Below are 72,089 nucleotides of genomic sequence, written 5' to 3'. Positions count from 1 at the left end.
AGCGTATTCTTAGCAGTAAGAACCCACTTCTCTATGTCGGATCTATAAGTGTCTGTTCAAAGTAATTTTTTAATCAAATCTCTAATTTGGGAAAAAAAAACAGAAGGCGTCTGTACTAGGTAGCCCATACTTACGAATTATTTGAGCAAATGATACAATTGTTTCTCCCTCAAGTAACACGTGGTGGCTCAGTGGTTTGCACTGCTGACTGACAACATCAGGGTCAGGGGTTTGGTTCCAGCCTTGGGTGACTGGCTGTGCGGAGTGAGTATATTCTCAACTATGTATGCGTAGGTTTCCTCCCACAGTCACGCAGATGTGCAAGTTAGATGAATTGGTCATTGCTAAATCGCTCAGTGTGTTCCAGGATCTGTAAGTTGGGGCATTAACCAGGGTAAATATAGGATGGTAGGGGAATGGGTCTGAGTGTGTCACTCTTCAGAGGGTCGAAGTGGACTTGCTGGGCCCAAGGACCTGATTCCACTCTGCAGGGCTTCTACTAATTCTAAATCACCCAAGCAAGGTATCCCCCTTGCTGCCCACAGTTTATACCTGGAATCCATTATCCCTGATTGACAACCTGGTATACCAATTATAGGGGTTAAGAAATATGGTTTTGGCTGTATTGCCTCAATCTGACGGATTGTCCTTCATGCTTTAACAGTATTGATCATCATTAGTTTCTGACAATACTCCATAAACGTTGTCAATTTATCTAAGAACGACAGACTAAAAGGGTTCACTTTGTCTGAGAGGGCTCAGTGTCTAGCCATATTGACGCCAAGACCACAGCGGCCCAGGCACTCAAATACGTTGAAGAAAAACTTAATTGATTGCTATTAATTGGGGTGATCAACTCCCCACAATCTTTGGGGCAGTTGCAATTTTGTTAGCTTGATAAACAATCGCTTATGGTGCCAAATAAAAGAGCTAAACCAGCCATGTTTTTCAAAAAAAACTTTGATTAGATTACTTACAGTGTGGAAACAGGCCCTTCTGCCCAACAAGTCCACACCGACCCGCCGAAGCACAACCCACCCACACCCATTCCCCTACATTTACCCCTTCACCTAACACTACGGGCAATTCAGCGTGGCCAATTCACCTAACCTGCACATTTTTCTACTGTGGGAGGAAACCGGAGCACCCAGAGAAAACCCACACAGACACAGGGAGAATGTGCAAACTCCACGCAGCCAGTCGCCTGAGGTGGGAAGTGAACCGGGTCACTGGCAGTATGAGGCAGCAGTGCTAACCACTGTGCCACAGTGCAGCCCACATGCCTCATCTGTCTGGGAAACATAAAAAAAACATTCACACGGGGTGTAGGAAATGAGGAAGGACATTCATTTTAATTACAGCTATCCGACCTAGCCAGGACTTTGGAAATGCCTCCCATCTTTGAAGGTCTTGTTTAATTTTGTCCAACAAATGGACATAGTTCACGTTACATAAATGATCAAAGACAGATGTAATGAATATACTGCAATAGGGAAACCACCCCCGTGACCATTTAAAAGGAAACCAGGATTTAGCCTCAGTATCAGGTATTTCCCTAAGACCTCCCATAGGCATGGCCTCCTACTTTGTAAAATTAATCTTATCGCCCAGAAAGGCAACAAGCGAATGAATGCATTGCATCACATGACCTACCGAAATTGCAGGATTTGATAAAAAAAACATAACACCCTCATCTGCATACAATGTAATCTTTCGTGACTTATATCCCACCTTTGGGGTAGATATGTTGACATCCCTACAGATGGCCTCCGCCAGTGGCTCAATCCCCAACGTAAACAACAATGGTGAAAGGTGTCAACCTTGTCGGCTGCCTGGTGAAATATTACTATTACTGGTTGGCACACCATTAGTGAGAACTGCAGCCAGAGGATCACGGTAAATGACCCTCACCCACTTGATAAAATCTTTGCGTAGACCAAACCATTCTAATGTACAGAAGAGATCTGGGCACTGAACCCAATCAAATGCCTTCTCTCATCTAAAGAGATCAATAATCCCTGGGCAGATTGTTGTTGACACTCTTGGATCATATTGAGTAAATTCTTAACATTGTCGGAAGATCTGCCGCCCTTTATAAAGCCTGTTTAGTCCTCTTTGGTAATGGAAGGCAGCAAAGTTTCCAGCCTTAATTCATGGGTTTCAGACGGGATTTTGAGACCAAAATTTAAAAGTGAGATTGGCGTGTAAGAAGCACAATCCTCCGGGGTCTTCATTTCTTCAGCATCAGAGAGATATGAGCCTCTCTAAAGAATGGAGGGAGGGATTTGTGACTGTATGAGTGACGGAACACGTTAAACATCAGCCCTGACAATAGGTGTATAAATTAATTATAAAACTCACTAGGAAATCTGTCAGGAACGCGCACCTTTACATGCTGAAGCTGCTTCACACCCTGCTGTGCTGACAATGGTGCATTAAGGCACAACACTTATTCAGGGGTTACTCTTGGAAGACCCAGGTTCTTGAAAAGTGCTTCCATCTTAATCCATCTATCTTCAAAATGTTCAGGCTGAAATAATTCGGTGAAAATCTCGGACAGGAGGCATTAATCTATTTGGAATTGAAGGTAAGGATCCCAGTACCCTCCCTAATTGAGGTAATGGCTTAAGAGGGGCGTTCGTTTTCCTGGCAAGATAGAATAAATACCTGCCTGGCTTATCACCATGTTCAAACAGCCTTTGTTTTGCAAAAGTAAGTACCTTCCTGGCTGTCTGTGTGAGCGTGGAATTCACTGTAGACCGAAGCATTGTGATCCTCTGCAGCTTAGTCATTGAGGGTCGATCATAGTATGCACTCTCGGCTGGCCTCAGCTCTGCCTCAAACCAGCGTTCGTGCTCCCCTTTCTGCTGCATTCTAAGGATTAATTAATCCCTCGGCGGAAGCCTTAGCAATTTCTCATCGAATGGATGGTTTACTGGTTAGATCTGAATTAATGGCTAAGAAAGATCTGAATTCATTGCAGTGGGTGGCACGGTGGCACAGTGGTTAGCACTGCTGCCTCACAGCACCAGAGACCCCAGTTCAATTCCTGCCTTAGGTGACAGTTTGTGTGGAGTTTACACATTACCCCTGTGTCTGCGTGGGCTTTCTCCGGGTGCTCCGGTTTCCTCCCACAGTCCAAACATGTGCAGGTCAGGTGAATTGGCCATGCTTAATTGCCTGTAGTGTTAGGTGAAGGGGTAAATGTCAGCGAATGGGTCTGTGTGGTCGGTATGGACTTGTTGGGCCGAAGGGCCTGTTTCTACACTGTAAGTAATCTAATCTAAATACTCAATTAACCAACTAGTCTTAATACTAAAGAGATTGATTCGCTAGTGTCTCGAAGCTGTTATATTGCCCTTAATCTTAATCAATAAGTAAACTGCTTCATGGTCAGAAATGGTAATATTCCCAATTGTGCAGGATGCCACCGAATCTAAGATTGTTGGAGGAATGGGGAAGATATCAACCCTCATGTCGCATTTATGCCGGTTAAAGAAGAAAATAAAATCCTTACTTGTGATGTGGATCTGCCTCCAGACATCCACCAGCTCTCCTTCTGCACAAATCCACTAATTGCTTACATTATAACGAGGGTATTGGGGCACCTTAAGACATTCTGTTCACCGTGGGGTCCATAAGACAGTTGAAATCTTCTACAATAATGTGCCACGATGCAAGATAACTGAATTTGGAAAATGCATCTAACAGGATTTTAAGAGGGTGCGCCGGGGGTGGGTGGGAAGGGGGTGCAATAAACATTCAAAATACTGTATTATTTACCATAGTTCAAGGCTTTGGGGATTATGAGCCTCCCGTGAGAATCAAATACAATCTAGAAGGTTAAATGGAAGATTCTTTTTAATCCATTATGGCTTCTCCCCAACTCGTAATATTAAAAGAGGAGAAATAAACCCGATCAAACCCGACCTGCTGGAAAGTCAAATGTTCTTTGTCATCAAGGTGCATCTCCTGCAACAGGACAACATCCATCCTCTCTTTTTAAGACTAGAAAGTAAATTTTTCCTCTTTTCTGGCTAATGGCTCCCCTAAATGCTCCAGGTGCACCATTTAAGCACATCATTACCCAGAACACACTGTAGCAACATTTGAACTCGAGAGACGAAGAACTCGAATTACTGATAATTGATAAACAAAGTCTCATGGAGCTTAAAAACTACACAAACTAAAACTACTACAACTGCCAAATCTCAAATCTTTCCAAAACTAAGCATTTTAAGTAAATGGCTTGGATGGAGTGGGTGAGGGAACCACTTTGCCCGTGCTGTGATGCAGAGCCCAACAAAGCAGACCTTCCAGATCGCTACCATCTTGAACTTCCACTTATCATTTTATCGATATTATCATTTCATTTTGCATTTTATTCCTGGATGTGCTGGAGCAGTGTGATTTTTTTTACCACTGTCAGCATTTCCCCAACACTGCACATTCCTGCCATTCCCCGATAATCCTAGACTCCGTTTTTATTGATGAACCTTCTGTCTGTGCCTCAAACATATTCAATATCTCTGCCTCCAAAGCTCTGCAGGGAAGAGATTTCCAAATACTCTCACCACTGAGAAAACAAAAAATAACTTCATCTGTGTCTGAGATTATTTTTGTCTCCTTACCTGAGAAAGGATATAATCAAATTGGAAGCAGTTCATAGATATTTCACTTCATGTATTCCAGGGATGAGGGTCTTATATTATGAAGGCTTTCACAGGTTACTCTTGGAATGAGAGGTGATCTTATTGAAACATATAAAACCTAGAGGAGAGCGATCAGATAGATACCCACTGGATGTTTGTATAGTAAAACTTCTTGTTGTTTTTATAGAATCTCGACATTGTGGAAGCAGGGCATTCCATCCATCAAGTCCACATTGACCCTCGTAACAGTATTACCCCCCCCCCCCGACCTGCCCCCCACTCTATCCATGTAACCCTGCATTTCCCATGACTAACCTATCTAACCAACACATCGCTGGGCGCGATAGGCAATTTAGCATAGCCAATCCGCTCTAAGCTGGATACCTTTGAACAGTGGGAGGAAACCCACACAGACATGGGGAGAATGTTCAAAATCCACATCGAGGGTTGCCCGAGGTTGGAATTGAACGCAGCTACTTGGTGATGGGAGGTGGCACTGCTAACCACAGATCCACCATGCACATCCGTTAGTTATATTAGTTCCTTGTGGCTGACTAAAGAAATCTTCCTGACTTGTTCCTGTCACTGAAACCGACTCAGTCTGAGAACTTTATCATCGGCCATATCACCAACCTGGTTACATTTCAAATTATGTGTCAGCAGTGAAGGAATGGGACGAGAAAAGGAAACAGTGACACCTTCCAACCTTCGTCAGAGCAGGAATTAGGTGAAATACACAAAGTAGGATTTCAGTCAAGTGGGAATTCTCTTACCCAGAAGTTTGGGATGGCTGGATCTTTAAGTTACATCTAAGCTGGCTTTGTCTGATTTTCCATAGACCGGTGAATCAGGGATAATGGTGCATGGAAAGAAACGTGCAGCTGGGATCACAATGAGATGAGCCATGACCTTATTTATTAGTGGAGTAGTGTCAAAGGGCGGAATGGCCCACTTGTGTCCCTCAGCCCTATGTTCTGATGTTCCATTCAGCCCTCAGACATGCTAAACAGCGGCCTATCGAGGCCACTCCGATGGTTAGGTGGAGTTTTGGAAATGTACTTGGAAAATCCAGACTGGATTAGGAAGTGACCACCACCCCCACCCCCAATCCCTGTTTCCAGGCTTCCCCACTTTGTAACTTCTGCTCCAGATGTTGGACATGTTACAGACCCAGATACGCTGGGAATACAGCTACATATCCCACCTAGGGTTAAAACAACAAATCCTCTGTTCTCCCTGAATGCAATATTGTACAACACAATTTCCAGCAAAATAACCCGTTCCTTTCCAAAAGCATAACATGTGAAATTAATAAATAGGAACAGGAGTCGGTCAATCTGCCCCTCAAGCTAACCCTGTCATTGAATAAGAACATGGCTGATCTACTCCAGGGCTCAACTCCATTCTCCTGGCGACTCCTTGTATCCCTCCACACCTCTTTGGGTTAGGGAATTCCAGACAATCACTACCTTCGGAGAGAAGACATTACTCTTCATCTCAGATTGAAATCGATGTTCCTTATTCGTTATCTATATCCTCGAGTTCGACACTTTGCCCAACAATGGAAACAACATCTCAACAGTACCTTCTCCAACCCATTCTGTGTCTTGTATGTTTCAGCAGTATCACTCCTCATTCATTTCAACCCCAATGAATTATGGCCTCACCATTTTAGAGATTCTCAATAACACAACCCTTTCTTCCCAGGAAACCCCCTAATGTACCAACCGAGTTCCTTGCTGCATCATCGAGCTGACTTTATGTTTCATACACAGGAAGACTCAAATGCCTTTACTGTTCCTTTTCTGGAAGTCCTCTCCATTAAGTAACAGCCTGCCTTTTGATTCTCAGTGTCATCCTCAAACTCGGATGTATATTGTACTCAGCTCCCTCCTTCAGGCTGTCAGTATAGATTGTAAATAACTGATGCCATCAGACTGATATTTGTGGTACTCCAGCAGATAAACCTTGACCATAAAGATCCATTAATCCTGACTCTCCGATTTCTGTGTTAAACAATCATCATCCCACGTTAATACAGTATCCAACGTCCTAGAGCTTCTGTTTTGTGTAAGAAACTTTGTTTTGTAATACCTTGTGGAAAATCTCTGGAAGGCCTCGTGTCCACCAGATCTCCTTTATCAAGTCCACTTGTGACATTTACAGGCATCTCCAGAAATACTTTGCATGATTTTACAGGCAAAATATCATTTCCCTTTCACAAAACCACTCTGACTCTGTGTGAAGCTTTTCTAAATGTCCAAAATGGGCAGATCTTCCAAACTATACTAGTCCCATCTGCTTTCATTTGCTCCATATGCCTCTTAATGTTTCCCATTCATATGTTTGTCCAAATGCGTTTTAAATGTTGCAGCTGTCCTTGCATCTCCCACTCTTCCTCTGGAAGCGTATTCCATACCCACACCGCCCTGTGTAAAAACGCTGACCCTTCATCCCTTTTAAATCTACCCTCTTTCACCTTAAACCTATTCCCTCTATGTTTGGAATCCCCTACCCTTTGGAAAAGACCTTGGCTATTCACCCTATCCATACCTCTCATGGTTTTATATGTTTCTATAATGTCACCCCTCAACATCCTACACTCCATCTGATACTAACTTCAAGAACAAGTGTTTAAAGATAAGCACTGCAAAATTAAACAATATTAAAAATGACAGGTAACCAACACTCAGCCCAAACGTCATACTGTGATTTGTTTTTCTCCATGTTTCAATACTAAGGCAGCATGAAACGCTTGCTAGTGCCAATAAGAAGTCAAGCACCTGAATTCCTTTGTCTAAAGGGGGTAATGATCACGACAGTGAAAACGTATCTGTGGCCAGATCTATATATTACCACATGGACAACATTCTCCCTCCTGGCCTCTGTATGACTTTGTCTGGTTGTGTCTTCTTTATCTTGCATTCAATAAAGAGAACCTCTTTCCCCCAGTAACCCTTAATTCCGACCCGTTATACAGAATCTTCTCATTCCCCACTGCTAAAAGTCCATTTATCTTTTGCCACACCCTCTTTTTCCTGCCCCCCATGCTCCACTTCTGACAAGGGATTAAAAGACCATTTTGCAATTGTATTCAGTTTTGAAGAATTGTCACACTGGACTGGAAACGCTAACTCTGTTACTCTCTCTCTGCAGATGTTGACAGACCTGCTGAGTTTCTCCAGAAATGAATAGGCATAGAACAATTTTTCAATTAAACAAATGACTATGGATACTGGAAATAAAAATACAAAAAGCTTTATAGAAGGTTCACTGGAACTGGAAGTTTAGCTCTGCATTCACTCCTGAAAATTCTGCAACGTTTTTAGCCATTTCTTCAGCAATTTTTGTTTGTTGAACAATTTCCAACGACATATTGTCAAAGATGCCCAAACATCCTGTCCAACATGGAGTGCCGTACACTGGGAACTGAACACCAACACATGGTGACAAGTTCCTTGACTCTGAAACTGCATAAGTCTGGCATCACTGATACTGCAGAGCTCTGATTCATGGTCAAGGGAAAAAAAACAGAAGGAAACACATTCATTTTAAATACAGAAGATTGCATTCCTGAAAGGAAAAGATTCAGATTAGTACCTTAAATGGATATAGTTTATGTAATAAATTGGAGGCATCACACAAGGAAAAACTTCCAGCAGAATGAGAATATGAAAATGGAAGTATTTCCGCATCAGAAACCAGAGTAGGTCACTGAATACAGGGCTGATGGGTGAATGGGTCTCGGTGTGAACTGGGGCCAGTCAGTATTATTGAACTGTCGATATTGCAGCTAAAACTGGGTTATCATCTGATGCTGTAGATTTCAATGACAATCTGTAACTTTTTCCCCCGGATAGTCCATCCGTCTACCATTTCCATCAAGCCGATCCTTGGGTCAGTGACGAGTGCAGGTGAACATGGTCGGGTCGGAATCACGTGCACCTAAAGCTGATGACAATCCATTAAAGCTACCGCACTTGACTGGTTACACTACAAACAGCAGGACTAACATCTGATACAGACAGAGAGATGAGCTCAAGACTACCAAATCAGATTTAAGCTCTGTCGTCCTGTCAAATCCATGGATAAAAGTCGATGAACCATTAAACAACTTACTGGGGAGAGGACTCCACAAATATCCCCATCCCAAATAATGGAACAGCCCTGTGCATCCATGTAGACGATGCAGTATCTGCACCATCCTCAGCCAGAAGTGTTGAGTCGATTACCCACCTCACCCTCAATATGATACCCTCAGAATCACAGATGCCCGTCTTAATCAATTCAATTCACTGCACGTGACATGAAGCAACAGCTGGACACTGTAGATATGACAAAGGCATTTGGCCCTGACACCATTCCTGCAATAGGACTGAGGACTTTTGCTACACAACAAGCCGTGTCGCTGGGGAAGCTGTTTCATTCCAGCTCCAACTCTGACAACTCCATGGCAATGTGGGTAATTAGCAACTGCAGTCCTCACTTTCTCCTAATGTGGGTAATTAGTCAACTATGCCCCATCCCCTAAGAATGGAATAATTACAATCAGATCAATTACCACGCCCTCAGTCCCATCACGATAGTCAAATTGGTTGGGGTTATTTTTGAAAGAGCTGTCACACAGTCCAAAAAATAATCATAGAACATAGAACATAGAACAATACAGCACAGAACAGGCCCTTCGGCCCACGATGTTTTGCCGAACTTCTAACCTAGATTAAGCACCCATCCATGTACCTATCCAAATGCCGCTTAAAGGTCGCCAATGATTCTGACTCCACCACTCCCACGGGCAGCGCATTCCATGCCCCCACCACTCTCTGGGTAAAGAACCCACCCCAGACATCTCCCCTATACCTTCCACCCTTCACCTTAAATTTATGTCCCCTTGTAACACTCTGTTGTACCCGGGGAAAAAGTTTCTGACTGTCTACTCTATCTATTCCTCTGATCAACTTATAAACCTCTATCAAGTCACCCCTCATCCTTCGCCGTTCCAACGAGAAAAGGCCGAGAACTCTCAGTCTATCCTCGTACGACCTCCTCTCCATTCCAGGCAACATCCTGGTAAATCTTCTGTGCATCCTCTCCAAAGCTTCCACATCTTTCCTAAAGTGAGGCGACCAGAACTGCACACAGTACTCCAACTGTGGCCTAACCAAAGTCCTGTACAGCTGCAACATCACTTCATGACTCTTGAATTCAATCCCTCTGCTAATGAACGATAATACTCCATAGGCCTTCTTACAAACTCTATCCACCTGAGTGGCAACCTTCAAAGATCTATGTACATAGACCCCAAGATCCCTCTGTTCCTCCACCTGACTAAGAACCCTACCATTAACCCTGTATTCCGCATTCTTATTTGTTCTTCCAAAATGGACAACCTCACACTTGGCAGGGTTGAACTCCATCTGCCACTCCTCAGCCCAGCTCTGCATCATATCTAAGTCCCTCTGCAGCCGACAACAGTCCTCCTCACTGTCCACAACTCCACCTATCTTCGTATCATCTGCAAATTTACTGACCCACCCTTCGACTCCCTCATCTAAGTCATTAATAAAAATTACAAACAGCAGAGGACCCAGAACTGATCCCTGCGGAACTCCACTTGTAACTGGGCTCCAGGCTGAATATTTAACACCTACCACCACTCTCTGCCTTCGACCGTTTAGCTAGTTTTGTATCCAATTGGCCAAATTTCCCTCTATCCCATGCCTCCTGACTTTCCACATACGCCTACCATGGGGAACCTTATCAAATGCCTTACTAAAATGCATGTACACTACATCCACTGCTCTACCCTCATCCACATGCTTGGTCACCTCCTCGAAGAATTCAATAAGACTTGTAAGGCAAGACCTACCCTTCACAAATCCGTGCTGGCAGTCCCTAATCAAGCAGTGTCTTTCCAGATACTCGTAAATCCTATCCCTCAGTACCCTTTCCATTACCTTGCCTACCACAGAAATAAGACTAACTGGCCTGTAATTCCCGGGGTTATCCCTATTCCCTTTTTTGAACAGTTAATCAGTTCAGTGTGGTTTCCGCTAGGCCCCCATGTGGAGATGGTGCTGCTGTGGAATTGTCATTGGATTGCTAATCCAGACCAGGATAATTCTCTGACAACTGGTGCTAGTTAAAAACAATTAAGAAAATATCTGGATCTAATACCTGGTGTCAGTAATAGTGATCATTTGTTCAATGTCGATTATAGACAATGATCTCCTTCCCCAGTATACGTTCAGGAAGTGAATCTCCCGTGCTTTCCTGGTCTGGCCTAAAAGTGACTCCAGACACACAGACATGTTATAAACTCTTCAATGGTCTCTGAAACGGCCAAGCAAGGCACCCAATTGTATCAAACTGCTACGAGGTCTTAAAGGATAAACTCAGAGAGAACACCCGGCACCAGCCTCGTTATCAGAAAAGGGAACGGGAAACACAATCCTGTTGACCCTGCAGAGACCTCCTTCCTAACAGCTGAGAGCTTGTGACAATATTTACAGAGCTTTCCCACACACTGCACAGAAGCATCAGGAAAGGAATACGTCATACAACTCATTGAGCTTTCACTATTCTCGTTAATGGCCGAACATCTCCTCAATGCAGTTTTCCCCATACAATATACATATCCCTTAATATGTTTAAACGTTGTGAACCATAAAATGAGAACTGCTGTAGTCCATTCAGCCCACCAGTTTTGTGCCTCCATTCTATGTACAGGCAGTTCACTGATAACGCGTGTTGATTAAATACAATTTGGCTGCAATGCAATTAATGAACCTTTTTCTATAAAGTGAACTCGTGTTCACTGTGATGCGATTCCTTGCCAGACACCAGCTGAACAGCAAACCTTTCCTCAAGATCCCTCTGTCTACAAAAGGTACAATCAATGTGTTCAGCTAAAACAGGAATGCAATCCGCTCTACAGGCCTTGAAACTGAGCCTGAAACTGGGAATTGTAGTTTATATTTAGAAACAACTTTATTTCAAACTGTGGGGAGAATCTTGGGGAGAACTGGAATTCCCCATCGGCATCACATGGTCACTCAGCCTCCGCGCACTTTCTGGTGAAGATTGTGGTGAAAGGTACAGTGCTCTACTGAGTGACTGTCGTGTGAAAGCGTTACATTTACAGCACTGTTCCATTACAACATGAAATTTAATGATTTATTTAGACTGTCCGAATGTGTGTTAGACCAAATTTAATTTTTGGTTTTTACTGATTCGGCACTTATCCTCTTTTATCCAAAGACCCCATTATCAATATTGCACAATTTTCTACAACACAGTGTTGCAAAGAAACACATTTACTGCGTTATTAGAGAACAACTTGGAATGATAGCTGATTTTCTATCTTCACACCATACTCCTGCTCTCTCCCAATCCCTTTAGTTTCCAGAAATCCTTATTTATATTCAGCCCCTTGACTTCCACAGCCTGATCTGGGAGAGAGTACCCCTGGTTCGCCAGTCTCTGAGTGCAGGCATTTATTCTCATCTCAAGGCAAAGTGGTCTGTCTGTACCTAATATTGTGGCCCCTTGTTTTAGACGTCCCAGCCACGGGAATTACCATCCCTGCTTTTAATCCGTCTCGCCCTGTCAGAGTGTTATATATTTCACTGAGATTTCCACTCATTTTCCTAAACCCCATGGAATACAGGTCCAGTCGCTGCAAACTCTGCTCCCACAACAAGTCTGTCATCCCAGAGATCAGTCTGGTCATCCTTTGCTGCTCTCCCTCAATGTCAGGTTTGTCCTCTGTTAGGAAAACAGACCAACACTGCACACAATACTGCACAATGTTCGAGATGGGGTCTCACCAAGGCCCTGTGCAGCTGCATAAGATACACTTACTCCTGTACTCAAATCCCCCTGAAATGAAAGTGAATACAGCATTTATCTTCCTACCCGCTTTCTGCTCCTGCAATATTGCTTTCAGTGACTGGTCTACAGGGAGATCCAGATTCCTTTCAAAGTTACAGTTCCCCACTTGCTGGGCCGACATACAATGGTCAGCGTGCCAATGCCATTCCCAGTATTGACCTCTGGCTTCAGAACTCACTGCCCTACATGGACTCGGCAGGCTATACAGAAATGTACAAAAATGCAGCTTAAGTTCATTCATAGAGCAACATTTCTCAACCACTCCTTTTTCAAATGAGAGGCTGCCATTCTATTTTTCCCATCAAAGTACACAACATTTCATCTCCTTCATTACTCTCCATCTGCCACGTATTTGCCCAGTTATTCCACTTGTCTCAATCACCTTGGAACTTTTTTACATCCTCCTCATCCACTCAAAGGCTGACATCGTTTAGTGCTGTCAGCAGACTTGGGAATATTGCAGTTGCGCTCCACACCCAAGATATGATGCGTATTGGGAATAGCTGGAGCCCAAGCCATGATCCTTTCTATATCCTCCCAGCCTTCCATTAAAAAAAATATTGTTTAATTCCTACTCACTGTTTCCTGCCAGCTCTCCCATTCTAAATCTATGACCATATATTAGCCTGAGTTCCACAGGATTCGAATTTGCAGAATAGGCTTGGGCTTTATCAAAACTCTTTTTGAGATTCCATTCGTATGGCATTGATACCTTCTACATAATTCTACTAAAAGCCACTTTCTCAAATATGGTTTCCATTTCATAAATCTCTGTTGACTTTGTCTATGCCCATTAATTTCAGTCGAATACTTTCTCTAAACTGTTTAGCTGCTAATTTCATTCTATCCCTTTTTCTCACCAGAATAAAGTTTCCTCGTATTACTAGTAAGTTTTCTTTTTTGTTTTATTTTCTTCTGTGAAGGCATAACTGAAGTATTTGCTCCATCGTTCTGCTATTTCGCTGTCCTCAATTATCTGGTATCAGACGGTAAGAAATCTGCACCTTTTTGCTCTTAATTTTGCCCTTGACATATTTTCAGGAAATATTTCATGTTCTCTCTTATCAACTGTGTTAAGATATTCTTCAGAAACCCATTAATTCCTACCTTAAGCTACTCAATGATTGACCTTCCACAGCCATACAATCACAGAAGCAAAGTCTCTGTACTACCAGAAATACAGCACGGTCCACATTAGGCCCACTTTCCGACACATGACCATAGCCGTGAATCTTAAAGTATTTGAAGTGCACAGCCGTGTCGTTTCTAATGGGTAGAGGTTACCATGACAACTGTACTCTCAAGAAGTGCATTCCAGACCCCAACACCCTCTGGTTGAAAAACAATTCTCAAATCTTCACTGAACCGCAAACCCTTCACTTTAAAAGTGGGGCCCTAGACCAAAAGCTGCTGTCTATCCACACTGTCCATGGACCTCGTAATCCTATTCTTCTGAATCACAGACCTCTCAGCCTTCTCTCCTCCAAACTAAACAACCTGAGATTATCCAGCCTCTCTCCATAGCTGATATGCTCCATCCCAGGGAACATCCTGGTGAATATTCTCTGTACCCCCTCCAGTACAAGCACATACGTCCTGTAATGTTGTTCCCAGAACTACACACAGAATTCCATCTTGCCCTCATCAAAGTTCTGCATAGTTCTTATCATCTATGCCTAGATGAATAAAGGCTATGTTTATATTCCCCTATCCTTCCCCAAACTGTGTATTAACCTGTTCAATCACATTCAGCGATATGTGGAGAAGCACCTTCTGAGCTTCCTAGTGTACTGCCATACATTGAGTACTCCCCTGTCTGGTTCCTTCTCCCAAAGTGTATCATCTCATAGTTATCAGATTTGCATTCCATCTGCCATTGATCCACCCATCTGACCATTCCATCTGTATCACACTGTAACATAAGGCCATCCTCCTCACTGCTAATCACCCGGCCAATCTTTGTATCAAACACAAACTTATTTATTACATACCCCACCCCTCATCCATTTTCACAGCTACATCATTTTTGAATACCACAATTAATAAGGTTAAAGATCTCTCAACATCAGTTACATCACGTGGTTGTGCACATTGATGAAGAAGCAGTGTTTCGAAAGCTTGTGCTGCCGGATAGATCTGTTAGACTATAGTCTGGTGTTATGCTATTTTTACATTTGTCCACCCCAGCCCAACACTAACACCTCTGAATCACAAATAATATGGGACCCAGCACTGATGCCTGTGGTACACTGGCCCCCAGTCACACAAACAGCCTTCCACACTCCCCTCTTTCTCCTACTACTAAAGTTGATTTAGATGCAACTTGACAAGTCACTAATGAGGCCGACCTATTTACTGGTTATTCTGTTACACTTGACACACTTATAGATTGTCTGGGGATTCTCCGTAATCTTGCCCTGCCTTGCCCCTGTGTTAGTCAGTCCCGTCCACGTGTAGAATTTCCTCCTTATTTCAGTCTTCAATTTTCTGTCCTTATCCTGCCATTATTTGCCTTGAATGTGGATTAGACAGCCTGATAAACATCTGTTAATTTCCAACTTGTCGTATGTTTTGTGAGTTTTATAAAGTTGACAGTGACCCAACTCTCATTCTTTGAAACTCAAGAGAACATAGGCCGAGCTTCCTCATCACGCAATCTCCTATCTGAGGGATTTATCTGGATAATGTCCATTTCACTTCCTCTGTGCTCAGTATATTCTTTCTCAGATTTGGTCACCAAAACTGTTCTCAATATTCCAGGTACAGTCTCACCAAAACTCTGTGAAACTGCTTCAACATGTCTTTACATCTATATTCTGACTCCCTTTAAGGAAGGCAAACCAAACTTTAATTTTCCATTTACATATATTCCTCCAAATACCCTTCACATCAATGCATTTTCGAACTCACTGTGTGAGTTCTTATAGAAAGCCTTCTGATAATCTAAAATATGCCAATTCTACTGGATCCCCATTATCTATGCTGTAAGAATCAACTTCAAACAACTCCAAAGTTTGTCAAGGATAATGCCCCTTTCAGAAATGCATACTGAGTCTCTCCAATATTGCTGTTAATGTCTAAGTATCCAATATCACATCCTATATAATAGATTACAACAGTTTCCCGACAAATGTAAAATTAATTAGTCTGCAGTTCTCCACACTATCTCTTCTTCCCTTTGGAGATGCTTGGATCCCTACCATTCATCGATCGTGCTTGGATCATGTTTACTAATGTACATTTATCTACACCAGCTTCCAGACTCTGCAGAATGTACAGGAAAATAGAACGCAATCTTCGACAATGCAATCGATACTTCTATTTGTGATTTATTTCTGAAGATTTTGGTATGAAGTACATCTGGTTTGTCAAGCTGAGCAATGCTCAATCCAGCTGCATGTTTAATATTGCCTTGTTACTGATATGAATTGACTTTATGTCTTTACTTCCACAAGTCCGAGACGATCACTTCGTATTTCTGGGTGATTTTCTGGATCTTACTCCATTAAGACAGATATAAAGTAACTGGTCATTTGCTTTGCAATTTCCCTGTTATCAACCATAATCTCGTCTCTCCCGATTGAAATTTCCACATTTGACTATGTTTTTCATTCCTTTGAAATATAGATCGTAGATTTTTGCAGTCTTTGTGTTCCTGTTTGTTTGCATGCATGTTCGCTTTTTGATTTCCTGATCAGTTTCATGACCCTCCTTTTCTGGATTGCAATTTTCTGAGAATTCTCAGGATTCCACAAAGTCTGGAATTCTTCTGAAGTCACTTCCTGTGATTAATATATTCTTTAATTTGTTAATTTAATCATCATTAAGTCACTTTCTCATTCATTGGTGTTTTCACCTGAAATAAGTCAACATATCAGTATTTCTATAAACCTCCTGGTCCTGACCCGATATATTCAGGAACACTGCAGGAGGACAAAGAAGTAATAACGGGGGCCTTGGTTGGTACTTTTGCATCATCGGTAGCCAACGGGTGAGGTCCAGGATGACTGGAGTGTAGCGAATGTTGTGCCCTTATTCAAGAAGAGCTACAAAGAAAAACCTGGTACCTATAGACCAGTAAACCTGACATCTCTAGTAGGTATGTTTCTTGATTAGGTTCTGAGAGAGAAGATATACATGGATTTGGAAAGGCAGGGTGTGATTATGAGCAGTCAGCATGGCTTTGTGCATGGGGGATCATGTCTTAAAAATTTGATAGATTGCTTTGGTGAAATGACAAGTAACTTGGTGGTATACCTGGTGTATATGGATTTCAGTAAGGCCTTCTGTAAGGTTCCACATTGTACGCTGCTCTGGAAGTTTAGATCACATGGAATTGAGGGGGAGCTGGCAAATCAAATCCAAAATTTGCTTGATGGTAGGAAACATTGGGTAATAGTGGAAACATGTTTATCGGACTCGAGGCCTGTGATGAGTGGAATGCCTCAGGGGTCAATTCTGGGACTATTACTGTTTGTTTTATGCATGTTTATTGGATATATATTTACATATTACACACATCTATGATTTAGATGAGAATGTACAGGCATGAATATAAGTTTCAAGGTGACACTAAAATAGACGGTGTCGTGGACAGTGAGGAAGACTATCAGGAATTTCAGAAATTACAGCAGTGCCTTGATCAGGTGAGGAAGTGGGCCGAGAAATGTCAAATGGAGTTTAATACAGATAAGTGTAAGTTCATGCATTTTAGAAAGTCAAAGCAAGGTCGGAGTTTCATGGTGAATAGCAGGGTCTTTAGGATGTATTGAAACAAAGGGACCTTGGGATTCAGGTTCAAAGTCCTCTGAAAGTGGAGTCACAGGTAGATAGGGCAGTGAAAAAGGCATTTGGCAGACTGGCCTTCATCAGTCAGAGCAATGAGTATCGAAATTAGGGAGTTATGTTGCAGTTATAGAGGTTGCTGGTGATGCAATACTGGTAGTGTTATGTTCAGTGTTGTTCATGTTGTTATAGGAAGGATGTTATTAAACTGGAAATAGTGCAGAGGAAACTTACAAGGATGTTGCCTGGACTCAATGGTCTGAGTTATTGTGAGAGGTTGGGCAAGCTAGGAGTTTTTCCTTTAGAGTGTATGAGACTGAGGGGGATCTGATAGAAGTGTATAAGATCATGGGAAGCATGGATAGAGTGAATGCACTCTGTCTTTTTTCCCCAGGGTTGAGCAACCACGGACCAGAGGGCATTAATTTAAGATCCGAGGGGAAAGAGTAAAAGGGAACCTGAGCGGCAATTTCTTTTACAAACAGGGTGGTATGCACATGGAATGAGCTGTCAGCAGAAGTGGTTGAGGTGGGTACATTCACAAAATTTAAAATGCATTTGGACAAATACACGGATAGGAAAGAATAAGAAGGATACGGGGCAAGGGCAGGGAAATGGGGTTAACATTTCGTTCGGAATGGACCAGTTTGTTCTGAAGGGCCTGTCTCCGTGCTGTCGGACTGTATGACTCTCACAAACATTGCTTCTCCCATTGAATGTTATATTGTACTTCCCCAATTCACTGGAGTGTAATTAACCCTCTAGTCTGCAGGGCTTCCATGATGCGTGACCAGAACGCTCGAACATTCGATATTATATTCAGACGCCGTGTAAAAATGCAACATATTGATGTCACTATTCCTCCAAAGCTGCTTCAGAGAAAGGTTATTAATTAGTCCTCCTGACCACAAAACACCAAATCTGAAATAACCTGCTCTCTAGTTTGGTTAACAACATACTGTTCAACCGACCTGATACACACTTATGGAAGTTATTCTTCACAGTATTAGTAGTCACTTAGTTAATGCAGTTTCGGTGCAACTTGAGACAATCCAGTATTACTGCAGCACCCATGATTATTTGCTACTCATTCACAGGATGAGGGCGTCGCTGGATAACCAGCATTTATTGCCCATGGCAGAGGGCAGTTAAGAGTCAGCTGCGTTGTCTTGAGTCTGGAGTCACATGCAGGCCACACCAAGTAAGGACAGCAGTGTCCTTCCCTCAAGAACATCAGTGAACCAGATGAGATTTTCCAACAATCGACAATGGATTCCTGGTCATCATAAACCCTTGATTCCAGATACATATTGAAATCAAATTCCACCATCTGCCATGGCAGGATTTGAAATCATATCCCCAGAATATTACCTGGGTCTCTGGCTTAAGAGCCCAGCGATAATATCACTATGTCATTGCTTTCCCTTGCATATACTTACACACCTAATTTCCAGAACATATGATGTAAAGTATTTGCGTGATAGATTTGGGTTTGATATATCACGCACTAATGTTTGCTTCACCTTGCTATTTGTAGATCTACCCAAACTGATTCTTTTGGATGTGATGGAAAAGGTCTGTGGCGTTATTAGCGATAGACCTGGACAAGACGTTCAGGGAGATTCACCTCAACGCTGAGATGATCTGAAGAATTGGTCAGCAATACAGGACAAGCATCAATATTCTTTCCCCCAACTTTGCCAGGATAAGTGTCACCATATTCTTCTGCTCCCTTGCACTCACCGTATATCTGTTATAACACCTGCCCCCGAATAAGGCTCACACTCTATCTCCAAATAAGGCTCAAGCACGACCACACTCACTGTTGAATTCGCACCTTCCCTCCCCGACGTTTTCTCTCACTGACACAATAGCCGCGCACACGAATACCACTTCATGGATACAACACTGTGGTCAGACTCCCTCCAGACATCTCACCCTTCTCCCTTCCACTACACCAGCACTAATAGTAGGGGTACCCACTCCCACCCTCACTCCATCCCTCCTCTTCACCAATTCCAGGAGAAACATCCTGGAATAGGACATAAAGTGTGTTCGAATGACCGATATCTGTTCCCTCACGCACTATCTCGACATGTGGGGAGGATCCTGGAAAGAGCCACAGAGGACCAGGACACCTTGTGTGGAGATTGTGAAACATCGACATCCCACCAACCAAGTAAGCAGCAATATTCAGGAAAGAGCAATTCTCAATTAAAATACGCTGGCATTTCCAATCTCATCTCTCACACTTTTCAGGCTTAGTTAAAAACATTAATGAAAGACTATAATAAAAATAATGTTTATTCTCTTCAGTAAAAATGTTAAAAATAAAAAAAAGTGAACGGAATAAGTTCATTATGAAAAATCTAAAACATGACGTTCATTCAAAATTGTGGGCATTCCCTCATAAATACTCGACATCATTTCTCTCACCAAAACTTCTTACGAGTGTTTGTATTCTTGTGTCTGCTTCTTTAATTTCAACGGAATATCATGCCCTGCTACCAGATGCTCATCGTAAATGTCCCTTCCTCTCTGAACTTTTCGTAAACTGTCAATATATTTCCAAATAACTGGATGTTCCACATCATGTTCGCATTGTCATCTCCTGTGGGTAGCTTCTGCATTATTGTCTGTTTTTTCGTCATTGTTTAAAGTTATTTCATATAAATTCCACATTCCAACTGGAAAAAGCGGTGGACGCCGACCATTTCCACTGCGTAATCTTCTGCCTCCATAGTTATCCTCGAACCAGTCCAGCAGCGGTTGCAGTTCATCTGGAAGCGCACCAGACAAATGTTCAATAGCTTCATGAATGTTTTCAATCTGAATAAATGAAAGACTAATTATCATTTTACCTCTGAAATAAAACTCTGAGTCAGTGTTATACTTACTCAAGTGTCTTTTTAACATTTTTACTCAAGGGAATAAACATTATTTTTATTTAAATTTCTTTGATTAATGCTTTTATCGAAGCCTGAAAAGGAATAAATATGAGCTGCGCTGAAATAGTTCTGCGCCTAAATGGGTCTGCGGCAAAATGGGCTGCACCAAACAGACCGCACCAAACAGAATGAAGTATTCAGTAAATTACACAGCACAGGGGGACGCCCTATAACCATCCCAGGCTGTTATGCAGAAGCAGGGACACCCTGGGGAGCTGTCAGGAAATGCAGATTAGAGATCATTACTCATTTTGTGTTTGGAAAGCTGTAACGAGTGGAATTCTTCAGGGATCTGTATGAGGTCATCAACAAATTACAATCTATTCTAATGAACTGGATGAAGGAGATGGGGCTCAGTTTGCTCATGCACCAGGATAATCATTCAATAAGATGTCAAATGGAGACAGAGCGTCTGCAATGGGATACAGACAGGGGGAGGGTAGAACGTCTGGAATGGAATACAGACGGGGGGGAGGGCAGAGCATCAGAAATGGGATACAGACAGTGGAGGGAAGACTGACTGCAGTTGGACACAGACAGGGGAGGCAAAAACAATGACTGCGGATGCTGGAAACCAGATTCTGGATTAGTGGTGCTGGAAGAGCACAGCAGTTCAGGCAGCATCCAAGTAGCTTCGAAATCGACGTTTCGGGCAAAAGCCCTTCATCAGGCAGGGGAGAGCAGAGCGTCTGCAATGGTACAGATGGGGATGGCAGGGCGTCTGCAATGGGATACAGACAGAGGGAGGACATAGCGTCTGCAATGGGATAGGGACAGGAGGAGGGCAGAGCGTCTGCAATGGGATACAGACAAGGGGAGGGCAGAGCGTCTGCAATGGGATACAGACGGGGAGGGGAGAGCATCTACAATGTGATACAGACAGGGGGAGGTCAGAGCATCTGCAATGGGATACAGGCAGGGGGAGGGTAGAGCATCTGCAATGGAATACAGAAGGGGGAGGGCGGAGCATCTGCAATGGGATACAGACAGGGAGAAGACAGAGCGTCTGCAATGGGATACAGACAGGGAGAAGACAGAGCGTCTGCAATGTGATACAGACGGGGGGAGGGCAGAGCGTCTGCAATAGGAGACAGACAGAGGGCAGGCAGAAGGTCTGCAATGGGATGCAGACAGGGAGAGGACAGATCATCTGCAATGGGATACAGACGAAGGAGAGCAGGACGTCTGCAATGGGATATGCACGGGGGAGGGCAGAGCATCTGCAATGGGATACAGACAGGGGAAGGGCAGAGCCTCTGAAAGGGAGACAGACTGGGGAAGGGATGCACGCCTGCAATGGGATACAGGCAGGGCGATGGTAGAGCATCTGCAATGGAATTCAGAAGGGGGGGGCAGAGCATTTGCAGTGGGATACAGACAGTGGAGGGCAGAGCGAAGGCACTGCGTCTACACTGGGATACAGACAGGGGGAGAGCAGAGCGTCTGAAAGGGAGACAGACTGGGGAAGGGATGCATGCCTGCAATAGGATACAGGCAGGGGGAGGGAAGACTGTCTGCAATGGGATACTGATGGGTGAGGGCACAGCGTCTGCAGTGGGATACAGACAGGGGAGGGCAGAGCGTCTGCAGTGGGATACAGACAGGAGAGGGCAGAGCGTCTGCAGTGGGATACAGACAGGGGAGGGCAGAGCGTCTGTAATGGGATACAGACAGCGGAGGGCAGAGCGATGGCAGTGCATCTACAATGGGATACAGACAGGGGAAGGGCAGAGCCTCTGCAATGCGATAAAGACAGCTGAAGGCAGTGCGTCTGTAATGGGATGCAGACGGGGAAGGTCAGATCGTCTGCAATGGGATGCAAACAGGAGGAGGGCAGAGCGTTTGCAATGGGATACCGACTGGGGGAGGGCACAGCAACAAGCAATGGCATAGAGACAGAGGATGTCTGTGAGCAAATCTTCAGCAGAAAAAAACACAGTACAATACATATGTGATGGAAATTTTCTGTTTTGGGGAAAAGGCGAAACAGCAGAAATTTATTTCAATGCAAGGAGAATGCAGAACTCAGTGTTACAGAGGGATTTGTGTGTCTTTGTACATGAATCACATCAAATTAACCTGAAGATGTAGCAAGTGATTTGGAAGGTAAATGTCGTGATCCTGTTTCGTGCAAGGGGTGTTGGGTATGATCTTAGCGATATTTTTTGCATCAGTACAGGGCATTGCTGAGATTACATCTGTTGTATTATGTGTAGTTTTAACTGCCTAAACTGAAAAAAAAAACAAAATTGCTTTCGAAACGTCTCAAAGATGTTTCTCTTTACGCATTCTTGGGATGAAGACATTACGTTATGAAGAATTAACAGTTAGGCCTGAGAATGAGGGATGTTTTATTGGCCATATAAGACCTTGAGAAGAGTGTAGTTGGTGAATACTGGATGAATATTTCTTCTTGTGTGGGAGAATAAAACTGGGGAAATAATTTAAGAATAAGTCAGTTTCAAAGGAAAGGTCATTGGACAGTAAAATTGAACTGTGAATTCTCTTCCTACTTGCTGACAGACAAGCTGAGCTTTTCCAGCAATTACTGTATATGTTTAAGAATATTCATTTTAACACAGATATTGTGAAGACATGAAACACTTATTTTTACATTATGCAAGCACATAGTAACACATCTTCAAAACAAGTAGAAACATTTATTGTTAATGAATTGATTCTGCAATAATGCACTGACCTGAAGTCGAGAATGTGATGGAGTCATATAGTTCATACAATGTTCAAGAAGAGCTCACAGAGTACAGTGTGGGATTGATAACGTTACTGATTTAACTTACAGATGGAAAATGTAGCCTATCTGTGGAGAAACATTCTATTGCTCCTTTTCTGTTTCCCTATCGCTCATCACAGCAATGTTTGGGAGTGAAAAAAAGCGCAGTCGTCTTTCCCACTAATGGAGGATTCCTGATGAGGATTCATTGGAATCTCCCCATTGCCTGAAGCAAAACAATTCAGCCAAATTCAACTGTTTCATGAAGAAATCCCATTGTCAGAAGGCTGTGCAAGCAGAATAACAACAGAAGTAATTATTCGACTCGATAGTGAGGCGAACAGACAGGGGATTCTGTGGCTGCAAATGGGAATCTGGAATGATGTGTAGCCTCCCACATGCCCAGGGTCCAGGATGTATCAGAGTGGCTGCAGAACGTTCTCACTGGGGGTTGGGGGGGGAGAGTTGGGGGAAGCAGCCAGAAGTCATTGTGCTCATTGGTACAAAGGACAGAATGACACCGGTAGAAATAGTGATGACATCCTGCAGAGTGATTGTGGAGAGCGAGAGAAAAGGATAAAAGACAGTGCTAATATCCAGTTTACTTCCAGTTCTCCGTGCGAGTGAGGGTAAGAAGAGGATGATATGGCAGATGAAGGGGTGGCTAAAGAATTGGTGCAGGGTGCAGAGACTTTTGGATTACTGGGATCTTTTGTGGGGGAAGGTGACGTGTTCAGGAAGGACAGGTTGTACCTGAGCTGGAAGGGGACCAATATCCTGGCAGGCATGTTTGAAACTGCTGCAAGGGATGGTTTCAACTAGATTGGCTGGGATTGGGGTCGGGTGCGTGTGGGATCCTCAACAGCAGGGAGGGAAGTGCGAGGCTGGAAGGAGATACAGTAATCAGAAACAGGAAAATGAAGAGACGGGTCAGGCAAGACAACGACGGGGAGCAAGGAATGTCTGTTGGATTAAATCGCAACTGTTTCAATGCAAGATGGCTGACAGGTAAGGTCGATGAACTCAGGGCATGGATTGGTGCGTGGGACTGGGATATTATAGCCATTACTGAAACATGGCTAAGGGAGAACTATGTCATTGGCCATGTCACCACCATAGTTATAATTATTTTTTGTGGGCAGTGGAGGAGTGGGGATAGAAAAGGGAGAAGGGAGCCAAAACAACACAGGGAATTATCGACTCAATCAGCCAAGGTCAGAGACGAGGAGTTCGTTGGAGGGGATTCTGAGGGATGGAATTTGCATTTATTTAGAAAGACAAGGAATGATTAGGGATAGTCAATATGGATTTGTGAAATCATGTCTAATTAATGTGATTGAGTATTATAAAGAGATGTCAAAGAAGATTGAAGAATACACCGTGGTGTACAATTTTTACACAAACTTCAGCAAGGCATATAATAAGGTTTCCCATCGTAGACAGATTACTAAAATTAGGTTATATGTAATCGAGGAAAAGCTAACCAATTGGATACAAAATTGGATTGAAGGTAATGGATTGTTATCCAAACCTAAGACCTGTGGCCAGCGGTTTTCTGAAAGAATCAGTGCTGAGCTCACTGCTTTTTAATCACGGCTATAAACAACTTTGATGTGATTATCGGAGGCATGGTTAGTAAGTTTACAGATAACATCACCAAATTGGTTCAGTGGACAGTGAAGAAGATTATCTCAGAATATAACGGGATCCTTGATCATCAATGAGCCAAGGACTGGCAGATGGAGTTTAATTTAGATATTTGTGAGGTTTTTCATTTTGGAAAGTTAAAGCGGAGTAGTGCCCTGGGGAATGTTGCTTAACAAAGAGACCTAGGGGTGAAGATTCATAGTTCCTTGTAAGTGGAGTTTAGGTCGGTAGAGTAGTGAGGAACCTGGTTGACATGCTTGCCTTAATCGGTCAGAATATTGAGAATAAGAGTTGGAGTAACGTGTTGCGCTTGTACAGGACGGAGGTGAGGCCACTTTAATAAAACTGCGTACATATCAGTTGACTCTTTTAAAGGATGGATGTTGTTAAGCTTGAAAGGGTGCAGAAAAGATTTACAAAGATTTTCTGGAACCTGAGGGTTTGAGCAACAGGGAGATGATGAACAGGATGAGGCTTTTCCCCCTGGACTGTCAGAGACTGAATGGTGACATGACAGAGGTTTAATAAAGTCCTGAGGGACATGGAGAGTCTGATTGGTCAAGATCTTTTTCCCAGTGTAGGGGCGTCCAGAACTAGACAGCATAGGGTGAAGGTGACAGGGCAAAGACAGAAGGGACCTGAGGGGAAACCTTTTCATACAGAGGCTGGTGGGTGTACTGTCAGAGAAAGTAGTGAAAGCGGGTACAATTACACGTTTACAATGTAACTGGATAGGTGCATAAATCGGAATGGATCATGTGATGTGGGTCAAATGCTGGCAAGTGGGACGCAATCTGATTAAGATGCCTGATTGGCATGGACAAATTGGACAAAAGGATCTTTTTCCACACTGTATGATTCTCTTATTCTCACAGCGGGATGAGGAAGAATTCTAAAAGGGCCATTCGAATGGGAATTCTCTTCCCTGGAAGTTTGTGGTGCCTCTCTGATTACAAGTATTCACAGCTGAGTTAGTTAAAGATTTGACAGAAATGTGAGTCATGGATAATGGGACACAGACAGGACGATGAGGCTGAGACCACAATCTGATCAGCCACAATCTCAATGCCTGGTGGAGAAGGCTCAAATTCTCTAATGACCCACTCCTGCTCCTCAGTCCCATGTTTCTGTGTTCCATTCAACCCCTCTAACCTGCTAGACAGGAGCAGTTAGAGTCAACTTATTGTTATAGCATGGTACACAGAAATAGGGGAAACATTTCGGTCCCTCGAGACTGTCCCACTCGGTTTGGGAGATTGGATAATGTAATTGGAAGACCCAGGCTGGATATGGAAGAGGTTGCTCATTTCTCTTTACAAAACTTCCCCTCTCTGTATCTTGTGCTTCATTTGTTGAACATGTTGTAGACCCAGATTCACTGTGAATACAGCCCCCAAATCTCACCCAGTGATGGCTCACAAAATCCACGTGTCTCCCTGATTGCAATAGTCCATAAAAGACCTTCCAGGAAAATAACACACACTAACGTTCCAATAACAGAATGGGAAAGCATCAGAAACAGGTGCAGGTCATTCACATCCCAAGCCTGCCTTGCCCTTCACTAAGATCAAGGCTGACCTGCTCCAAGTCTCAAATCTTATTAATGTCCAATCTTCTTGAGCACTTCCATAGAACACAGAACAAAGAACAGTACTGATTTAGAGATGTCGGTATTCGACTGGGGTGTACAAAGCTAGAAATCACATAGCACCAGGTAATGTTCCAACAGGTTTAATTGGCAGCACAGTAGCTTTTGGAGCATCGCTCCTTCATCAGGTGATAGTGGAGGGCTCGATCGTAACACAGAATTTATAGTAAAAATTTACAGTGTGATGTAACTGAAATTATACATGGAAAAATTGATTCTCTGTTAAGCCTTTCATCTGTTAGAATAGCATGATAGTTTCACTTCTTTCATGTGTAAATCACAAAACCTTTTATTAAAAAAAAAGTTGCATTCTCAGGTGAGCTGTGAACAATGCTGATAGCAAGATAAAATGTTGAAGGTGTTGGCCCCCTGTGTTCTCTGACTATGCCATGATGTTTAGATTGATTCTAAGCTAAAAAGTGAGATAACGGAGTTTTACATGAATTCCTGCAGATTTTGAGCTCAAGGTTCTACATTAATGCATGCAGTTAGGACCTTCAGCTCTCGACATTGTGTTGTTTGTCCTACTCTAACCTACATGCTTCCGTTCACTTTGTTCCATGTGCCTATCCAAGAGTCTCTTAAGTTTCCCTCACGTATTTGACTCTACTACCACTGATGGTAGTGCATTCAACACACCCACCACTCTCTGTGTAAAGAATCTACCTCTGATATCTCCCCTAAAACTTCCTCCAATTACCTTAAATTTATGCCACCTCGTGATAGACATTTCTGCCATGGGAAAATGTCTCTGGCTATTCACTCTCTATCTGCCTCTCATCATCTTGTACACCTCTGTCAAGTCACCTCTCATCTATTTTTCCTCCAATGAGAAAAGCCCTGACTCCCTCACGGTTTCTTCGTAAGACTTCTAGTCCAGGCAGCATCCTGGTAAATCTCCTCTTTGCACTCTCAAAAGCTTCATTATCCTTCCTATAATGGGGAGACCAGAACTGAACACAATATTCCCGGTGAGGTCTGAGCAGGGCTCTATCGAGCTGCAGCATAACCTCGCGGCTCTTAATCTCAATCCCCCTGCAACTGAAAGCCAACATACCATATGCCTTCTTAACAACCCGATCAACTTGGGTGGCAACTTTGAGGGATCTGTGGAGACGGACGCCAGGATCCCTCTGTTTCTCCACACTGCATTTAACCATGTATTCTGCATTCACATTCCAGCTTGCAAAGTGAATTCCTTCAGTTTGAACTCCATGTGCCATTTTCAGCCCAGCTCTGCATCCTTTCGATGTCCCATTGCAACCTACAATAGCCCTCCACATTCTCTACCACTCCAACCACCTTTGTGTCATCGGCAAACTTACTATCCAACTCTTCAACACCCGCATCCAAGTCATTTTTGAAAATAACAGAGAGCAGAGGTCACTGAACTGATCCCAGCAGGACACCACTGGTCCCTTTCAGTGATCTAGCTCCCCTAACTCTCTGTGTAAGAGAGTTCCTGACATTCACTACCCTCTGTTTGAAGAAAACCTTTTCTGCTTCAGCACCATCACTTATTGATATGAACAAAAGAGGTAACGCAGGGGCTCAGGTAAGAGAGACTGATCCTTAACTCAAGGCAGTATTTCACTGAGGATGACATCAAGGAACCTGAACAAAATCACACTTACTGAGAATTAATTATGACCTCTATACTGCTTGGAGTCATTCACGGCACAAGGGAAGATGATTATCATTGGTGGGCATCAATCATCTTAGCCGTGGGGAACTTTTGCAGGAGATCCTCAGCGTAGCTTCCTCAGCTCAGGCATCTCCAGTTTGTCATCATAGAATCCCTACAGTGTGGAAGAAGGCTATTCAGCCCATTGAGTCCAAACTGAGCAGATTAGATTCCCTACAATGTGGAAACAGGCACTTCGGCCCAACCAGTCCACACCGACCCTCCAAAAAGTAACCCACCCAAACACGTTTCCGTCTGACTAATGCACCTAACATGATGGACAATTTAGTATGGCCAATTCACCCTGCGTGCACATCTTCGGACTGTGAGAGGAAACCGGAGCACCCGAAGGAAACTCATGCAGACAACTGGGGAATATGCAAACTCCACACAGACAGTTACCTAAGGCTCGAATCGAACCTGGGACCCTGGTGCTGTGAGGCAGCAGTGTTAGCTACTGATTCACCGTGCCAGCAGAAGAGGGGGCATTCACTGAAATCTACAAAGTTTTCAGGACATGTTGTCCCTCTTCAGCTCTTGAAACAATCTGTGACCATGTATAGCAAGACTCGGACAACTTTCAAAACCGTGTTGTTAAAGTCTAGGTAACATTTATGTAACAGCACAGTACATTTCCACAGTAAAAGGACAAGTTCATTCAGCAGCTCAATCTGGTTTCACGAGAATGTGGGGAGGCCATTCATCCCATCAACACTAGTAGGCAAAAGAAGGATAGCCCTTTCAGTCCCTCCTGCCTGTTGCACAGCAAGGTGCGAGTCTGATCCCTCCCACATGTCACGTACATGGGATCAGAAAGAACCATTTCACACCCGGAGTCAGTTACAAAGGAACAGGAAGAGGCTATTAAGCTTTTCAAGCCACTAACACAGGAACAGGAAAATGTCAGAGATGCTCCAACATCACAAACAAATGGAGCAGGGTCTGCACAGACACACTGCTCCAAATTGATCCACATGCCTTAATTACATATGTGTTACTTTAACATGGTTTTCTGGCAGTCGGAATGAAGCCAACATTTTTTAGCCATTCTCCAAGTTATCTTCCATCTCCAAGAAGGCAGTCCCATGGTCTCCGTGGAGGTCAGAAACAAGTGGGGAATAACTAACTGTTTCAGCATGATGGTATTTTGGCTGCTGACAGGATTGTGTACAAAATGACACTCAATGCAGTGTCACACCGTAACTGTGCATTAAACTGTTCAGAGTTCATTCAGAGCCTGCACCTCGCTGTCAATTGACGTGTGGGTTCTGCAGATGCATGTAAACTGTCGTGAATTAAACATTCAATGAAAAGTATGACATTGTCACCCCTTTCAGCTGTTTGGGGTATAATGAGTTGCTGTCCATACCCATCAAGCTTCAACTTCTTATTCTCTCACAGCGCTCCAGATTAAGCACATCGTTACTGCACTCTCTCCTCATGGTAACACCATGCTAGTGTTTAGTCTGGTCAAACGCCTTTGCACTGTCTCGGTGACAAAGAGATCATTGATTATAAAGCAGACCAAATCTTTACACAAAGCACCAAATATTATCTCAACAAAACACGATCAGTGGGAAAGATATTCTAACTTTTGTACTTCGATCATTTTGCTTGAAGAGCCACAAATCATTTCCTTCCTGCCCCTGTATGAATTCTGTCAGTGACTTATGACCAAGGACATCCAGGTCCTTTTCAACAAAAGCACTCGCCAACCTCTCTACCATTTAATAAATATAAATGTACATGATGATATTTGTTGTTCACATCTGAATAATTGTTATACCTTGTGAACAGCTATTGCTCAAACACTGAACCTGCTGCCACCCATCAATCCTTCAGTCCAGAGAATAACAGTATTCTTCTCGTATCTCTGTTACTCAAATTTTAATCCATGTGGTATATATTCCACCCCTACCTACCCATGGACTCTAACATTCCCCATTTACCTGTATTCAGACATGTCAAGCGTCTTCTAAAAATACAAATACACCAATCCCATTGGTTCTCAACTGTCGATGTCACAATGGACAATCTCCACAAACAGGTTTATCAAAGATCATTTCCCTTTCCTGAATCTAGGCCGAATGTACCAAATCATATCATTATTCTCCAAGTGTCTAGTCGTCATGTTCCTTCAAAAAGGTTCCAATTTTTTTTTCTCACAGCTGACATCAAAGTATTTAGTATTCTGTTTTCCCTCTCCATCCTGTTTTAAATATTTAGGTTGACAATAGCTGCTGTCCAGTCTGCAGAATCCTTTCCAGAATCTAACTAGCTTTGAAGAATAATCAGTGATTTTTTCACTAGCTCTGTTCTCGTCTCAATCACTCTGAGATGTAACTCATCAGATGCAGCAACTTATGAAACTTCAATTCAATTAGATTTTCATTAACATAAACTTCATTAATTCTGATTTCCTTCAGTTTCCAATTTTTACCAGTCCCTCTGTTCCCTAATATTTGTGGAAAGTAGTTTCTGTACCTTCCCCTGCGGAGATGGAACCAATGCATTCCTCTCAGCAGGCAGATGGTTTCAGTCAACTCGTGAATACATTGGAGGACTGCACTTCAGAGATGGTGGATATATTACCCACTGCTGCCTGAAAAGTTCCAGCATCACTCCAGTTTAATTTATCGTGAGTGTCAGCGCAGTCCTACTACTGGTGTGAGAACACAGGTTATACTGAAGGAGGGGATACAGCTCAGTGACCACCTCAGTTCTGAGACAAGCTGTTTTTACACTTTTCACCTGAATGGCTGCAGCTTAGACAAATCTTCCTGGAAATCCCAGAGAGGAAAATATAGTTCCTCGCTGCTCCCTGTTTATAGAGCTTCCCTTCTTTGTAGTCTCAGCTCCATTTGTTTATCATGGACCCAGACACACTGTAAATGCAGTATCCAGAGTGGGGTTCCCAGACCACCGGGGCTCCCTGAATGAACCCAGTAGCTGACATCACTATCCTGAGAACACCATCCACAGAGACTCCACTGACTTTCCAGATAACAGCAGCAAGTGAATTCCCCACACTTACAATGCATCCATTCACTGCTGAAAATGCCTCGGTCTCCTCTGTTTCTCTCGTAGACAGTGAGGACTGCAGATACTGGAGATCAGAACTGAAAAATGTGTTGCTGGAACAGCACAGCAGGTCAGGCAGCATCCAAAGATCTGGAGAATCGACGTTTCAGGCATGAGCCCTTATTCAGGAATGAGGAGGATGAGCGCCTCATCTTCCACCTACGAACCCTCCAACCACAAGGGATGAATTCAGATGTCTCCACCTTCCTCATTACCCCTCCCCCCACATTATCTCAATGCCAATCATCGTACCCAGCACCACCTTTCTTACCTGCAATTTTCTTCCTGACCTGTCCGCCCCGACTCCCACTCCAGCCTATCACCCTCTCTTTAACCTCTTTCCACCTCTCGCATTTCCAACGCTCCTCCCCCAAGTCCCTCCTCCCTACCGTTTATCTTAGCCTGCTTGGCACACTTTGCTCATTCCCGAAGAAGGGCATGCCCGAAACGTCGATTATCCTGATCTTTGGATGCTGCCTGACCTGCTGTGCTTTTCCAGCAATACATTTTTTAGCTCCTCAGTTTCTCTTCCTGGCTGAGAAAGCTCTTACATCTCCACACAGTCGCACAGTAACAGTTCTTGTCTCCAAATAAACAGTTGACCATGGAACGTTACGTTTATCTATATCTCAGCGACTATAATTATTGCTGATGGAGTTGATCACCACACTCAGAGACAAGAGATAGAGGGGAAATAACTCACGGTAAGCAGGGAGATCCCATAATAAATATGATATTCAGGAATATGTGAAAAGGGGAAATGGTAGAATAACTTCCCATTCTGTTTTCCTTCCAGTCCATCATCAGCAATCCTTTTGCTTGCTTTTCCTTTCTCTCTCTCTCTCTCTCTCCATCTATCTCTCTTTCTCTCTCACTTTCTCTCTCTTGATGGACATCACCCACTCAACACAAACCTCCCGCTCACCCTTCCTACCATCCCTGATATAATAATATTATTTTTCAGCTGCATTCAGTTTTGATAGGTTCACTGAACTCGAAACATGTTTTTTTTTCCGACCGACTGCCATACCTGCTGAGATTCTCCAACATTCTTTCAGACGGTGGACAATTTTATTTCAGATCGCCAGCATCCGCAATTCCTTGGTTTTTTCAACTTTAATGTTGTTGTTTCGCGGGATGCCAGCATCACTGGCAAGGGCAGTATTTATTGTCCATCCAAACTGCCCTTGACCACGCGGCCATTTGTCAAGGCAATATGGAGGCCATTAAATTGTTGTGGATCTGAGGTGACACTTAGTTCAGACAGGGCAAACATGTTAGGCTTCTTTACCAAAGTTTATCAATAAAATAAGAAAAGGAATCCTGATGGTTTATGCTTGCTATGAGTGAAATTAGGTTTCATTCCAATTTTTGATCTTGGAATTTAACTTTAGTCATCAGCTGTGGTAGGATTTCAGACAATGATTTTAGAGTCATGACTTGCGCCTCTGAATTACACAGTCAGTGACATTATTACTCTGTTTAAGAGTCCCTGTTGTCAAGTAACTGTAGAGACAAGAACAAGTTTGTGGTCAAATTATTTGTAACCGGAAGAGAGGTCAGAAGAGAACTGGAGCCATAAAATCTGTTGTTAACGAAGGGGTAGGTGATGGCGAAGTCAGGAACAGAACTCAGGCAGAGCTGGAGGTTGGGGATATTATGAAGGGGGTGTCAGCAGGTTTGAGCACAGAGAGAGTATATGGAGGTATAAAACAGTTCACAGTAAAAAGGAAGCTCAAGGTTGCGAACAGTCTTATTCCTTCTCAGATGTTTATGAGTAAGACGTTTGGAAATGCATGAGAAGGAAGAGGTGTTTGTGACTGAATGTTTATGCATTTGTTAAATATAATCAACCAGAATAGCAATAACATTCAGCATTATTTATAGAATTGACAGAGATAGACTTACCAGGAACACCAGTAATAGCGAGGATGGGATAGTACCCAGCTTGAATAATCATCAGTACGGCTCGTATCCACAACTCTAACCATGGCCAATCCTGAGAAAGCCAATAAAGACCCCAGGATAAACTCCTGTCCATTGTTGGAACATTCCAGTCTAATGTTCTCAGATTCGGATCCATTGTTGGAACATTCTAGTCTAATATTCTCAAATCAAATCCATTGTTGTACAATTCTAATGTTCTGTGATTCTGATTTCTCTCTCTTCCTCTGTAGCTGCTGATTCCAATCTTGTTTAGGTTGACGCTGCGCCGAATACTATGGCATAATATGTTGAAAGAAGTCCTTAATTATGAAAGAGGGAAAGCCTCCAGTAACCCAGGTGGGTCCAGAAAGACTGATATTAATCACAGTCACTGAACAAACAGCTCCATTTAACCAATTTCACGGCAACTCTGATATATCACAATAATTGGTGTGGGTGGGATTTTGATATCGATGATTATTGGGCTCATGGCACATGTCCAGTTGTAAACATCGAGGTGAGGGAGAGACATAATTCTTTCTCTTCACAAACTCGATTATTCTGCTGTGTTTTGGAAATATAGGAATTGCTGGCCGTCTGTGTCTGATCACCAGGCCCTCTGCATCTTTTTGTTTTATTTATTTAGGTTTAACTTTGACTTTTGTCTGTCCAGCATTTAAGAACTTAGGTGGGTTTAGGCATTTTTGAGAGACACCTACGGAGCCATAGACGATGGAGATACAGTCCATTCCTTGTGTTCTTGCAGCCACGGCCTGGTCCTGTGGAGTGATGGTCAAACTCTCACAGAACCAGGACTCTTAATTTTACCTTTCACCAGTTATTGCTAGTGTCTCAGCAGGGGTGGAAGACAGGAAATCTCTCCCCGGTTCTACACACTCTCTCTGTGATTTCTCTCTGAACTATCTTTTAATGTTCTTTCCTCCTGGATTGGAGAACTGCATGTCAGACAATCTGTTTCATGCATTTGTTTTTTGACCTTTGTGTGCTTATTGGATGATACCATATTGGAGCAGTTAGTGTATGGTAGTTAAATAAACTACTATTCTGGTAAGTTTTCGAACAGAATTAAGTTATTGCAAGTTCGTCTTCCTTTTGTTGTCTTTTACTGAAAGTCTTCGAATAAATTGTGTTTTGTTTAATGTCGAATATTTTGACCAAGTAAATTCTATCTCAAACACAGCACCTTAAATTTACCAGCGGAATGGGCCGAGCTGGAGGAGTGATAATCATGTCAAGAATTATATCGGTTACCCAATCCACCTCTAAGAACCAGCCCAGACACGTAAAAGCCCAGATGAGGTACCTCCTCAACATGAAGCGCTGCGTCGACCAGGCTAGTGTACTGCTCAGCAATCCGTTCAGGATCGAACACTGTTTAGAGCTCACAAGTTCACTACTTATGTGTCTAACAGTGCACTGATCTATAAATTTGGACTAAATGATCTGTTCAGCACAGGGCGCTGTGCAGAACACACAAAGGCATTGTTCTATACACACGGACTGGATATCTGTGCAGCATGGGGAGCTGTGCAGTCAATAGGAGTGAATTTATCTTTTAATGTGGAGCAGTTACCTTCCCAGCATATGCAGCTGTGTGCACCAATCGCTGCATTGCTGTGTAACACTGTATTAGATCACTGCCCAGCGTGGGGAACCTTGCAGCTCATGCTGGAAGCGACAGGATGTGCAGCACCTCTCCATTTCCAGTTCCATATCTCCAATGTGGCATGACACAGGAGTGCTGTGTGTGTGAAACTCACTGCCAGAGAGAGATGGTGGGGGAATCAGTTTAAATACCAACAACTGGGAGGAGCTTTGTTAAAAGCGAGGGGAAGATTGAGAGAGAATTTCAGAGAATGATCTGATGGTAGGTTTAAAAATTGTGAAATGAGAACATTTTGATAGCATCTTGCAATATAAGCCACTGCTTCTAGGAATGATGGGGTGAGCAGGATATTTGTGTAAGTTATGACTATTGAGAATTTTGGATAAGCATTTGTCCTGCAGCGTTGTAACTGGGAGTAGGATCAGCAATTCAATCGACTCACTGGGCTGAATCTACAATAATTTGTCTCAGTGCCATTTTCATTGAGTGTGACAGAAGGAATATCTGCACGAGGCACAGCTAGTTTCCTGGTGTTATCTTATCGAACTCACCTCATTAACTACACACCCTACCTCATGGTGTCCCTATCATTCAACGCCAGCACGATTTTCCCATCCATTATGGCTGGAGGTGCTCACCATCACCCGGATGCCCCTGGATATTCAGTAATCCCTGGTTCTGCTGCCATCATGAAAAGGCCAATGGGCACAATGTTGAGTTTTCTCAGTTTGGAGCTGCCCTGCACAGTTTACCCGAGCATGGCAGATAAAGGGAAATTACACCACAGCTTGATGTTTTTGTCAGGTGTGTTCAAGATGGTTTCCTTGCTCAGTATGGAGACAGACCAACAAGGGGAGATGCCATTTTGGATTTGGTGTTCGGCAATGAGCCAGGACAGGTGTCAGAACTAATGGTGGGAGAGCACTTTGTCGAAAGTGATCACAACTGCCTCACATGTAGCATAGTCTGGGAGAGTGAAAGGAGCAGTTTCTGATGGGAAGATATTTAATTAGGGAAAAGGAAATTATGATGCTATCAGACAGGAGTTGGGAAGTACAGACTGGGAGCAATTGATCCACAGAAAGGGTACAGTAGACATGTGGAGACTGCTTAAGGAGCAGTTGTTGCGAGTGATACACAAATTTGTTCCTCTGAGATGGTAAGAAGGGGTAAGATTAAGGAACCTTACATGACCAGAACAGAGAAACTTCTCGTCAAAAGGAAGCAGGCAGCGTACGGAAGATGGAGGAAGCAAGAATCTAACACAACTTTAGAGGATTACAGGCTGGCTATAAATGGACCGAGGCGAGCCATGATGGGGCACGAAAAAGGCTTGGCAAGAAGGATTAGGGAGAATCCCAAAGCATTTTTCTCATACGTGAGGAATAAGGGAATAATTAGGGAGAAGGTAGGGCCGATCAGGGATAGTGTAGGGAACTTATGCGTGGAGTCTGAGCAGATAGGGGAAGTCCTAAATGAGTTTTTTGCTTCGATTTTCACCAGGGAAAGGGAACTCGCTGTAAATGAAAACTTAGAGGAGCTGGTTCAGATCAAGATTGATGAATTTGATGAGCTAGAAATTTTGGAAAACATTAAGATAGATACGTCCCCAGGGCCAGATTTATCCTAGACAGCTCCGGGAAGCGAGAAAGGCGTTTGCTAAGCTGCTGGTGAGGATATTTGCTTCCTCAGTCTCCACAGGAGTCGTACCGGAGGATTGGAAGGAGGCGAATGTTGTTCCTTATTTCAAGAAGGGTAATAGGGAAATCCCTGGCAATTACAGACCAGTCAGTCTTACGTCAGCGGTCAGCAAAGTTTGGAAAAAATTCTGAGGGATAGGATTTATGACTATTTGGCAAAGCATTGTGTGATTAAAGCAATCAGCATGGCTTTGTGAGGGACCGGTCATGCCTCACAAATCTTATTGATTTCTTTGAGGAGGTGTCAAGACAGGTCGACAACGGTCGAGCAGTGGACGTGGTGCATGTGAACTTCAGCAAGGCATTTGATAGGGTTCCCCTTGGAAGGCTCATTCATAAAGTCAGGAAGTATGGGATACAGGGCGATTTGGTTATCTGAATTCAGAATTGGCTGGCTAGCAGAAGGCAGACAGTGGTTGTAGATGGAAAATATTCTGCTTGGAGGACAGTGTTGAGAGGGATCCCACAGGGCTATGTCCTTTGGCCTCTGCTCTTTGTAGTTTTTATAAATGACTTGGATGAGGAGGTTATGGGGTGGGTTCGTAAATTTGCTTATGACACAAAGATTGGAGGCGTCGTCGATAGTATAGAGGTCTACTGTAGGCTGCAGCGCGACAGAGACAGGATGCAGAGCTGGGCTGAGAAATGGCAGATGGAGTTCAACCTCGGTAAATGCGAAGTGATTCATTTTGGAAGGTCAAATTCGAATCCTGAATATAGCATTAAATACAGGATTCTTGGCAGTGTGGAGGAATAAAGGGATCTGGGTGCGCAAGTGCATAGATCCCTCAAAGTTGCCACGCAAGTGGATAGGGTGTCAAGAAAGCATATGTTGTTTTGGCTTTCATTAACAGCTCTACAAGTCCCTGGTGAGACCACACTTGGAATATTGTGTCCAATTGTGGACCCCCTACTATAGGAAAGATACAGGGGCTTTAGAGAGGGTGCAAAGAAAGTTTACCAGGATGCTGCCTGCCCTGGAGGGCTTGCTTTATGAAGAAAGGTTGAACAAGCTTGGACATTTCTCTCTGGAGACAAGGAGGAGAGAGGAGAGCTGATCAAGGTGTACAAAATAATGAGAGGAATAGATAGTGTCAATACCCTTTTCCCCAGGGCAGGATTGAATAGTACGAGAAATCATAGTTTGAAGATATTAGGAGGAAGGTAAAAGGGAGACGTCAGAGATAGGTTCTTTATGCAGAGAGTTGTGAATGCATGGAATGCATTGCCAGCTCTGTTGGTGGAAGCAGAGTCATTGGGAACATTTAAGCGACTGTTGGACATGCACGTGGATAGCAGTGAGTTGAGGGGTGCGTCGGTTAAATTACTATATTTTACATTAAGATTAAATCTCAGGACAACATCGTGGCCCAAAGGGCCTGTTCTGTGCTGTCCTGTTCTACGTTCTATTTAGTATAATTAAAAGAGACTCAGATAAGTTCTTGATTGACAAGGGGATCAAAGATAACTGGCAGGAAGCAGGGAAATGGGGTTGAAAACCTATAATTCGCGATCGAATGCTGGAGCAGACTTGATGGTCCGAATGGCTTCATTTCTGCTCGTATAGAGTTGTGGCCTTATAATATTTCGGTCCTGGATGGCACGGTGTCTCAGTGGTTTGCACTGGTGCCTCACAGCATCAGGGAACTGGGTTCGATTTCCTCTGGGTGTTCTAGTTTCCTGCCACAGTTCAAAGCTGTGCAGGTTAGGTGAACTGGCAATGCTGATTTGCCGATTGTGTTCAGGGATGTTGATGTTTGGTGCAATAGTCAAGGGTCTATGTATAGTATTAGGGTAGAGAATAGGATTGGTTCGCATACTCTTTGGAGGGTCAGTATAGACCTGTTGGGCTGAAGGGATTCTAAGACAATGCAGGCTGCTGCAATGTTCCAATGAAGCACAACCCACGCTCGAGTAACAGCTCACTTTACACTTTGTTACGTTACAGTCTGTAGGAGTTAATATTCAATTCCATAAATTCACAGCCTGAACCCACTATGGCTGTTCTCCATTTTTCGTACACGCTCCCTCCTGGGCTCCCTAAGTTCGTGTCTTGTTTATTTCCATTCAACAGAGAAAATCAACTTCTAATATTTACACATTAATTTACACCCATTATATACCTGTGTCTCTTTCACCACAATTTCAAGCCTATTTGTCTTTCACACTGGGCCTCCAAACACTCTTTCCCACTTCTGCCAAGATACTAAAGCGCTCACTTTCCCATCCTTTACACGTCTGAAGAAGATTTACACTGGACTTGAAACATTACCATTGTTTCCCTGTCTCTGCAGATGTTGCCAGACCCCTAAGTTCCTTCAAAAATGAAAAGTTACAGAACACATTTTCAATATAGCAAAGATCATTGGATACAGGAAATCTGAAACAAAAACAAAAATTGTTGGACTTACTGGGTGCTTTGAGGAACAGTCACAGAACCCGAAAGATTAACTCTGCTTTCACTCCACAGATGCTGTCAGACTGGTCAGTGTCTTCAGCACTTTCTGTTTTTGAATAAGTTTCAAACATGTGTGTCAAATCGGCTCACACGCCCTGTCCAACATGGAGCACCATATACCGGGAAGTGAATGATAATGCACGTATACAAATTCACTTGTTCTGAAACTACATAAGGCTGTCATCACCGACACTACAGAGCTCTTAACCATGGTCATGGAGAGAAACAGCGGGAAACACATTCGCTTTAAACAGAAGATGGCATTACTGGAGGGCAACATATTCAGGTGAAAACGTTAAATGCTTTTGAGGAATGCGACAATTGGAGGCATGGCATCATGAAGATACCCAAACAGGATGAGAATTTTTAAAAAAGGAAGTGTTCCCACATGAAAAACTGGGATAGGGCATTGTGTACAGAGGAGGAGGACGACCGTGTCCCCATGCGAATGAGGACAGGCAGCAGAATTGTATTGGAGATAATATTCATGTGATGTTGTAAATTATAGCAGCTGTCGTAGCAGCAGCAGCAGCAGCAGAATTATATTCAACCACAATATAATGTCTCAGTCTACCATTAACATGAAGTCGATCTCCAGTTCAGTGATGAGTGTGGGTGAACATGCCACGGTCAGAACTGTGTGTACCTAAACCTGATGACAACCCATTCAAGCGACCGCACTTACTGCTTAAATTAACAAACAGCAGAACTAACATCTGATAGAGATGACGCCATGACCACAAGACTGTGACCACTTCTTTTAAAACCAGCTATGAATTATTGCTGGCCTGTCTACTCTTACTCTTATCTGTTAGAAAATTCTTGTTCCTTTTGTTGGAGACAGTTCAAGAACTTCCCTCCTATTACCATTTTGTTTACATCTTTGAAATACTTACTGTGCCTTCCCCTGTGAGGAAAGATGTAAAACACGGGTGTAAATTATCTGTCTGCTCCCTGTAGCCAATTCTTCAGTCACACCCACCAATTATCGTCAGTATGCTTTCCTAATTAATTTCACCTAAGATCACACACTCATCTTGAACTTTTTTTATATGCTCGGAAAAGATCGTGCTGCTTGTTTTTGTATTTCTTGCCAATTGACTACATCTTGTCTATTCTCCCCTTTTCCTCGCTTTCTAGATTGATACAGTCATATAGCGCACAAACAGACCCTTTGGTCCAATTTGTCCATGCTGACCAGGTTTTTCAAACTAAACTTGTCCCATCTGATTGCACTTTCTCCATATGCCTCTAAACCTTTCCCATTCATAATGTCCTAATGAGTTTTAAATGTTGTAGCTGTACTTGCACCACCCACTCTTCCTCTGACAACTCATTCCACATACACACGTCAGCCTCTGTGTGAAAACATTGATCCTTCGTCCATTTCAAATCTCCCCTCTTTCACCTTAAACCTATGCCTTCTATGGTTGAACTCCCCCATCCCGTGGGAAAGACATTGGCTGGTCACTCTATTCATACCTCTCATGATTTTATAAACTTCTACCATGTCACCCCTCAACCTCCTACATTCTATCTGATACTAACTTTACGAACAAGCATTTCAAGATAAAGCACTGCAAATTTGAAACAGTATTCAAATGACAGGTAAATAACCTTCAGCCCAAACTTCATACTGCGATTTATTTTTCTCCATGTTATAATACTAAGGCAGCAGGAAACTGTTACGAGTACCAATAAGAGGTCAAACACCTGAATTGCTTTGTACAAATGGGGTGATTATCTCTACAGTGAAAGCGCATCACTGGTCTGAACCATATAAGAAGGGGAATTCTTGTACCACACGGTCAGCGTCTACCTTTAGCAGAGTGAGATGAAGGCTGAGTATACTTTTGAAATTTGGATCACAGTGTGAATTCAGTGCAAAGGGGGAGAGGGGTCTTCAATAAGGTTTACTCAAAGAAGGAAACTTTCCGGAGTGAGATGTGAGTGGGAGGGTGTAAAACAGCTTGAATGGAGAGGCCGAGCCACACTGAGACCAGAGGCAAAGTGGCAGCCAAATCGCAGCTTGATGCTACTGCAGAGTAGGTAGACTTGAACAAAGAGTTTCAGGTGAAGTGGGGAGGGAGCATAATGTAAGAGAATGTACTCTGTAATTTGAGAGGGAGAACCTGGAATCAGGAAGGGGACACGAGCAGGGAAGAAGATGGAACAGCAATGGCAGCGGTTTCTGGGGGGAATTCAGGAAGCACAGCTGAAATTCATACCCAGCATCTGCTTCTGGTCCCTGAAATAAACATCCTAAATCTGGCCCTCCACTCATGATCATCCATAGTATCCTTGAGACCCTTTGTCAACCATGGGTGGCTCACCTGCTTATCGAGTTCTTCTTTTTGAACAGAAACAATAGTTACTGAGCGGTTTGGGATATCTGCTTGAATGTCTGCTCACGTATACTCACTGACCTTCCTCTGGGTCTATTTTCACATTCCGCTTCAGACCAGATGTGAGACAGAAATCCTCAAATTAGATGCCGAGTTCTTTTCTATCATTCAGAAGGAACTTCTGCCTGTGGCTGAACACAAGATCAGCGGAGGCTGACTCCATTCTCCAAGGTTCTCCATCTCTGTTGTTTCTGTTTGACGATGCCACATTCCTGTGAGCTGTGTCTAACGTGACCTCCTTTTCCATCAAACCAGAAATCCCCGAATTCTGGTGGACAGGGCCTTCAGCTATGACTGTCCCATCTCCCACAGTGTTGCCCTCAATCCGTCCCCTCCATCCCAGAACAATGATAGATTCCTCCTTGTCCACACTTCCTCCTGCACGAGAATCCACATTCACATATTCATCCTACACAATTTCCTCCATCTCCAGCAGGACAGCATCATCAAACACATCTTCCCCTCCCGTCCTCGGTCAGTATTTCACAGCGACCGTTCCCTCTGTGTCACCGTCCATCACCCCGAACGTTTCCCCACTCCCCCATCGGACCATCCCATGCATTTGTAGAAGCTGCAACACTTGTCCATTCATCTCTTCCCTCCTCACTGTCCAATGCCCCAAGCATAGCTTCCAGGTGAAGCAGCATTTCACCTGTAACCTTTCAATCTGATCTCCTATCATGGCTGCTCACAATGCAATCTCTTTATATTGGCGAGACCAAATAGAGATTGCTTTGAGGAACACACCCACTCTGTCTGTAGAAATAACCCTGACCTTCTCATTGCTTCCCATTTCAATAACTTACCTTGCTCTCATGCTAACATTTCAGCCCTGGGCTGCTGCAATGTTCCAAGGCAGCACAACCCAAGCTCGAGTAACGCACTTTACACTTTGGTACGTTACAGCCTTTAGAAGTTAATGTACAATTTCATAATTTCACAGTCTGACCCCATTATAACTGTTCTCCAATTTCCGTACAATCTCCCTCCTGGCCTCCCTATGACCTTGTGTGGTTGTATCTTCTTTATTATTCACTCAATAAAGAGAAACCCTTTTCCCTATTCACATCTTAACTTAAAGCTATTTCACACGGTCTTCTCGTTCACCACTACTAAAAGCATGTTTATCTTTTGCCACACCCTCTTTTACCTGTCAACCTACTCCCCACATCTGTCAAGGTATTATAAAGCTCATTTTCCAATCCTTTTTCAGTTCTGAAGAAGTGTCATACTGGACTTGAAAGGTTAACTCTGTTTCTCTGTCTCTGCAGATGATGCCAGACCTGTTGAGTTTCTCTAGAAATGAATAGGCTCAGAACAAGTTTTCAATTAAACAAATAACTATGGATACTGGAAATAAAAATGCAAAATTTGCTGGAAAAAATGGGAGTTTTGTAGAATGTTCACTGGTCCTGAAAGATTAACTCTGCTTTCACACCACGAGATGATGCCAGATCTGCTGAGTTTCATCAGCAATTTCTGTTTTTGAACAAGTTCCATAGACGTGTGTTAAAGCTGCTCAAACGCTCTGTCTCACACAGAATACACTGGGATGTAACCGATAATGCAAGGTGCACAAATTCCTTGATCTGAAACTACATAAAGCTGGCATCACTGACACTGCAGAGCTCTTAATCTTGGTCAGGGAGAGAAACAGAGGGGAACACATTCACATCAAACACAGAAGATGGCATTGGGGGGGAATGGAAAAGATTCAGATGCATATGTTAAGGGATTTGAGTAAAGTAACAAATTGGAGGCGTGACACCAGAAAGAGACCCTCAGCCCAATGGGAATAGGAAAATGGAAGTGTTACCACATCAGACACCAGGTTAAGACACTGAGTACAGGGCTGATGGGTGAATGGGTCTTGGTGTAAACTGGGGGATAGTCAGTAGAATTGAATTGAACATATTGGAGCTCAAAGTGGGCATTCATGTGGTGCGGTAAAATCACAGCTGCAGCAGAATTGTATTCAACTACAATCTGTAACATTTTCGCCAGGATAATCCCTCAGCTTACCATTATCATCAAGCTGATCTATGGTTCAGCGATGAGTGCGGGTGAACATGACAGGGTCGGAACCATGTGTACCCAAACCTGAGGACAATCCATTAGAGCTATTCGCAACAGCAGGACCAACATCTGATACAGAGGGCGAAATGATCCCAAGACTAACAGATCAGATCGAAGTTCTGCAGTGCTGCCACATCCAGACATAAATGTCGATGGACTATTAAACAACTCACTGGAGGAGAGGACTCCATAAATATCGCCATCCTATATCACGGGACAGTCCTGTACATCAGTGTAAAAGACATGGTTGTATTATCTGCACCATCCTCAGCCAGAAGTGTTGAGTTGATGATCCACCTCACCCTCGACATGCTGCCCGCAGAATCACAGATGTCAGTTTTTAGTCAATCTGATTCACTGCATGTGACATGAAGAAACAGCTGAACACAGTAGATACGACAAAGGCAATGGGCCCAGACACCATTCTTGCATTCGGACTGAAGACTTGTGCTGCCCAACAAGCCGTGACCCTGGGGAAACTGTTTCATTCCAGCTCCAATTCTGACATCACCCTGGCCACATGGAAAATAACTCAGCTATGTCCAATCCCATAACAAGGGAATGACTACAGTCTGACCATTTACCACGCCCTGAGTCCTGTCACGATAGTCACATTGGTGGAAGTTCTTTTTGACAGAGATGTCAAGTAGCACAGAAGTAACCAGCTCAGTGTAGTTTCTGATAGGTCCCCATGTGGAGATGGTGCTATTGTAGAAATATCACTGGATTAATAATCCAGACCAGGCTAATGCTCTGGCAGCTGGTGGAAATTATAATTAATAAAATATCGAGATGTAAAACCTGGAGTCATTAACAGTGATATTGAAGCCAATGTCGATTGTAAACACCAATTTCCTTCCTCAATGTCCTTTCAGGAAGTGAATCTCCCGTGCTTTCCTGGTCTAGCCTAAAAGTGACTCCAGACACACAGACATGTGATAAACTCTTCAATGGTCTCGGAAACGGCCAAGCAAGACACTCTATTGTATCAAACTGCTCCGAGGCCTTGAAGAATAAAACAACACAGATCACCCAGCACCAGCCTCAGTATTGGATCTGGAAACACTATCCTATTGACCCTGCAGAGACCTCCTTCCTAACATCTCGGAGCTGGTGGCAACATTTACAGAGCTTTCCCACAGACTGCACAGAAACATTGGGAAAGGAGTACGTCATGCAACACACTGAGCATCCTCCATTCTAGTTCATGGTGAACATCTCCTCAATTCAGTTTTCCCCACACAGTGTTCATATCCTTTAGTATGGTTAATCATCGGAACATATAAAATAGGAATTACTGCATTCCCTTTGGTCCATCAATTTTGATCCTCCAGTCAATATACAGGCAGTTATCCAGTAAAGGTGAGTTTATTAAACGCAATTTCGCTGCAACACATTTCGTGTATTGTGCCCCTTTCTTTATAAAGCGAGCTCCCGTTCACTGTTATGGGAGTCAGTCTCTGGCACCAGCTGAACAGTAAATCCCAGCCTCAGGATCCCTCAGTCTGCCAAATGCACCCTCAGTGTGTTCAGATAAAGCTGGTCTGTAATCCGCTCTGCAAGCCTTGAAACTGAGCCTGAATGTGGAATTTATGGCCTACATTTAGAAGGAATTTTATTTCAAACCGCAAGGGGAATATCTTGGAGAGAACTGGAATGCCGCATCGGCATCACGTGGTCAGTTAGCTCCCGCGCTTTCTGGCGAAGATCTTGGTGAAAGGGACAGTGCTGTAGTCAGTGACTGTAGTGTTAAAGTGTGACATTTACTGCACTAACTCCTTACAATACACAGTTTAAATATTTATGTAGCCTGTGCTATTGTTTGTGTTAGGCTGACTATTATTTTTGTTTTGATTTTTACTGGTAGTTTTGGGGGTTCGCACCGAAGTCTCTTTTTCCCATTGGCCCCATTATTGATATTGCACCGTTTTCTATAATACGGTGTTCCACAGGAATACAGCTGCCACATTATTGGATAACTGCCTGTAATTATTGCTGAGTCTATACCTCCACAACCAAACTCCTGCACTATCCCCATCCCTTCTGTGTCTTGAAATCCTTATTTATATTCAGTACCTTAGCTTTCACAGCGTGATCAGGGAAATAATTCCCCAAGTTCACCAATCTCTGAGTGCAGACATTTAGTCTCATCTCAACGCACTTTGGCCTGTCTGTACCCAACACTGTGAGCCCGTGTTTTGGTCATCCCACCCAGGGGAATTATCATCCCTGCTTCCAATCTGTCTTGCCATGTCAGAGTTTTATATAGTTCACCCATTTTGTTAAACCTCAAGGAATACAGACACAGTCGCCTCAAACTCTGTTCCCACAACAAGCCTGTCATTCCAGAGACCAGTCAGGTCATCTTTCGCTGCTCTCCCTCAATGTCAGGTTTGTCCTTTATTAGGTATGGAGACCAAAACTGCACTCAATGCTGCACAATGTTTGAGATGATGTCTCACCAAGGGCCTGTACAGCTGCAGTAAGACACCCTTACTCCTGTACTCAAAATATCCTGAAATGAAGGTCAGCACACCATTCATTTTCAACAAAATTGCGTATTCCCGTGACAGCTGAGCCTGCTCTAACCTGAGTAGGAACCTTACAGCAGGCTGGTAAAGTGTGGCTGCTGCTGTACAGGGACTTAGTGAGATCACTTCTGGAGTAATGTGCACAGATTTAATCTCCTCACTAAGAAAGGCTATTGGTATTAACTCAGATATGATTCCGTCAACTGATTTCTGCAATAAAGGTGTTAATCATAGAATCCCTATGGTGTGGAAGCAGACCATTTGACCCATCGATTCCACGCTGATCCTCTGAAGGCCATACCATACAAACCGCATTCCCTAACCCCCTTCCCAACCCAATCTCTGCAACCTCACATTTTCCATGTCTAATGCACCTAACTGGCACATCTTGGGACTTTGGGAGGAAACTGCAGTACCCGACAGGTACACCTTGCAGGCTTGGGGGAATGTGCATAATCCACACAAACAGTGAACCGAAACTGAAACTGAACCAGATCTCTGGTGCTGGGAGGCAGCAGTGCTAACCACTGAGCTACCTACCGTGGACAACGCAACCTGCCTGCTCAATTCAACACTCAAAATGTGGCATAACAGCAGGGAGATTCCATAAGTCTCCAAACTTGTCATTGTGCATCAGGATGAGGACAATGATATCTGAAGCTGCTTGGTCAGGAACAGGCGCAGGACATGCAAGACATCGAAGGTATAGTGTAGGAACACCAGGAGGACATTCAGCCCATCTTGTGTGTAAAGCAGGAACAGAATGAGTCCAATCAGCCACCCATGCCCCTCACACAGCAATTGGAGCCGATCTTTCACAGCCTCATGCCTATTTCACAGGAATTGAAACGGACTGTCAAGGTTATGGAAAAGGAAGAACTTAGAATAACCAACTTCACTCGGGAATGGAAAGGTATGAGCAAATGATTGGGACTGAAGACAAATTGTTCGAATCTGTTATTAAGGAATCAACAACAGGAGACTTTGAAAGTCAAACCACAATCCATCAAAGTCGACATGGCTTTATTAAGAATAAATCATCTTTGAATGATTTTCCTAACCTTTTCGTATTAAGATGTATGACAAAAACGTTGAATTATGCGGATCTGAAAGATGTATTATATCTGGACTTCAAGAAAGCAATGCAGAACATGCTTGACGAAAGCTTAATTTGCAAGACAAGAGCACATGGTGTTGGGACAATTTATTTGCTTGGAGAAAAAATGGCTAACCAATAAAAACCATGATATGGAGCTGCTAGCTTTGGACTGGGTTGAGTAAGGTCAATAATCGCATGGCACCAGGTTATAGTCTGACGGGTTTATTTGAAAACACAAGCTTTCATTGTCCTGCTCCTTTGTCAGGTGTTAGAGAGAGAAGATCTTAGGCACAAAATATATTCGGAAAAGATGAAAGGCTTATACAACACATGCACATGAATTGAACACATCTCAGATGGCTGCTAAATCTTAATTCGGGTAGAATGGAGATACAGGTTTTGATTGATGAATATGCAAATTCCAGAGTTCCTTTCAACTCCTGCCTGGAGATACCTTCAGGTATTATCAATGTAAAGGAGGTGACCCTTCCAGTAAGACAGCGTATTTTAGGCATGTAGTCTTGTTTGGGTTCTGTATGTGTCTTCACCTGGAATCAGACTAGGTTTATTTCCAATTTAGGAATTCATAAAATATCACATTGACTGACTGTCTACAAATTGTATATTTTTGAGAAAATATAATGCATCTGGAAATAAAAGCCAGCAAATGAAAATTCATCTTACAGATTAAATGCGTGTGTGTGTGTCCGTGTGTGTGTGTGTGTGTGTGTGTTTCGATGTGTCTTTGTGTTTGCATGCACGTGCATGTGTGTGTTTGAAAACAAGGTGGAGTGTCTGTGGGATGGAGAGAGAGTGTGTGTGTTTGTGAGAGAGTGAGGGGAGTATGTGAGTCTTTGGGAGGGAGAGAGAGGGTGTGCGTGCGTGTGAGAGAGGGGAGTGTGTGTGTGTGTGCATGTGAGAGAGGGGAAGTGTGTTTGTGTGTGGGGAGGAGATGGCGAATTTGCATGGGTGTATTTAAAGGGGAGAGGGAAAGGATGTGTGTCTCCTCGTTAAAACACATGCAGATTTAACAGATCCCTTTCCCCCCACACATGATGTGGTTTCAGAGCTTCCCGTCTCTGAAGTCTCTGCTCCATTTGATGTTCATGTTACAGATCCAGATGCTGTAACTACACTCCCCATGCTCCATCCAGAGGTGGATCACCAAATCCTCAGGTCTCCCTGAATATCTGAGGCAGCTCACAATACAACCTCCAGAAAACCATCCCCAGCCCCTTCACTAACCTTTCCATAACAGGAGTCAGTCAGAAGCCCCTCAGCTGCAAGTAAGAGACCTGTTACTTGAGAATATTACTCGAGGGGTTTCCTCATGTGATGAACCGCACAATCATGTAAGAGGGACAAACACAGGCTTTCAGTGGTCAGGCACAGACCAAGTTTCAAAGACGTGTCTCAATACTGCTCAGACCCCCTTTCCAACTTGGAGAAACAGCCCGCCACATGCTGTTTCATTGTTTCTGAGCTTCACAATTCCAGCACTCGATACACTCGGGAGCCAAAAAAAAAAACACCAGGGAAAGGTACTGAAAAACAAACAATTAATTAACTGATAATATGTTGTGAAAATATGGATAAGGAGACGGGGGAGTGGGAGTAACTGGAGAAGTGAGACAATGGTGGGTCCAATCACAAGAATGAGAGCATTCAATAAAATTATTGCCAGATCAGTTGAAATGGTTAGTTACATCAAATTGTGAATCTGCCTTACAGTACCATCCTAGACACCATAAACTGGGACAAGGGACCAGCCAGAATGGAGAGCTATGCACACCATGCTCGTGGACTACTCTATAAACTGTTCTACCTGCCCAGCATGGGGATCATTGCAAACCTTTGCCAGTATATTGCTACTATACTTGCACAACAGAAATGTCTTGTACGGGAAGATGTGTAACCCATGCAGTGAGTGACAGTAAATGGGCTCCCACAAATGCATGGCTCTGTATCTCCACTGCCGAAATATAAGGCAAGAGATTGTGTGTGTGTGTGTGTGTGTGTGTGTGTGTGTGTGTGTGTGTGTGTGTGTGTGTGTGTGTGTGTGTGTTTGTTTGTTGGTGGCAGTAGACTTGTAAATTACTATTTGAGAGAGAATAGACATAGAGAAAATCAGCTTAAATGTGAACAACTGACAGGGCTTTGTGTCATTAACAGAGGGAGACTGAGGACCGTGTCATAGACAGAGGTGACGACGTGCTTGTGAATATTAAAGTAAAGGCATTGCCAGAACCAACAACAATATAAAGCAATCCATACAGGAATGATGGGATTTTGGTCTGCGTTTAGATACAAGCCATGGAATACCGACTCAGATTTGGTTAAGCAGCAGCAGATCATTGGCTTTATTAAGACTGTGTTTCATAGCTGAAGGTTCAAACAGCAGATGGGATGATCCAGTGAAGTATAATCTGCAGTTGTCACTAGTTAAAATTAGGAATGGTCAGGATATGGTGTCAGTAATCACCTTGGGGCCAAAGGGATCACCGTAGTTGTGACTCATCTGTTTCAGCCTCAGTTATTGGCCAGGGATGAGATGGAGTCAGTGGAAGGAAATGGAGTTTGCATCCAGAACAGAAGACAGTGACCTCGAGGCTTTCAATAATATTTAAATAGCAAGGGCAGTGATGCAATGAATCCTGGTTCATACCAGTAAGTGAGTAGGTCAACCAAGAAGGTCCAGTACCAGAACTAAAGAAGGAGAGAAAGAATGAACAAGTTCACTGTTGTTGGTTGTGGTTTGGAGCGTGAATACTTACAGAGTAGAGTAAATGAAAAGAACACTAATACATTCGCACATGGTTAGTGCAAATAATAAATCGACAGTGAAACCTTCCCAGGGACACCAACAATAGACAGTATAGGATAATAAAAACATTGAATAATGTAAAGTGCATATCTGATCTGCGATGCTAATGGCCACCAATATGTGGAAAGAATCCAAACATAATAGGATAACCTCCTGTCCATTGTTGGAACATTCCACTCTATTGTTCTCAGATTCTGATCCACTGTTGGAACTTTCCAGTCTAATATTCTCAGTTTCTGATCTCTCCCTCTCTCTGGAGAAGTCGATCCCTGTTAGTGCTTTCGGTGATACTCCCGCCCATACCATGGGATAACATATTGAATGGAGCCCTTTTATCATGGAAAGATGGAAACTCTCCACTGGAATAATTAGAATCCACGGAGACTGACATTAGTCACAGTCACCAAATAAACAGTTTCAGTTAACCAGTTCCTTACATCATTTTACATAACACAATAAAAGGGAACATTTACTTGGTTTGGATGGAATGGATGAGGGTTGCTGAGGGATAGACCATAAATCTTTCAATCTTTATAATCTGTCTTCACTGTATGTGGGAGTATTGTGGGAATACTGCACTGTTGTATACGATTCACCCTGTTTATAAAAGGAGACAGGAATAAAACAACAGCTGCATAAAATGTTTGGAGGAGACGTTTCCAGATATCTTTGTGTAATGCTGCTCCAAATTTGAAATTCCCTGTTATCAAGTCCTTTAATAACCTTGTGACATCATTCAGAGCAATGAAACTGCTGCTCAGGAACAGGGAGATACAGGAGGTAGTTACACAACTGCTCGAGACTGAGACACAAGAACAGGAGGCAGTCTTTCAACTGTTCGAGACTGGGACACAGAGACATGAGACAGTCTTTCAACTGTTCGAGACTGGGACACAGGGACAGGAGGTAGACACTCAACTGCTCGATTCCGGAACATAGGAACAGGAGGCAGTCACTCAATTGTTCGAGACTGGGATACAGGGAAACCTGGAGGCTAGTGAGGCCCCAGATTTCAATTCCCCAGGAACAGGAGGAGGTGACTCACTACCCACCAGTCTTGGACACTGGGAGAAAAGGGAAATTGGCTTGTTGCTAACAGGAATATCTGAATAAGTTGCATGAGCGAACCATTCAATCTTGCTCCAACATTTTTCAAAACCATGGCTGATCTGATTGTGATTCCCTCATCCCATTTTACAGAGATTCCCCTCTCTGCAGCCTCTGCTCCATTTGTTGGTCATGTTGCAGATCCAGATACTGTAACTACAGTCACCATGTTTCATCCAAAGCCTCTGGTCTTCCTGAATTTCCACAGCAGCTTAAAACACAGCCTCCAGAAAACAATCCCCGAACGTACAAAAACTAGAGTTAAGTCAAATTTCAGTCAAAGGCAAATGAGAAGCCTGGTCTGAATCACTAACAGTTGTGAGGATTCCTGATGTTACTGAGCATATGAGGAGCAGCGAGTAATTAACACAGGCGTTCAATGAATACGCACAGAGCAAGTTACAAAGGTTTGTCTCAAAACTGTTAATTATCCAACATGAAGCACAGGGCAGGACACTGCGAAGTCAAAGAAAACGCAAGCAATGCTTTTTTGAACACTGTTTCCAAGCTTCTTAGTGTTGGAAGCTGATGCTCTTGAGTGAGCAACATTCAAGGGCAGGAAAAGATATAGGACAGTGATTCACATTGAAACTGGACAATTAAAACTAGATGGTGGGGAAGCAGTTTAAACACCAACAAATGGGAGGGATTTGGGAAATAGACAGAGGGAGAGAGACTCTGAGCCAGTGTTTTGGAAGGATATGTTTACAGGTTTCAGAATGCTGTAATGAAGACATTTCGATCATATCTAGCAACATAGGTTAGCATGTCCGGGAATGATGAATTAATACGATATCAGTGCAAGGTCAGATAGAGTCAGAGTCTCGGAGATGCACAGCAGAGAATAAGATGCTTCAGACTAACTCGACCATGCTGATGGGAGACCCCAAATTAAACTAATCACGTTTGGCCAATGTCGATGTAAACCCTTCTTCTTCATGTACCCATCCAAATATCAAACAGATGTTATAATTGTAAAAATCCTCCACCACCTCCTCTGGCAGCTCATTCCACACATGCACCACCCTCTGTGGGAAAAAGTTCCTCCTTAGTTCATTTTAAAATCTTTTCCCTCTCATCAGAAATCCATGCCCTCTCGTTTTGGGGAAAAAGAACTTGGCTTTGGACACTATACATGCTCCTCACGCTACAGGAATAAAATAACCAAATCATCAAAGTTTGTGAGAACCCAATTTACTCGCAATCTCCCTATAGCTCCAATCCTGGCAACATCTTTGTAAATCTTTACTGACTCCCTTCAAGTTTCACAATATATTTCCAAAAAGAAGGAGACCAGAATTGAATGCAGTACTCCAAAACTGGCCAAAGTAATGCGCTGTACAGCAGCAAGATGACCACCCAATTCATATAGTCAAAGCACTGGCCAATAAAGGCAAGCATACCAAATGACTTCTTCACTATCCTACCTAACTGCGACTCTACTTTCAAGAAACTATGAACCTGCATTCCAAGGTCTCTTTGTTCAGCAACACTCCCCATGACGTTAGCATGAAGTGTACATGTCCTGCCCTGATTTGCATTTCCAAAATTTGCATCTCCCATTTATCTAGATTAAAAACCACCTTCCCATTGTCAGCCCATGTGCCCATCTGATCAAGATTCCATTGTACTCTGAGGTAAACTTTCTTTGCTGTCCACTGCACCATCATTTTGGGTTTCATCTGCAAACTTAGCAACTATTCCTACAATGATCACATCCAAATGATTTATGTGAATAGTGAAAAGCAGTGGAGCCAGCACTTACCCTTGTAGCACACCAATGGTAACAACCCTCCTGTTCGAAAAACAATCCTTCACCACCACCCTCTGTCTCCTGCCTTCGGGCTAATTCTGTATACCTATAGCTCGTTCTCCCTGTATTCCATATGAACTAAACTTGTTAACCAATCTACCATGCAGGAAGTTGTCAAATGCCTTACTGAATTCCATATCAACAATATACACCTCTGCCTCAATGAATCGTCTTAGTCACTTCTTCAAACATACTCAGTCAATTTAGTGAGATACAACTTTCCATGCTTCGAGCCATGTTACCTATCACTTATCAGCCCTTGCTTTTCAAAATCCATGCAAACCTTGTGCCTCATAATCCTTAACAACAGCTTGCTCCACGGAAGTCTGGTTCACTAGCTTTTCCTTATGATCCTTCTTAAGTGTTGTCATTAATCGCACCAAGTTCGCAAACCTTCTACCTTACGGTACCTCATCTGTGACAATTAATGATATAAATATCGCAGCAAGGGGCCCAGCAATCACTTCACTCACTTCCCACTGAGTTCTCGGGTACATCTGATCAGGTGCTGAATATTTTCCCACCTTAACAGGTTTACGAACTCCAGCATCTCCTTCTCTGTAATACAGGCACTTTTCAACATGTCACGGTTTATTTCCAAAGTTCTTTAGCTTCCATATCCTTCTGCACAGTCAATACTGACGCATGATGCTTGTTCAGTATCGTCTCCATCTCCTGCGGTTTTGCACATCGGCAACCTTGCTGATCTTTAAGTAGCCCAAATCTCTCCTGAACTATTCTTTTTTCCTTAATGTATGTGTAGAGTCCCTTTGGATTATCCTTAACCCTACTTGCCAGAACTATTTCATGTACCCTTTATGGCCTCTGGATTTCCTTCTTATGTATACTCCTACTGGCTTTAGACCCTTCTCGACAGTCACTTCAAATCTGGAATTAAGAGCCAAATGACGATGATGAATCCATTTTCGATTTTTGGAAAAACCCATCAGGTTCGCTGATGGCCTTGAAGGAAGCAAACTGCCTGAGTTACATGTGACTCCAGACCGACAACAATGTGTCTGACTCGTAACTGGATTAGTGGTGCTGGAAGAGCATAGCAGTTCAGGCAGCATCCGAGGAGCAGCAAAATCGACGTTTCGGGTAAACGCCCTTCATCAGGAATAAAGGCAGAGAGCCTGAAGCGTGGAGAGATAAGCTAGAGGAGGGTGGGGGTGGGGAGAAAGTAGCATAGAGTACAATAGGTGAGTGGGGGAGGGGATGAAGGTGATAGGTCAAGGAGGAGAGGGTGGAGTGGATAGGTGGAAAAGAAGATAGGCAGGTAGGATAACTCAGGACAAGTCACGGTGACAGTGCTGAGCTGGAAGTTTGGAACTGGGGTGAGGTGGGGGAAGGGGAAATGAGGAAACTGTTGAAGTCCACATTGATGTCCTGGGGTTGAAGTGTTCCGAGGTGGAAGATGAGGCTTTCTTCCTCCAGGCGTCTGGTGGTGAGGGAGCGGCGGTGAAGGAGGCCCAGGACCTCCATGTCCTCGACAGAGTGGGAGGGAGAGTTGAAATGTGACTCGTAACTGCCCTCTGGGCAATTAGTAATGGGTAATGAATGCAGGTCCAACCAGTGATAACCTCAAGCCGTGAATGAGTACTGAAAAAAACCTTGACTCCTGCTCTCCCTCGCTGACATTGCTTCCCTCTTATCCATGACCAGACAGTCAATTTCTCCCATCCTCCAGCAGTCCTTCAACCTATCAGCCTTACCCTTCACCCTAACAGGGACAGACTGTCTCTGTGATTTTGACATCTCCTTTTTGAAGGCTTCCCTCTTCTCAGCTGGCCCCTTAACTGCGAATATCTGTTCCAATCCAGTTTGGAAGTTCTTGCCAATATCATCAAAATTGGCCTTTCTTCAAGTTAGAGCATTACCTTTTAGACCTAGTTTATCCTTTTCCATCTCTAATTTAAAACTAATAGAATTATGATTATGTGTCTCAAGGTGCTTCCCCACTGATACCTCAGTCTCCTGCCCTGCCATATTTCCCAAGGGGAAGGTGACGTTGAGCTCCTTCTCTGTGATGGAGAGCATTGATCAAGCAGCTGCAGCATTATAACTGGGATTGTGCTCAACAGTGTCTTCGTCTCACTGGGCTGGATCAAACAATAATTTATCTCAGTACTATTTTCATTGAGTGTGACAGAGGGATTGTCTGCACAAGGTCGAGCTAATTTCCTGGTGCTACCTTATCGAACTCATTAACTACCTTCCCCACCCCATGGTGACCCTCTCATTCAATGCCAGCCCTATTCTCCCACCCATCATGGCTGGAGCTACTCACCATCGCACTGATGCCCCTGGGTATTCTGTGATCCCTGGCACTGGTGCCATCTTTAAAAGGCCAGTGGGCACACAGTTGAGCTTTTTTGATGTCGGAGCTGGTTTTAACAGTTTACCCGGAGCATGGCAGATAAGGGGCAATTACCACCACAGTTTGTCGACTGGGGCATGGAGGTCCTGGTGGATGGGGTAGTACAGAGGGGGACCATTCTCTTCCCAGCAAGGGTCACACTATCAGACCCACAGAGCATGGTCTGAGCTCCCCACCTAGTTCAGTGCAGTATCTGCGGTCTGAAGAAACGTCTAGCAATACAGGACAAGCATCTATAACCGTCCCCGCTCTGCCAGAGTAAGGGTCACTATATTCTCTCTGCTCCTTCACACTAACTGTATATCTGCTTTAGCAGCGATCCAGAATAACGTTAACGCTCCACGGCTCTCACTGCTGCTTGCAGCTTCTTCTCTCTCTCTCTCTCTCTCTCTCTCTCTCTCTCTCCATTATTCCCCACACCCCCCCACACACACCGACAACATTGCATGGATACAATACTGTGGACTGACTCCCCCCAGACAACTCACCATATCTCCCCCCACCTACACCAGCATTAACAACAGGGGTACCGACTCCCACCCTCCCTCCCTCCCTCCCCTTCTCCCATTCCAGGAAAACAGCCTGGAATAGGACAGGAAGGGCCTATCCGGGTGGTGGAGTGCCCGATATCCGTTCCCTCACCCCTTCCCCCCCTCCATGTGGGGAGGACCCTGGTATGCGCCGGAGAGGATGGGAACGCCTTGTGTGGAGATTCTGAAACATCCACGTCCCACCGACCGAGTAAGGAGTAATGTTTAGTGAAGGGCAATTCTCACTTTAAACCCACTGGCAGTTCTGTTTCCCTTGGCACAACTTAGAGGCCGTGGCCCTGATGCCATCTCCCTTTTGTGTCGAGCTGGTACAAATGGAATCCCCACGGTCTCGGTGGGCAGGAGGGTGGGCTTACAACACATCGTCACCACCACCTCCCAGGAAGGGAGCACGGAGGCTCCCTCCTACACCTCCTCCTGTAAACCGCTCAGATACTGAAACTGATCTGTGATAGTTACTGCTCTCCCCACTTGTCCTGACATCTCCAATAAACTGTTCTCATATACACCCTGGCCCCTCTGTCCCTGCACCTCCTTTATAACGGTACAACCTATTTTATATTGTCTTTCAATGTCCTTCCTACTAAAGAGCACCACCTCACTGCGCTGTATTGATCCTCATCTGCCATACACCTGAACACTACACTAATTTATAACTTTCCTGTTGGAGTTCCACACCGTCCACAACAAACTTCACAATTCTTTCAGGTTTGGTATCTGCAAATATTGAAATTGTCCGACAGTCAGTTTCCACCCAAAAATACTGACACACACCAGACAGAGGGAGTGAAATATTGACAACACTCTCCATGTCTGTATTACTGTCAATGTATAGTGAATGCCTCGATGCGTCTGTATTCGTGTGTGTGTCTGTGTGGGGCGGGTCTGGCACTTTCTGTGGTGTTTAAAGTGATGTAATATCCCCCAATATGGTTACTGAGTAAGGATCACTAAATGTAAAATGTCAACTTTCATTTTTGTCCAAAGATGATTCCAGAGCTGCGGAGATTTCTGTTGTTGTCAATCTCTGTTGCACCCCCACCCCGATCCGCCACCCCACACCCCAATGTAATCGTGATGCTGAAGTGTGTAAACGATCAGGGATTCAGTCTGGGAGGGAGAGACGGAGGGCAGCAGTTCACAGCGCAATCCAACCTGAATTTTGATTGCACCAAACATACACACACACTTACACACGTATACACGCGCGGGTGAACATACAAACACGCACATGCACGGACTAGGTTGGTTTGGAGAGGATTGTCATTGTACTTCGGCACTCAGAGTGGAACATGTTCATGTGGAGAAATATCTGCGCTGTTTCTGCAATGTGGAAATGGTTTTTCACTGGGTAGTATTTCCAACACACAGTATACACATTAAAGCATATTTCCATTGCAATTATATCCAAGCAATTCCGAGTGAGCCACTTTCCAAGGCGATGAGATTAATTTTAATGCACTTTCTTTAACTTGGAATTCTTAATGTTTTACTCTTACGAGTAACCTTACATGTGAGAAAGGATTGAAAAGACCTAAACCAGACCAGAAGAGTGTGGGCTTGTATCATTTTAAAGAAAGGAGGGAAAGGGAGAGGAAGGCAGAGTGGTTTTGACCCAGTTTCAGTGATTCACAACAAAAAAAGAAGAGTTCCCATTGCACAGAGATGCAGAGACAGAGATCCACACACTAATGCAGGAACACATGTAATAAGCTCAGAGAGATAGACATGCAAACAGAGGTTAACAGAGACATATATAGACACACAGGAATAGACAAACACGAACAGAAATATGCAGACACATACTTGGACATGCAAACACACATAGACTCATCGAGTTATCCACGGTACTTGCAAACAGGCATCTCGGCCCATACAGTCCATGCTGACCATAATCCCAAGCTAAACCAGTCCCACCTGCCTGCGCTTGGCCCAGATTTGTCCAAATGTTCTCTTATTCTTGTACATAACCAAATGTGTTTTAAGTGTTATAACTTCACCCACAATCCATCACTTCCTCAGAAAGGACATTCCCTTCACGAACCACATGCTGTGTAAAAAATGAAGCACCTCACAGGTCCTGATCAGGTGGATTCAATAAATTTGTAGGAATTTAAGGAAGTGATTGCTGGGCCCCTTGCTGAGATGTTGTTATCATCAATAGCCACAGGTGAGATGCTGGAAGTCATGAGTTTGACTAAAGTTTTGCTATTAAACAAAATGGAAAGAAAAAGCCAAGAACTATAGATTGCGGAGCCTGAAATCAGTGGTGGGCACGGTGTTGGAGGGAATCATGAGCGACAGGATTTAAATGCATTTGGAAAGGCAAGGACTGATTAGGGATAGGCAAAAGTGAGGACTGCAGATGCAGGAGATCAGAGTCTACATGAGAATGTTACTGGAAAAGCACAGCAGGTCAGGCTGCATCTGACGAACAGGAAAATCGAAAATCTGTACAAAAGCCCTTTATATGCATCGTGAAATGGGGGTGTGCATGGATAATCATGTCTCACTAATTTGATTTTGCTTTTGTTGAGAAGTAACGGACAGGATTGATGACGGCAGACGCTGGAAGTGATCTATATGGACTTCTGTTAGGCATTTGACCTAACTCCCCATGGAGACTGGTTAACAAGATTAGATCACATGGAATACAGGGAGAATTACCCAGTTGGATACAGAACTGGCTCAAGAGTAGAGGACAGAGGGTTGTGATGGAGGATTGTTTTGCAGACTGGAGGCCTGTGACCAGTGGAGTGCCACGGGGATTGGTGCTGGGTCCGCAACCTTTCGTCACTTATATAAATGATTTCGATATGAACATAGGACAGTTAGTACGTTTGCAGATGACATCAAAATTGGAGGTGTAGTGGCCAGCAAAGAAGGTTACTTCAGATTACGACGGGATCTTAATCAGATGGGCCAATGGGCCGAGGAGTGGCAGACAGAGTTTAATTTAGATAAATGTGAGATGCTGCATATTGGAAAGGCATATCAGGGCAGGACTTATACACTTACTGGTAAAATCCGGGGGAGTGTTGCTGAACAAAATGATCTCAGAGTACAGATTTATTCTTCCTTGAAAGTGGATTAGCAGGTAGATAGGGCAGTGAAGAAAGTATTTGATATGTTATTGGTCAAGTGCATTGTGCATATGCTTTAGGAGACTGGACTGCGACTGTACAATACCTTGGTTCAGCCACTTTTGGATTACTGTATGCAATTCTGGTCTCCCTGCTCTGTAGGAAGCATGTTGTCAAACTCGAAAAAGTTCAAGAAGGGTTTACACTGCCATGATTGGAGGGTTTGAGTTACAGGGAGAGGCTGAGCCTGTTTTCCCTGGAGAATCAGAGGAGGAGGGTTGATGTTAGAGGTTAGTAAAATCATGGGTACAACGGATAGATTGAATAGCCAAAGTCTTTTCCCTAGGTAGTGCAGTCAAAAACTAGATGGCAAAGCTTTAAGGTTGGATGGGAAAGACAAAAAAGGGCTCTAATGGGCAATATCTTCACGTAGAGGATGGTCCATGTGTAATGAGCCTCCAGAGGAAGGTATTGAAGCTGGCACAATTACAACATTTAACAGGCATCTGGATGGACAGATGAATGGGAAGGGTTTAGATGGAAATTGACCAAATGCCGGCAAATGGGAGCAGAATAATTTTGTCTATCTGGTTGCCATGGACACGTTGGACCAAAGGGTCTGTTTCCATGCTATACAGCTCTATGACGCCATGTCTTTTAACACACTTTCTCCTCTTATCTTAAAACCATCCCCTACTCGAGGGAAAAGACACCTACCATTCAACATTACCGATACCTCTTATGATATTACAAACCTCTAAAAGGTTAATTCTCAGCCTCCTACACTCCAGTAGAAACTGTCCGAGTCTGTTGAGCCTGTCCTTATATGCAAACACTCCATTCCCAGCAATATCCTGATAAATTTCTTCTGAACTCTCCCGAACTTGATAATATTCTCGATATAACAGGGCGACCAGAACTGCATAAAGTCCTATAGGACATGCCTCATGGATGTCCTGTGCAACCTGAAAATACCGTCCCAACACCTGTACTCAAAGGACAGTCCACTGCTATTCGTCATTTATATAAATGATTCGGATGAGAACATAGGAGATATAGCTAGTAAATTTGCAGATGGCATCAAAATTGGAGGTGTAGTGAACAGTTAAGAACGTTACCACAGAGTAAAATGGAATCTTGTTCAGATGGGCCAATGGACTGAGGAGTGGCAGATGGAGGTATATTTAGATTAATGCGAGGTGCTAAATCTTGAAAAAGCAAATCAGAGCATGACTTATATATGATAAAGTCCTGGACAGCGTTGCTGAACAGAGACCTTGGAGTACAGGGTCATATTTCCTTGAATGTAGAGTTGCAGGTAGATAGGATAGTGAAGTAGGTGTTTAATATGCATTCCTTTATTGTTCAAACCACTGAGTGAAAGAGTCGGGAGGCCATGTTGCAGCTGTGCAGGACATTGGTGAGGCCACTTTTGCAATATTGCGTACAATTCTAGTCTCATTCCTATCGGAAAGATGTTGTGAAACTTGGAAAGTTTCAGAAAAAAATGACAAAGATGTTGACAGGGCTGGAGGATTTGAGCTGTTGGGAGAGCCGGAATAGTCTGAGGCTGTTTTTTCTGAATCATTAGGGGCTGAAAGGTGAATTATAGAGGTTTATAAAATCATGAGAGGCATGCATTGGGTAAATAGACAATGTTTTTTTTTTCCCCGGGGTAAGCGAGTCCACAATTAGAGGGCATAGGTTTAAGATGAGAGGGGAAAGATTTAAAAGGAACCACAGTGGCAATCTTTATGCTTAGAGGGTTGTATGCGTATGGAATTAGTTGCCAGAGGCTGGTTAAGGTAAAGTATTTAAAAAGAAGCATCTGGATGAGTATATAAATAGGAAGGGTTCAGATGGATATGGGCAGGTGTTGGCAAAATTGACAAGATGAGGTTAGGGTATCTGGTCGACATGAAATAGTTCTCGGCTCCAAGGTGATTGTACCAGAGGGTCCGTTTCCGTTCAGTACATCTCTATGATTATGTCTATACAATGAAGAACATCAAGTGAAACACCTTCATAACCATCCTGTCTACATATGAAGCAAACTTCAAACAATTATGCCTGAAACCCCAGGTTGATCTGTTCTACAACACTACCAATGGCTCAACATTTAATTGTATATGTGTTTTTTTTTGTTTGTTTTACCAAAGTACAATACCTTGTATTTATCAACATTAAACTCCATCTGCAATTTAGCCCAGTGAGTGAGAATACTGGGGAAGAAAGGCTGGAAAATAATCAGTTACCTTGTATCATTTACTGGTTTTAGGAAGAGGGCAGTCACACGTTAGAGATGGGAAACAGTGATCCGTGTTTCAGGCCAGAAAGTAAGCTCTGTTTTTGTCTCTGGTGTTCCGTGTTGATATTTATTCGAGATCCTTCATAGTGCAGTGTGTGTCTGGAGGATGTCATTCCATCATATTGCAGCCTACAGATAATAGCCATTTAATCTGGAAATAATAGACAAGTATTTAAAGATGTTCATAGTTTATCTCGAAGGCAGAGCATATAAACTCGACATCCTACAGTCGAGGCAAGTACCTTGCATTTTTTAAGAACGTTATTATTTTAACTGGGTAATTCAGTAGAGTGAACCAGATTTCAAAGAATCCATACCGATCTGGAAGCTGGCATTTAAAGTTAGAAATTTGGGCATGGTTTAGATTTTGTGCAGCCGGTAGTATCCCTGCCTCTGAGGCAGAGCTCTGGATTCTATTCCAATTCCTGAACTTCCCTGGAAGTGTCCCTAGCTCGAGACCAGATTGTCTGGATTCAGGTGCAGCATGTCAGAATAGGCTGATGAACGAACACACAGGAGAATAATGCTGCAACCTTTGGGGCTATTGTGGAGTGGTGGTAGTGTCCCTACCTCTGGCCCCTATAGGGCCAACTGGAGGCCAACTCATCCAACTAGAGGTGTTTAATAATATGTCTGAACACATTGTCTAAAATGATTTTAAAATTGTGGTTTGATCGAGATGGAAGAGGTGTCAGTATTGAATTTCAGAATTTAAGCCCCGGATGCCTGAAAGCACAGACCTTGGGTGGGAGACATATTTGCACCTTCTAGAGGTTTATAAATTCATGAAGTGCATGCATAGGGGGTGAATAGTCAAGATCTTTTCCCCATGCTTGGAAGTCCACATTTAGAAGGCATAGATTTAATGTGAGAGGGGAAAGATTTTAAAGTGACGTCGGGGCAACATTATCACTCAGAATGTGGAGCGTGTACATCATGAACTGCCAGAAGAAGTAATGGAGGTAGGTATAATTACAACATTTAAAAGGCACCCAGATGGATATATTGATAGGAAGGATTTAGAATGATATTTTCCAATTGCTGGCAAATAGATTAGATTCCCTACAGTGTAGCACAAGTCCACACCAACTCTCTGAAGAGTTACCCACCCAGAACCATCTCACCACATTCACCCCGACTCATGCACCTGACATTATGTGCAACTTAGCATGGCCAATTGACATAAGCTGCGCAACTTTGGACTGTGGGAAGAAACCCACGCAGACACAGCGAGAATGTGCAAACTCCACACAGTCAGTCAGCTGTGCCAGCAATCAAACTCAGGTCCCTGGTACTGTGAGACAGTAGTGCTAAGCACTGAGCCACTGCACCACCCCAAGTAGGGCACGATTACTTTCAGAAATCAGGTTGGCATGGACGAGTTGGTCAAAGGTGTTTGCTTCGGTGCTGTACAACTCTTCAGATTCATCAAGCCATTTGATCATGGTCCCTATGTAATCTTCACTGTCCACTATATAGCCAAACTTGGTTTCATCCACAATCTTTCTAACAACGCCTTCTATAATTCTCATCTGAATCATTTGTCTAAATGTCAAAACAAAAATGGATTGAGCAGAAGTCCCTGTGGAACACCACCGTGCACAGTGTCACAAAGCTGGTCCCTTTTGTCTAAAAGCTTCCTTTTCTCAAAGATACTGTGTCCTTAAATATTTTTTCAGAGGCGTCGTAAATAGTTCTCGGCTCCAAGGTGATTGGTTTGGTACAGAGATTGAACGGTTTTGTGATTAAAGGTATAATGAAAGGGGAGCGGTCAGCTCTCGAGGTGAGCAGTTCAGTCCAGAACCAGTTTGCAGTTTAGCTCTGTGGACAGGCTCTCTCTCTCTCTCTCTCTCTCTCCACCCCCCCCCCCCCCCTAACTTTAACGTGCAATCATTTGTTCCATTTGTACTGTTTTTCAGCGGCGTTTGCTTATTGGGATGGTTGTGTACTTCCAGAACAGCTAATTAAGTCTAGTTTGAATAGATTGAGTTCTGTAGGGGTTCTTTATTCTGTTCTTTGTGTTTCATTGTGTAGTTTTGTGAATATTTTTTGTCTATGTTAAAACCTGATAATTTTCACTGAGCACTTACTGAAACAAATGACAAAGTTATAGTCTGCGCTGCCTGCTCAAGAATATTTTGAGTGGTCTGGCCTAGTGCAGAGGCCAAAAAACAACCGTCCTCGATAATGCTGTCTCCTGCTATTAGGACACACACACACACATACACAGACACGTACACGACACACATACACATACACACGCACCCAGACATACACACACAGACACTTATTCCTGAAGAAGGGCTTATGCCCGAAACGTGAATTCTCCTGTACCTTGGATGCTGCCTGACCTGCTGCGCTTTTCCAGCAACACATTTTCAGCTCTGATCTCCAGCATCTGCAGTCCTCACTTTCTCCTCGAAGACACACACAGAGACACACACACACGCACAGACGCACATACACAGATACACACACACACACAAAGACACGCACACAGAGACACACAGACACATGCACACGCACAGATACACACACCCACAGACAACACATGAACACACACACACACACACACACACGGACGCACAAAGAGACACACATACACACACAGAGATACACACGTGCATGCGCGTGCCGCACACACACACATCTTAGAGTCTAGGATATAACTCGATAAGTTATGATTAAAGATGGGTTCAAGGCTTGTTGTGAGAGGGTAGTAGAACTGGCTTGAAAAACATGTCATCCATGATCAATTGTTCAGTTGACTGGATGGGCCAAATGGCCTTTTTACTGCTCTAATTTTGTACACACTATGGTATGTGCATTCGTCTGTGTTAGTGTGTGTATTTGTGGGTGCATGTGTGTCTGTGTGTCCAAGTTTTTGTGTTCCTGTGTTTTTGTGAGGTTGAGTGTGTCTGCGTGTGCACCTCTGTGTCTGTGTTTGAGTGTGCCTGTGTGTGTTTGCCTGTGTGTGTCTTTGAGTTTGTCTATGTGTGCCTGTGTATGTATCTCTGTGTGTCTGCATATGTTTTTGTTCCTCATTACTTTTAGTAATGGAAATATCAATGTACACTTTTGCAATTTCTACACTGTTTGTCATTCATCTTTACATCATTGCTTGAGGAACTTTGTTTTAGTCATGAATTTGTTATTTTAACAGAGAAGGAAATCGACATGACTTCTTCCTAGGACGACCATGACCCAATGTGTGACCTAAATTATAAGCCATATCATCAAAATGGTAACATCGATAATTTGCTGTGACCAATGGAGGACTGGCAGTAGAAAAGAAAACAATTACTCAACAACCCAGGGAACTCTGGACCGGTGAGCCTGACATCAGTGGTGGGTGAGTTGTTGGACGGGATTCTGAGGGAGTGCCAATTGCATGCATGTTCAAAGGCAAGGCTTTATTGGGGATAGTCACCATGGTTATTTGCATGAGAAATCGTGTCACGCTAATTTGACTTAATATATTAAAGAGATGACAAAGTAGATTGATGAAGGCAGTGTTGTAGATGCTTTCCATATAGACTGGAGCAAGTTCTTCGACAAGATTCTGCATATTAGGCAAGTTAGTAAGGGTAGGTCACATGGAAAACAGCGCACCCAAGAAAATTGAATCAAAAATTAGATTGAAGGAAGTCGGCATAGGTTGGTAGAGGATTGCTTTTCAGACTGGAGGCCTGTGAACAGTAGTGTGCCAGAAGGATCAATGCTGAGCCCACTGCTTTTCATCATTTATATAAATGATGTGGATGTGACCATGTAAGGGTAGCAAGTTTGACGATTGCACCAACATTTTCGGTGTTGTGGTTAATGAAGAAAATTATCTCAGAGTGCAATGAGACCTCGATCAGATGGGCCCATGGGCTGACGTTTGGCAGATGGTGTTTGATTCAGATAAATGTGAAGTGCTGCATTTTGGGAAGAAAATTGGGCTACTTAATGGAAATTTATTGGAGGATGTTGCTGAGCAACGAGACGGAGAGAAGTAGTGCAACGCTCCTTCAAAGTGAATAGTATAGTGAACACGGTGTTTGGCATGTTTGCCTTCATTTGTCAGAGCATTGAGTTTCGGAGTTGGGATGTCATGTTACAGCTGTACAGGATGTCAGTGAGGCCACATTTTGGAATACTGTTTGCTGTTCTGGTCTCCCTACTGTACGAAGGTTGCTGTGAAACTTGAAAGGGTTCAGAAAAGATTTATAAGGATGTTGCCAGGTTTGAAGAGTTTGAGCTATAAGCAGAGGCTGAATAGGCTAAAGCGGTTTTCCCTGCAGAATTACGGGCTTAGGGCTGACCTTATAGAGGTTTATAAAATCATAAGGGGCATGGATTTTGTAAAAACACAAGGACTATTTCCCAGCATAGGGGATTCCAAAAATAGAAAGTATAGGTTTAGGGTGCGAGGGGAAATATTTTAGATGGAACTTAGAGGCAAAGTTTTCATACAGAGGGAGGTGTGCATATGGAATCATCTGCCAGAGGAAGTGGTGGAGTCTGGCATCTTGATGGGTATCTGAATAAGGAAGTATAGAGGAATATGAGCCAAATGCTGGCAAAACAAACTGGATCAGATTGGGATGTCTAGTCAGCACGGACAAATGTGCATGCTATATGACTCTTATAAGAGGGATGAGGAGACATTCTAAACAGGCATTTCATGTGGGAATTCTCTTCCCCACAAGGTTGAGATGCCCGTTTGTTTACATTGATTCAAAGCTGAGTTAGTTAAATAATTGGCAGAGAAGTGAGTCATGGATAACGGGATACAGTCAGGGAAGTGGGGCTGTGACCATAACCTGATCAGCCACAATCTTAGTGCCTGGTGGAGAAGGCTCAAAGTGTCTAATGGCCCACTCCTGCTCCTCAGTCCCATGTTTCTGTGTTCCATTCAGTCCCTCAAACCTGATAGACAGGGACAGTTAGAGGCTACTTACTGCGATACCCTAGTGCACAGAAACACAGGAGACCATTCAGCCCCTCAAAACTGTCACACACAATTTGGGCTAGTTTGGAAAATGTAATTGGAAAACCCAGGTTGGGTATCAAAGAGGTCGCTCATCTCTCTTTATAGAGCTTCCCCTCTCTGCAACAGGTGTTTCATATGTTGGTCATGTTGCAGACCCAGTTGCACTGTGAATACAATCCCTTCACCTCAGCCAGAGATGGTCCAGACAATCTGGCAAGATTCAATAACAGAGCTTCCAGGAAAATAACACCTTCTACTTTCCAATAATAGAATGTGAGAACCCCACAACCAGGGGTATGTCATTCATCCACACGCCCCCTCCCCCCGCAAGCATGTCTTCACCCACAGTAAGATCATAAGGTATAATATCCTCTTTCATGTCCAATTCTTCACAGCCCTCAACTCTGATTGGTCAAAAAGCACTCCTTACCCCCACACTGTGAACTATTGATATGAGCAAAAGACGTGAACACAAGGGCTCAGGGAAGAGTGACCGGCCCTGACATCAAGGCATCATTTAACTAAGGATGGTCTCAAGGAGCCTGAGCAGGATTGCGCTTAATGGGAATGAGTTGGAAACTTCCCTGGTTAGAGTGATTTAAAGCATAAAGCACAATGATTGTGGTTTGGGTACAAAAATCCATGCAGTCCTGGACATGTCTGCGAAAGATCCTCAAGGTAGCTTCCTCAGCACAAACATCTTCAGCTGCTTCATAAAGATTAGAAGTGAGGGTGTTCATTGAAGGTCACACAATATTCAGGAAAAATGTCCCCCTTCAGCTCCTGAACTAGTCTGTGTCCATGTGCAGCAAGATCTGGACAACATTCAGGCTTGTTCTGTTGGAAGTATCGGTAACATTCATGTAACAGTGCTGCTGGGCACTGCACATTTCCACTGTTAAAAGGAAGAAATTATTCAGTGCCTCACGCTGGCTTCACATGAATATGAGGAAGTCATTCAGCTCAATGAAATTATTGGAGAAGTTTATAGATAACTCATTTAGTGCATCCAACGAATTACACAAGACGAGGAGGAGTCACGTGTTATAGAAGACCGCAGAGCTCCTCAAAAATATTTGAAGGCTTAGCCTATCAACAATGAAATGTTCTGATACGTAATATCCCATAAACATGTACTTGGCAAAAAGGAAAGATCAGATACAGATTGTCAGATGCAGTTCTCCAATCTAGGAAGGAAAACAATTCCACTGAAGCTTCCAACTCTGTGGTGACCCCAATAGCTTCTGATGTTACTGAGAAACCAAAATACTTGCTGTAATGTGGCTGCCAGAACTGCACACAGTATTCTATCTATGGCCTAACCAATGACATGTTTAACGCATATTATGTCGCCTCGATGAATAAACACTATGCCTACTGTCCCGTGTGATTTCTTAACTGGCTATTACACTGTCCAGTCACATTCAGGGATGTGTGGAGAAACACCCTCTGACCTCCCTCGTGTTCTGCTATTTATTGAATTCTCCCCTGTCTAGTTCCTTCATCCAAAGTGCATCACATTCTATTTATCAATGTTCCATTCCATCTGCCATTGATCTGACAATTCCACCTGTATCTTCCCGTAACATAAGGCCTTCCTCCTCACTGCCAAACACCTGGCCAATCTTTGTGTCAAACACAAAATTACTTATTACGCCCAGCCCCCACCCCCCACCACCCCCTCCACATTAATATTTACATCATTTATGAATACCACAAATAATTAGATACACTACACTTCTCGCTGTGGTACACCACCAGACACTGGTGTATCGCTACCACCTTCCCAGTGACTTGGGACCACATAGCTGTTTTCTCGTCCTCTAGCACCTCCCTTGTGTGGTCAGATTCGACTAAAACATTTAGGTCAGGATATTTCCTCTCTTGTCTCCAACAGCATCCTGCGATACAACTCATCTGGACTTTACATCATCCAAAACCATTAATCCCAACTTGCATCTTATATAAATCTGCTCGAGAACTTCCCAGTCCATCTTCTTGAATTCTGTACCTGCATCTTCCTTTCTCAAATAAAACAGATGTGAAACTCTCATGTCACAGTCTATCAATGTTCCCCGGTTTCTCATACTGATTACCCCATTGGTTTCGATATGGGTCCGAATTTTTTCCTGGTTATTCTGTTCAGCTTGTTTTTGTAGAACATCTTGGGTTCCCCCTAACTTTGCCTGCTGCACTTCTCCATGCCCCTGTATTAGTCAGTCTGCTGTGGATGAATTTTCTAAGTTTCCCTGAGATCACCTCTCATTCTTTGAAACAGTACAGAACACAGGTATAATCTCATCCACACTGCATGTAGTCTGTGCAGAACGCCTTTAATTCGATATTCCAATTTCCGTTAACTGAAGGCCAACTTCACTTTTACTTTTCCGTTTCCTAAAGTCGCCCCTGAACCACGTTGGTTCAATTTTATTTACTATTCACTTTCTGAACTCTTAAACATCCACCTGAATATCTAACTATATCACATCCAATAGTTCTCCATTGTCTCCCCCTACAAGAAACATCTTCAAACCATTTCAAAAAAAGTTTGTTAACAGTGATTATTCGGGTGAGATCCAAGATGGCGGCGATTCAGTAGGTCTGCCCTGCTGAGTTCTGCACCAGGACCCAGACAAAGTTATGCATTCACCATCTCTTTCCTCCCTATTGTGGTAAAATCGGAGGTTTTTGATCCCCAGTATTGCTCTATGCCATTTTAAGTGAGTAACGGAAAATAACTAAGGGAAAAGGATCATGAGGATCACAACCAGCAGGGCACCGCAGCAATGGATACACCCGCGGCTGTGACGTCGGCCTCTGCGAACGCTCCAGGAGACTTATCTGTGGAGTAGAGCCTGGCCTCAGAGTTCAGAGCCTGCGAGAGAAGATTGATTCAGCGATGGAGGAGACCTGAACCCGGCTGGAACTGATCTCAGCCAAGCTGCAGAAGCAGGATCAGGAGACCCAGCGTCTCGGGCCGTGCATCGTCGAGGTGGAACAGCGGGTCGTGTCGAAGCCCTGGAATGGTAGCTAAGGGCCTTAGTAGAGTAGGTCGACGACCTCGAAAATCAGGGCCATCAGAAGAACATCAGCCTGGTCGGGCTGCCAGAACAAGAAGAAAATGGCCAGCTCGTCAACTTCTTTTCATTTCTCTCACTTCCCGCTGAATGAGAAAGTGGGTTTGGGGATGGTGGGGGTGGTAACATTTTGTTTCACCCGGACTGCCTGAGGTCAAAGTATGGATGGGACGGATTTAATTTTCTTGTTGTAAGACGCATGCAACTTTTGAAAACATTGTTTTGACTGGATTTGATGAGCGGATTCAGCTCGGAAGGGATTAATGGGTAATATGTACACCCTCTGCAGGAAGGGGGGATCTCTCCACTTATTAGTGTTATATGTTGGCTCATTTTAGAAATATTTGTGAGAAGTTTTGATTTGGTTGTTATTGTAGTTATAGTTTCAAGTTCGTATGAACTGTTTACTGCTTTCACTTGACGTGCTATAAATGGGTTCTTCTCCATCAAGGCTGCCCCATCAAGGCAGCTGGTGGACCTCAACAGGGAGCTGCCGTGGTGAACGTTTGAGATGTCTTCACCCTGAAGGTAGGGGCTTCACCTTTTTTTCTAACCCACGTAAGTGCTAAACCAGGATTGACATTTTTTTGCCCCATTGGACTTTTTTAATGGGTCATGGGCTGCTTCGGATAGTTATGGCTAACCGCTTGTTTAATGGTGCACGTGGAACCTTAAGGAGAGTCACTCACTCATTCAGAGAAGAAGATACTTTCAAGCCTCAGAAAGGAAGGGGTCAACGCAGCCTTGCTGCAAGAAACACATCTAACTGATAAGGAGCACTTAAAGTTACAGCAGGGAAGGTTCGGGCCAGTATTTATTTCATCCTTTAATTCGAAAAGTAGAGGAGCAGCTTCACTCATTCATACAAACCTTCCACTTCAGTTGTTTGACCAAATTAATGACGAACATGAGTGGTTTCTGATCCTTAAAGCTTTAATACATGGAGAGGAATATGGGACATTGTATAATATTGCCCCACCACACCCCCTCAAATGCGCTCTCCAGGTTGATGACCCTTGGGGAACATTGTACAATTAAAAGGGAGACTTTAACCGACTAATGGACCCTGAAGTGAATAGGATGTCCAGGGGTTCTTCGGGTATTTCCCAGCCATCAAGGCAGCTGGTGGACCTGAACAGGGAGCTGCTTTGGTGAACGTTTGAGATGTCTTCACCCTGAAGGTAAGGGCTTCACCTTTTTTTCTAACCCACGTAAGTGCTATACCAGGATTGACATTTATTTGCCCCATTGGACTTTTTAAATTCGATGCTGCCCTGCAAAATTCTGATCATGCAGCAGTGAACGTGGATGCTCAGGCCGATGGCGATGGGACAGGCTCACAGCACTGGCGCATGGATCCTTGCCTCCTAAAAGATAGCAAATTCATTGAGTACTTTTCGCGGGAATTGAAGTTTTTATTGGGACATTAACTTGGGTATGGCCAATAATCCATCTGTGTTCTGGAAGACTGCCAAGGCCTATGCAAGGGGTTTCGTTATTTCTTACTCGGTGACTCGAAAGCGGCAGAAAGGACAGCAGTAGCGTATGCTCAAGGCTTGGCTGAAGGCAGCTGAGACAGCATACTTTGACAGACTGTCTGTAACTAAGTTGCAGCAGATTACAGCCCTCCGGGCTGCTCTGAACACTGCGCTCACCCAGACCACAAAGAGGGAGATTTCCTTTGCGAAACAGAGGTTATTCGAGTATGGTGCGAAACTGGGAAGGTATTTGGCGCACTTGGCCAGAAAGAAGAGTGCCCCCAATCTATTACATCCATTAGAGAGGGTGCTGGTACTATCACCTGCCGTCCCAAAAGGGTTAATGCAGCATTCAGAAAGTTCTACTCTGGGTTGCTCCAGTCAGAGGATTGTGCGGACAGATTGGTGAAAACGAAGTCGTTTTAAGACCCTGGACCTCCCAGGTATAACTTCAGAGCAGGAGTCTCTTTTGAATGCCCCGTGACATCCAAGAGATGCAGGATGCGGTAAGGCAGCTCCAGAGTGGCAAACCGATCAGCCAGATGGCTTATGGAGTGAGATTTATTAGGAGTTCATAGACATGATGGCTGGGCCAATGTTGCATATATTCAATTATTCCTGTGGACAGAACTGCCTCCCATCCTCTCAGAGAGAAGCAAACATTTCTCTTATTCTCAAGAGAGGGAAAGCCCCAGAGGATTGCCTTTTCGTATAGGCCTATACAATTATTAAATGTAGAATTTAAAATTTTGTCGAAAATACTAGCGTTGAGGCTGGAGAAGATATTGTCCTTCATTGTGAAAGGGGACCAGACACGTTTTATTAGGAGTCACAGGTCCCCTATTAATATTAGGAGAGTGTAAAATATGGTTCAGGTGTGCCAACAAGGTCGATTCCAGGCTTGGTAGTCTCGCTGGATGCAGAGAAAGCATTTGCTTGGGTGTAGACCTCTTTTATGTCTTGGAACTGTTTTGCCTTGGAGGTGTCTTTGCCTGTTGGATGGCAGAATTATATAGTGACGCAACAGCAACAGGAGTTCTCACTAATGGTATAAGGTCTAATGGTATAATTTTAACATTGGCAGAGGTGCCCCTTTCGTCATTATTATTTGTATTGGTGATTGAGCCGTTGGCAGAGGCCACCCAGAGGGGCCCCACTATAACTGAACGGGTGGTAGGGTTAGGAAGGCATGACATCATCCTTACACAGATGACGTTCTTCACTCTCTACCTAACCTGATGATATCTTTGCCCCGTTTTAAAGAAGTGATTGATTTATTTGAATCTATCTCGGGGTATAACATCAATTTTATGAAATCGGACGCCATGCCTGTTGGGTGTTATTCGAGTACCTGATCATGGGGGGTGCAATCTGATTCCCTTTCAGATGGTCACAAGAAGGTCTCCGCTATTTCGGCATTTTAATCACACCGGCCTTCTGTCAATTATATAAAGCAAACTTCGTGCAAGTGCTCGAGAAGATAAGACAGGACCTTCGGCTCTGGGAAGACATTTCAATATCCTGGTTGGGTAGAATACCTCCGGTTAAAATGAATGCACTTCCTCGTTTCTTCTATCCCATGCAAATGGTCCTTTTGAT

The sequence above is a fragment of the Chiloscyllium punctatum genome, chromosome 43, assembly GCF_047496795.1.
Source record: "Chiloscyllium punctatum isolate Juve2018m chromosome 43, sChiPun1.3, whole genome shotgun sequence".
Taxonomy (NCBI): Eukaryota; Metazoa; Chordata; class Chondrichthyes; order Orectolobiformes; family Hemiscylliidae; genus Chiloscyllium; species Chiloscyllium punctatum.
This window is presented reverse-complemented; position numbering follows the sequence as displayed.